Genomic DNA, 53,562 nt, shown 5'->3' on the forward strand with positions numbered 1-53,562 from the left:
TGCCTCCCAGATTCAAGCAATTTTCCTGCCTCAGCCTCCCAAGTAGCTGGGATTACGAGGCATGCACCACCATGCCTGGCTAATTTTTTGTATTTTTAGGTGAGGTCTCATCAGGTTGGCCAGCCTGGTCTTGAACTCCTGACTTCAGGTGATCCGCCCGCCTCAGCCTCCCAAAGTGCTGGGATTACAGGCGTGAGCCACCACGCCCGGCTCTTTTTTTCTTTTGAGTCAGAGTCTTGCTCTGTCACCCAGGCTGGAGTGCAGTGGCGCCATCTGGGCTCAATGACACCTCCGACTCCCAGGTTCAAGCAATTCTCCTGCCTCAGCCTCCTGAGTAGCTCGGACTACAGGCACCCACCACCATGCCCAGCTAATTTTTGTATTTTTAGTAGAGATGGGATTTCACCATGTTGGCCAGGCTGGTCTCGAACTCCTGACCTCAAGTGATCCTCCCACGTTAGCCTCCCAGAGTGTTGGGATTACAGGTGTGAGCCATCACGCCTGACCGGCAGCGACTCTTTCTATCTTTAGGCAGCATTGCCTGCTGGAAAGTCCTTTTGCCTTTCCCTGGGCTTGTCAGAACCAGCTTGTCTGCACCTGCTCTGTGGAAGCCCCATTGGCTGTCCAGCCCCTGGGGATGGCTCCTGTGCCAATGTCCTGGGGATGGGGTCCTAGGGCCCTCTGAGTGACCAGCTTCCCTGCCTGGCACTCCTGCCCGGCCCTCCTGCCCTCCACTGGGACAGGGACAGAGGTGGAGGGCCCGGTGGGGTCAAGGTGGCAGCCGCAGTCACAGAGAGGTCAGAGCCCACTCACGAGTTGGATCAAGAGTTTTATTCTCTCTTTGGAGTGACTCCCAGAACAGCCACTTATGCCCAGAAAATCCATGATCCCATCCCCTCCATGATGGAGGAAGCTGAGGACCAGAGAGGGGAAAGGAGTAGACTAAGGGAGTAGCCAGTGTATCCCAGGAGCAGGACAGAATCTCTGACCCCTGACCCCTAGCCCAGTGCTCCTCCACCACCCCTGGCTGCTCCTTCATGGACCAATGAGGTGACAGAGGCAGGGCTTAGTTCACAGGCTGACAAGAATCTGTGGATGTCCTCAAATGTCCCACAAGGTCTCCTCGTGCAGATGCCCAACCCAGACCTTGTCTGGTGCAAATCACTACCAGGTGCTTGCAGACCTCCAGAGACAGGAGTCTCACCACCTCGCAAGGCAGCTACTCCATCCTGACCCTGTGGAAGGTGTGCAAATGTGGGCGTGGGTGGGGACAAGGAGAGGCGCCTCGCGAGCTGCGGTTCCTTCTGGGGGATCCACATGCTTCTTTGCCCACTCAGGCTGGCAGTGGGGCAGAGGCGACCACATTTCCTGTTCCCCTGCCAAGGAATTTCCCTCCAGGGGCTCCCCTGGGCCTATGTGAGGGGGTGAGAAGTGTTTCCTGTTAGTGGACTCCTCCTCCAGGCCAGGCCTCCCTGGAGACAGAGCTGGCTGCCCGGGTACTGGAAGTCAGCTCTCCTCTGATGATACTGCTGCAGAGGGTCTCGAGATGCTGGGACCCGCCGGGCTGCCCTTTATCACCACGGGACTGCTGGCCAGTGGTCTCGCAGGAAAGCCATGGCCAAGACTCTGCCTCTCCAAGCATGAGCTCTGTGTTACTTGCTGGCTCAGCCACTGCCTCCAGGCAGCCCTCCTGGTAACCACAGTGCACTAAACTCTCTCTTCTTGGCTTCTTGGATATAGCACCCATCCTGCTCGAGTCCCATCTGTCTGGGATGTTCTCCGTCATGTTCTTGAGGGTCCCACCTGCTCCTCTCCCCGAAATGGACATCCTGGAAGGTGGGGTCTATACTGCTCTTCTCTCCCCAGCAACGTTGAATCCAGAGTCTGCCCAGGCTCCGTAAACAAGGGCTGCCATCTCCAGCTGGAAGCTGGAACACAGGGCTAGCAGAGGCCAAGACGTTTCTAGTCCAAATACTGCAGTTTTACAAGAACTAGAGAATGGGCATGACTTGGCAGAGGGCACACAGCGAGTCAGAGGCGGAGCTGGGACTGAGCTCGTGGGGTCTGGGCTCCTAGGGCAGTGCTCCCGGGGTTCTGTCCCGGGGTCCTGTCCGTGGGTCTGAGCTGTGTGTGTGTGCTGAGCTCTCTCAGGCAGAGAGGGCCAAGCCCAACCTGAGGACAGGGGAGGGGCTGGCAGAGATATCCCTGAAAAGGAAAAGCCTTGCCAGGGAGAAGAAGCACTTAGGGACCCCACGGCCCCCTCCTACGTTGAGGGCTGACAGCATCTGAGTGCAGAGAGCGCCTTCAGAGCTGAGGACACCGAAGTCCAGAGAGAAGAGAAGATGCAGCATTCTGGGGCTGGTTTTCCTGTGGCTGCTCTCCTCATCCCTTCCTGTAGTGCACGTAGGGCAGGGGCCTGCAGCCGGGTGCCCAGGCCAGGGGGCCTCATTGCTGGACTCAGTCCACTGCAGCTCCCACCCACCCTCCTGAGCTCTGCCTTCCCCTCTAGAGTCAGCTCGAGGTAACTGACAGAGCAATGATGTCTGTGGCCCAAAAGAGTGCACTGGGGTGGAGGTGGGTCTCCAGGCGCTGCAGGCGTTGGGACTCTCAGGGTGACCAGCCCCCAGTGCCATTTCCAGTGCCACCTCCAGGAATCTCACTGCTTGCTGGCAATCTTCTTCTTCCGAGTAGAGACCAGGTCATAGAAGGGGACACGGGTGATGCTGGCTCTAGAATGAGAGTGGGGGGAGAGATTTCAGGGCTGGACTGGCCGTCAAGGGAGTCTGCTCTCCCAGGGCTTGTATTGGGCATGGGACTCCCAGGGAGGTGTCAGCCTGCTCTGCCACAGGGGAAAGGCCAGATGGACCCAACAAGGGCTGTGCCAGCGTGAGTCCAGACTTGCTAGCCTAGCCCAGTGTCCCATGGGCAGGGCCAGGGTGGGTGAGGCCTCCGATCAGGAGCTGAGAGCCTTGGGAATTCTACTCCCAAATGTCTCTGGGCCCCTCTCCAGGCTCCCACTGGCGACCTTCGGAAGGTGATGGGAAGAACTTGGGGTGGAGCTGGCAGACCTGCCTGTTGGACCCTGCTCTGTCCCTGGTTCTGTGGCCTGGGCAGGTCCCTCCCATCTCTGGGCCTCAGTTTCCTCATCTGTAAGATGGAGGTGAGAATGGGTCTGCCTGGCAGCCTCACAGGATGCTCTGCTGCAAGGCCCAGGGGAAAAGACCCTGCAAGTCCCAGGACACGGCCACTGCCCAGCAACCACTTCTGCCTTCCTCTGGCCACCAGGCCTCACCCTCACCAATGTCTTGGGCTGGCTCAGAGTCAAGCCTTGAGCAGGTTTGCCATCTTGCCCTTTACCAGATGCATCTTCCTCATGTCTCTCCTGTTGGTGGCACCACAGAACCAGTCCCTAACACTTTGGCTTTCCTCACCCAGCCACCCCTCCCTATTTATCAGTCTATGGCTCCCCAGTGCCCCAGGAGAAACCGAAGCTCTTCACTACAGTGGCTGTGGCTTGCCATGCTCAGCATTTTCAGCTCCCACACTGCTTAGCCTCACTCGGACTCCGAGATGCTGTGCAGGTAGCCGCCTGCTGGTTGCCCACACGGGTCCGGGTCCTTTTACCTGGAAGTTTATCTGGAAAGCCCTTCCCTCCACCTCCACCAGGTCCTTCCCAGGCCACTTTGGATAGTGATGCCAACGAGAGCACTCACCACGTGCCAGGCAAGGGCGGGGCAAGAGCTTTATGTGCAACTCTTTGCTGTATTCTCCCACCAACCCCATGCAGGTGGTCTCTCCCTTCCCTGTGTCCTGGGGCCTGGCCTGGTGCCAGGCACACAGAAAGTACCCATGGAATATGGGTGGAAGGGGTTTGCCAGCCAGAAACAGGAGGGAGAGACTGGAGTTAGCTTCCTTTACAGATAAGGAAGCAAGACCCAAAAGAAGCAGGGCCTTCTGGAAGGTGACAGGAAGCTGTCCCCAGACCTGGGCACCCCTTACCGGATGGCCTCGATCCACTGGTCACGTTCCTCAGCACTGCTGGCTGAGATCCGGTACGACTCATGCTTGCCTTCCACCACCCTGCCGTCGCCATCGGTCTTGCAGGCCTTGATTTTCTGGCCTCGGCAGCTGGGGTTGTAGAGCTCCAGGCAGAACTGTGGGGAGGTGGCCAGGCAAGGGTGGGAAGAGAGGGAGGCTGGGTGGGCCCTCCAGGAGGCTCAGAGAGGCCCACACACTAGTGTCTCTGATCAGCGTGACAGCCCTACGACAGGCGAAGGGGCAAGAGCTGCTGCTCCCACACTGAGCACTCTCTCTGTGCCAGGCTCCTGAATCCACCATCCTCCCTAAAGTCCCCACGTGACATGTGGGCTCACTGAGGTTCTGAACGGAGCGGAGCTTACTCAGGGCCATCCAGCCAGTCGGCCTGTGTGGGACAACAGGGGACAACCACGTCCTTGGACTGCCATTGACCTTTTCCCACTGTCCGTGGCCCCGGGAGGGAGAGAAGGCAGCCCTGAGCCACAGAGAAGGCGTAAGGGGCACAGCCTGGCTTCCTGGAGAGCCCAGCCTCAGGCCCTCTCCCCACATTCTGTTTAGGAAATTTCCCAGTGGCTCCAGCCTCGGGGCCCGGCAACCTGAACACCTACTGGCTTCTTGGGGTCGTCCACCTTCTGCACTGAGAGGTTCTCAAGAGGTATGATTCCCCGTGGCTCCTTGTCCTACAGGGAAAGGGGAAGGAGGGTCAGGGTCAGGAAGCAGAACCCTGAGGCCCAAGGCAGGGTGTGAATGTGTAGGGCTCCCCAAACTCAAAGAGGAGCGTGCTCGTCTTCTGAGACTGTCCAGCCATAGGGGGACGGAAGTTAGAAGCAGCATGTGAAGAGCTCTGGCTGGAAGTTAGGAGGCCCAGCTTTAAGCCTGGGCTCTGCCTGGGACCTTGGCCTGGCCCTCCTCTGTGTATCCGTTTTCCCCATCTGTAAAATGGGCATGGAAGGGAACTGAATGATCTCAAAGGATCCAAAGCTGTGTTAGTCGACTGCTCAGTGGGAGTTGGGAAGGGGGTTGTGCGGGAGGGGCCGGGACAGGGGAAGGCCCAGGGGACCCCTGCTCACAGTGGTGAACTCGAAGTAGTAGAGGCAGTTGTCGGTCAGGATGAACCAGCGCCGTTTCCACGTCTTCACGCGGCCCCCTGTGCAAGGCCAATGTAGCAAGCTGGTCAGTCCTCCTGCTGGGCCACTGACACCTCCTCCAGGGAAGGGCAGGGCCTTGGATGCTTTCCCCTGGACCCCCAGCTGAGTGCCCTAACCCTCGTCCACCACACCTCCCCCCAACATCTATCCCTTTCTCAGACAAGAACCTTAGTGGCTCCTGTCACCCCCAGGCTTCCCTGGAGCTGCTTGAGCTGGCGTTTGGGTGGCCTCCGTGATCAGGTCCTAGGAATGGCCAGGTCCTAGGAAATGGCCATTCCCTGCTCTTCCTGGCTACCGTCATCCATTGCTTCATTCTTTAGCTTGGTCCCTGCCTGGCACTGTGCTAAGCATTTCATCCTGCATTTGCCAGGCGCTGCTCTAGAGGTTTTAAAAAATATTACTTATTAATCCTCATGACCACGTATGAAGAGGAGATCATTTTTAACCCCATTTTACAGATGAGGAAACAGTCATGGAGAGGTAAAATCGCCTGCCTACGGTTCAGCAGCAGAGCTGGGATTCGAACCCCCATGTCCTAGTCCCAGAGCCCAACTCTTGGCCATTTTGCTGCACATTTAACCCTCCCAGAGATCATTCTCCCCATCTTACAGCTACAGAAACCGAGGCTGAAGAACCTGACCATCAGTACTTGGGTGGAGGAGCTGGGGTTTGGGCCCAGGGCTGTGTGACTCTGAGGCCCCCTCTCCCATCTGAGTTGGGATTTATGACATAGAGCTTCTTGGGGGCGGACAGCACGTGGCTGGGGCAGGACAGGCTGAGTGCTCTGGAGGCGGATGGACTGGGGTGTGGTGTGGAGAGTCAGAGGGCTCGGGGGCTCCTGGGGGTTCTGGGCAGGACTGGCACGGGGCTTGGTAGACAGGAAGTGCTGGAGGCTCAATGTTGCTGGAGGTGAGCCAGGTTGAGACCCCTGCTTCAACATGAGGCGTCTGTCCTCACCTGCCCTGGAGGTGCTGTCCCCGGCTGGGCTGTCCCTGCTGGAGAGGCTTCCGGAAGTGTGTGTGGGAGGCAGGGGCAGGCGGCCGGGCACTGGGGTTGCCCTGCTGGATCTGCAGCCACTATTACTGCAGCTCCCACCCCAGCCGCTCTCTGCAGGGTGCAGGCCCTCCCTGCCCCCAGTCAGCTTGAAGGGAGCCTCCCCCTAAGCCACATCCTGTCATCCTTCCTCCCCTCCTTTAGGGAACCTAACCCTCTGCCCCCTCATATCTGCCCCTGGCTGGCTGTGTGGCCTCAGGCAGATCCCTGACTTTACTGTTCGGCTGTAGGGTAGACCAGCACCTTGCCTGAGCTCAGTAGGTTCTGAACAAATGGTACTTCCTGCTATGACTTCTCTCCCCATTCCTCTGGGGAGAGAGAAACAGAACCGCAGCTGAAGTGTTTATCAGTGGGTCTGTCTGCCTCTCGCCCGGCTTACAGCTCAGGCCCCACCACTGGCTCCCTTCCTTCTCAGGACGGATGGATGGATGGGGCAGGCAGACGGCTGCACTGGGGGCCGGGAGACCTGGGGCTATCCAACTCCATCCCCCAGGATGCATGTGAGCCTCGTGTCAGCTGTGGGCCTGTGCGTCCAGGAGTGTGCATGCGACGATGTGTGCCCGCGCATGCAGGAGTGTGTGTGCGACGATGGGTGCCCGCTCGTGCATGAGCGTGCGACGACGTGTGTCTGTCGGTCTCTCACCCAGCTTGAGCAGCCAGCCCTCCCGGTCTGGGTTGAAGAAGGTGTGAGTGAGGTCATTGCCGTCGTCCTCAGGGATGGAGAATGGCTCACTCTTGATGCTGTCAAAGAGGTTCTGCCCCAAGACAAGGGAGAGAAAGACCTGGCTGTGAGTCCACCCGAGTCCAAGGCCTAGGCCTGGCCTGGCCTGTGTGGCCTTGAGCAAGTCACTCACCTGCAGGCATACCCTTTCTTCACCTGTTTATCCTGGTCCCTGGGCTTTTCTTGGTGAGCCCCTCCCTGGTTCCCTCCATTCAGCCTGGCCCTGGCCTTGCCACCCCGCCACCCCCGTCATACTTCCCTCTGTGCTACTGCAGGGCAGAGCGAGCAGGGATCAGCCCCTCAAACACACACATATACAAACATACATGCTTGCACACACATGTGCACACTCACACATATGCACGTGTATGCACATTCACACATGCATGCACACTTATATAAATGCATGCTCACACATACATGCACACACATGCATGCTCACACACATGCACACTTATATGCATGCACACTCACACATACATGCACACATGCATGCATACTCACACACATACGTGCACACTCACACACGCATGCTCACACATACATGCATACTTACACGTGCAAGCACACTCACACATATATGCACACATATACATGCATGCTCACACATACATGAACACACACGCATGCTCACACACATGCACACTTATATGCATGCACGCTCATGCACACTCACACACATACGTGCACACTCACACACATGCATGCTCACACATACATGCATACTTATACATGCAAGCACACTCACATATATATGCACACATATACATGCATGCTCACACATACATGCATGCTTATGCACACATACATGCACACACGTATACATACACGCTCACACATACACGTACACACATGCACACTTACACACATACATGCACACTTATATATATGCACGCTCACACACATGCATGCTTGCGTGCATATACATGCATTCTTCCACATACGTGCATGCACACTGACAATATACATGCACACATATATACATGCATGCTCACACACATATGCGTGCTTACACACACAGACACAGACACACAAAAACACACATATTCTCTCTCTGTCTCTCTGTCTCTGGGGCACAGCAACCTTGGCAAAAGCCATGGTAGGAGGGTCCTTTCCTGCTTAGGTGCAGCAGCAGAGAGGTCCCTGAGTTGAGGGGCCACTGAGGAGCCACCAGGGAGGAGGATAGGCCACTTCGTGTTGAGAAGCCCAGCTGAGGGAGAGCCCAGGGTGGGATGCTGGCTGTGACTCTCAAAAGCCCCTCTCCTAAGCAGGCCTATGCTGGATGGGCCCGGGTGGGGTCTGGGGAGTTCCCAGAAAGCAGACTGCAGTTCTCCACGGAAGCCTTTCTGGCAGTAAGAGCTGGTGACATGTGGGAGAGCAGCCTTGTAGGGTAATGAGCTCTTTGTCGCCGGAGGTAAGTAAGCCAGGTCTGCAAGTTCCCTGTGGGCAAGGTGTGGCCGCTGGTGCCAGATCACCCCTGTGTGCTTTGAATCTCCTGCCACGAGATATTGCGTTCTATGAGCAACCTGCCTAGATTGCCAAGTGTTTGGAGAACCATTCTAAACTGCCCATTTCTGCTTATTAAAAGCAAGCGCAGTGTTATCTCAGAGGATGAAATCATTTCCTTCCGCTGTGTTTGTGTGTGCTGCTGCTCACATGTTTCTGTTCAGATGCTTTCTTCGAGATTTTAAATGAAAAGTCTCACAAGTATCATTTGACTCTCTCAAAGTTTTAGAAATGGAGCTTGCTGGTTCTTTAAGGTCCTTTCTGACCTCAGATCTCAGGGGTCCAGAGTCAGGGGTGGGCTGGGAGTGGCTTCCCCGGGCTCAATCTGGCTGTGGGGCTATGGGGGAGGGGAAGAGCAGGCACCAGTTTCTCTCTGGGAAGCCCCTACATGCATCCCCAGGAATTCCCAGGTGGCACTGGCTGGTTGAACAAGGGCCTGAAACAGGAAGGCCCCATCAACAAAGCTGTCAGCACAGACAAATATTTGGAAGCCCAAGGAGCTGTGCAGGGGGGCAGACAGGGGGTCTTAACTGCCACAAAACCCACAGGGGGACACAGCAGCTTCTGCGGTCACTGTATCAGCCTGTACATTCTGCCCCCGCAAAGAAAACGGCTGAGTTCACCCACGTTTCCTGTCCCCTGTAGACACCAGCCTCTCCTGCAAGAAAGCGCCCTGCATGCACTGCCGCCAAACCCCTGGGCCTAGCTGTCTTCTCCTGGCTGGGTGGATGTGCAGAAATGCAAGGGCCTCCTTCTGGTGCCCCCGCTGGCTCTGTGTCCCTCCACCCCCACCTCCTCAGTTTCCCTCTGGGGAGTCTCTGCTCCTTTGTGTTCTGTCCAGGTCACTTGGCAGGGTTGACACCCACAGGTCCCCAGCCCCAGGCTCCAGGAGGGGGTGAATGACTCACATCTGGCTGATTAGAGCATTTTATCCTGCTAGCCGCAGTTCAGGGAGTTCAGTTCAGGCCCAAGCCAGCCAATAAGCATTAATCCTGGGACTTTAGCTGAAACTGCTGAGGAGGAGGACTGTGAGGGCACGGGAAGGCTGGGCCATCTCTGCCACACCTGGGCAGAGCTGGTTTAAGAGAGAAATTAATACAGAGGAGGGGTTTGCTGAGAGATGGGTCAACTGGATCGGGCCCTGATGTCACTGGGCACCTGGATCTAGCTGAACCTGAAGGCAACATTTCTGAAGGCAGATCGATCTCTGATCTTTTCAGTGACACGAATTGAGATTCCCCTAGCTAGGAAGTAACTGGTAGCTGGAAAGCACAGCCAAGTCCTCCATCCCCAAATCTTGGCTTCTGGCCTCTGCAGAGGGATAGGCACTGAAGTCCATCATGGGTTTGAATGAGGATTCCTCCAGCTATCTCTTATGGAGCTCGGTGTCCTCTGCTGTAAACTGGGGACGGGATGACTTAATAAGAACGTAAAGTACTTAGCACTGTGCCCTGTTCACAGTCCATTCTGACCGAGAGGCCTGGGCAAGGACCCAGGAGGTGCAGGGCTGCCTATGGCAGAAGATGCCTGGAACTGGGAGACTGTTACTCTGCCTGGTCCTCAGTTTCTCCAACTGTAACACCGGAGAGTGGAGTTCTTTGTCCCCTCATCCCCTGTGCCTCCTCCACCCTAGCTCCCCCTCCCATAGCCCTCGGGGTGGGTGGTTCCTCTCCTAGCTTTTCTCAAGGCCTGCCAAGTGCCAGGCGCCTGACAGCTTCTCAGAAAACAATATGAAGCCAGCATCATCAGCCCACTTTGCAGATGAGGAAGCTGAGGCTCACATCCAAGGTCACACGGACATAAGGGCAGAGCTGGGATTTGACCTCCCATCCCTGTGAGTCTGAACTCACTGTGCCTTCACCCTGAGCTTCTTGGGGACTCTGCCCCTTCCCCATCTGGATGGCCAGAGCAAGGTTGGCTCAACCCTCCTGTCCCCTGTCTACCACTGTGCACCTCTCCACAGCCTTTCCTAGCTGCGCATCCTCGTGGTCTGTGTACCCTTGAGGTGACCTCTCTTTGGGTCACATCTATGTAGATTTAATTTTGCAAACTTGGCCACTTAAAAGCATTACATGTCCTCCTCACTTAACGGGCCCAAATTGGAGAATCCTTCTGCAAAGTGGTGACCTTCGACTATCTGAAGGTGCTTAAAACTGAATCCTTGCTTTACATATGGGGAAAAATGAGGCCCAGACAGAAGGCAAGAGGATCACCAAATCCACACAGCTGCCTGTGTGTTTCTTTTTGACCTGGGAAGCTTCAGGATTGATTAGCCACTCCAACTACACCAGGCACTTGGCTGAATACCTTACACTTCTGCACTAATCCTATGAACCGGGGCTCAGAGAGGTCAAGCCACTTTCCTAAGGTCACACAACCAGAAAGTGGGGTAGCCGGGACTGGAGGCGTTCTGACTCTGGCGCTCTGTTCTTTCTCCTAGTCTGTGTCTGCCTCTCTGGGCTGCCAAGGAGGATAATAAGGGCTTCCTAGACCTCCCGGGCAGATTTTGAAGCTAAATTGAGATAATAGGCCCCAAAGCCTGGTGAGGAGAAACTTACAAGTTCCATACAAATGCGGTGCATTGTTATTAAAAAAAAGGCTCGAATTGGGAAAAACAGCTAAGGAGGGAGATGCTGAAGAGGGCTCACTGGGAGCTGGAGGCAATAATGTGGCACCTGGGAGAGCGGCAGGACCAGTGCTGGGAGATAATTAACTCATTCCCTGCCAGACACGGTGTGCCCTCATAGCACCATGAGGACCCCAAATGAAATGAATCACCAATGCTCAAATGCCTTTTAAAATGTTTCAGGCATTTTACTAAATGCTGGGGCTTTTTTCGTGATTAATTATTTTTCATAGTGACTTAAGCCACAGGTCCTGTTTTAGCTGGGGAGCCATGCAGGAGGCAGGTATTATACACCTGGCACATGCTCTGCCCGTAATATTTAAAACAGTTACTCCCCGTGGCAGGTATTATTATCCCCACTCTCCTGGCAGAGGGGATAGTGGCTTCAACTCCAGTGAGTCATTGCCCAAAGTCACCTAGCAGGCAAACGGGGAAGACGGGAGTAGACCTGAGCTCCAACCAGCTCTCACGCTATGGGGTGGCTCCTCTCTGATGCACTTTCTCCTCTTGGGACCAGGCAAGAGGTGGGTTAAGGGTGAGGCAGTTCTCAAACACCGAGGGGCACCAGAATCATTCCAGATCCAGGCTCCACCCCAGCCTTGGAGGCAGGAGGTATACTTGGTGCTGAGCTGGGACGGTGGTGTTCGCACCCCCTCCGCCCCTTCCTGCTGGGCTCTGACCATGGAGGGGATTGAAGCTCATGGGGCTCTGGGGCATCTCCAGTCCCTGAAGTGAATTTATCCATTCATTTTTCCTAAGCCAGGCTCTGAATCTCTCCTTCCTGTTCTTATGAATTTCCCCTGGCTCCCTGTGGCCCATAGGAAACAGGTAAACTCCTGAAGCTGTCATTGGAAGCCCTGGACCCTCTGGCCCCACCCTGTCACCCACTACTGTGCATATATACCACACCTCGGCCACACTGGACACCTCTCCTTTCCCAACCAGGACACGCCTCCGTTCTGGCCACTTCTTCTTTTTGAAATGTCCTTTCCCGGCTTCTCCTCTGGGAGCACTCCCATGTAACCTTCAAGGCCCAGTTCAGAAGTCACCTCCTCTGTGGAGACTTCCAGGATGGCACCCTTCCCTGCCCCCAGAGCAATGACAGCCGCGGTGACAGCAGATCTGCGTCTCCAGAGCTCCACCCCCACAGCAAGCACGGCATGAATCATGCAGCCTTGTAATTCACATGTGTACAGTCCTCCCACCAGACCCTGAACTTGGTCAGGGCAGCATATGTGGTTGATTCATCCCTGGGGCCCCCGTGCTGGGCGCAGAGCCTGGCGTGGTGTGGCAGGGGTACAGGCTATTTGAGGAAGTGACCGGAGGTTGGCTCCTTCTTGGCTCCCCGGCTCAAGCAGGGCCTTGTGGAAGACCTCAGTTTCCTCCTCTCTAAAGGACAGAGTCTGAGGGTTTTCAGGCCTGACACGCTGAGTGTCTAAGAATCTCTATTCTAAGAAATAGACCTGGGCTGTGTGAGGTACCCTTTTGGGAAAACGTGAAAGATGGCTGCCCAGAGTCCCCCAACGGCTTAAATCTGGGTGGACCTCCTGGGTGGTCTATCTCGGACACCCTTCTCAAGATGGGGGCCTCTTTTGGGCAGGCGGGTTTCAGGACCAACACGCTTTGTGATGGTGCCTCTCAAGACAATCACAGCCTGGGTGGGCCATATCAGCAGAGTCCCCACTGGAGGCTATCTATCTCAGAGGAGCCCCTCCCGGGCCATCCATCTAAGGACAGGTCCCTCCTGGATTCCCCCGGCCGGGCTGGGTGGGCTGCGCCTCTCTCACCCGCAGCTGGTCCTCGGGCAGGTCGCTACCGTTGTTGATGCCGCGGTTCATGGACACAAAGCGCTCGAAAGGCGGCCTGTCCCGGACGTTGGGATTGTGGAGGCTTGTGTTGAGCATGATGATGGAGAAGGACAGCACGTAGCAGGTGTCTGCGGAGGGGACAGCGGTCACAGTTCTGGCCCTGGCCACTCTCCCTGCCTCTGTCCCGGCCCCTTCTAGGGCCCAGAATCTGCCACTGCAAGGCCCCGAAGGTCCACCTTGTCCTCCTGGCTTGGGCTTAGAGGCCCAGCCTCCCCTCCCCTCCCACTCTTGCTGGTCCCCACCCCCCTTAAACTAACCTCTGCCTCTCTTTCTGAGCCCCTTCCTACCTCCGCGCTTTGGCTCCTGCTGGACCCCTTGCCAGGCCTGCCCTTCCTTCCCTCCTCTCCGCTTCAATCTTCCTTCTTGCTCAGCCACTGCTCGGCTGGGGACCTCCTCCCCGCAGAGCCCTTCCAGCCCCCTGCCCACTCTGTTCTTTGCCTCTTGGAACTCGGAGAACACTCATTGTTAGCAGCGCTGTTCAGGGCTGAGCCACTGCTGCTCTGTAATCTTGCTGGCGTTCCTCCTGAGCCCCAGCGCCTCTCCCATTATTCAGACTTTCAAGCGCTCAGGAGGGAGGGCTGGGCTGATGGCTGGGAAAAGAGGTAATTGCTACTCTGGCGAGGTCTTTTGTCGAGTATTTGGGCCCTGGATCCAGAGCCAGGGAAGTTCAGCTGCGTCTCCAACTCTCTGGTTGACCTTGGGAAGTACTTGACCTCTCTGACCTTCAGCTTCCCCATCCTTGACATTCAGAGGTTAATCTTTGAAGTAACTGCCTGTTCTGGAACATCAATTATTCTATCTGTGATAGCAGTGGCACCGAGTGTTGTTGGTGCTTGCCCTGTGCTAAGCTCTCACATCCCCATGCCCATCCTATGAGGCAGGTCCTGTTATCACTCCCATTTTACAGATGAGGAAACTGAGGCACAGGAAGTTAAGCTATATGCCCGACATTACAAAATTAAGAAGTAATTGGACTGTGATTCAAATCTGGTGCTTTAAGATGCCTTCTTTCCTACCTACAACTATTTATTGAGTACATACTCTGTGCTGTGGGCCTGTCAGTCATTGATGATGGGTCTGACAGGGTCCCTGCCCTTGCAGGACGTTTAGACTTGTGACAGATAATAAACAAGCAAACAAACACTAACTTAAGATCTAACCACAAAATAGAGCAAATGTTCTGGAAGGTTTGTCCATGGACACAGCCAGGAGGTGGCGTCCTCGCGGACAAGTCACTTCATCTCTCTGAAGCTATATTCCATGCGTCAGGGAGGGATGAGAAGACTACTGACCTCAAACGGTTGATGTATGGATGAGTAACTTTGGCTTGGTGTGGTGGCTCATGCCTGTAATCTCAGCACTGTGGGAGGCTGAGGCGGGCGGATCACCTGAGGTCAGGAGTTCGAGACCAGCCTGTCCAACATAGTGAAACCCCATCTCTACTAAAAACACAAAAAATTAGCCAGGCATGGTGGTGGGTGCCTGTAATCCCAGCTACTTGGGAGGCTGAGGCAGGAGAATTGCATGAACCCGGGAGGCGGAGGTTGCAGTGAGCTGAGATCACACCATTGCACTCCAGCCTGGGTGACAGAGACAGACTCTCTCTCTCAAAAAAAAAAAAAAAAAAGGATTGAGTGACTTTGCCTGTGTAAAGCACTCAGCGCATAGGGATTACTCAATATACAGGGTTGGTTATTGTTATGACAACTAGATCCAGAGAAGAGGCCAGGACAAGTTGGCCACAATGGTCCCTCGCCCACCCTGTCCTCTGGACGTCTTCACATGGGCATTAGGTTAGCCCTGGGAGAGAGGGCTACGGAGGACTGATCTTTATGTATCCCTTCTATGCCCCTTTTGCCTCCTACACCCTGCCCAGGCCATTTCATGCTTCTGGGCCTTTGTTCCAACTGAAACTCCTGCCAAAAAGGCCCTTTTTCCCCTTAACCTCCTGGAAAACTCCTATTCATCCTTCAAAACCCCATTCGGACCTTACCGCCTCTGAGAAGCCATCTTGGACATGCTGATTCCCTTACTCCTGCCCTCAGACGGGGTGCTGCTGCCTTAGCTTTAGCACCCTGTGCCATCATCTTCTGCCTCCTCTCCTAAGAACTGTGTCTCAAGGCAGCTCTGTCAGACAAGCACCCAGCAGCAATGAAGTCGGTGCTCAGTGAGGGCTTGTGAAGGGGTCTGGGCTGCCAGGGTCTGGGTACCTGGGGGAAGCCTGAGGGGGTCTGTGAAATCTATGCCTGGCAATGCTGAAGGGGTCCTGGAGCCCTGGGTCCCACTCCCCGCCTGGCACCTGTGGACTGGAAGACGCCCGGGTTGCAGAGGCAGTATCGAGTGGCAAAGGCCTCCATCATCCGGTCTATCTTCTGGGCCTCGCCCGGCAGCCGGAAGCTCCACAGGAACTGCCTGGGGGAGAAACGGGGCCACGGGCAGTGGAGTGGGTGGGCTCTCGCGGGCCCCAGACAAGCTGCCCTGCCTCTCCCAGGTTTAGTCTCTGTATCCTGTAAGTGGGGGAATCTGCAACTGTCATCTGGGCTCACGGGGAAGTGGGATGGGCACCAGGGAGCCCCAAGCACGTGGGAAGCCGCCAAGAAATGCCTTTTCTTGCAGAATACGGAACTAAGCACACGCCCCGCTCTGCACATCTGAATCCCAGCACTGACGGCAGCCCAGTCTGCCTCAGCTGGAAAGGGGGCCTCTGCCTGCCGCGGGGTCTGTGGCTCCCCGCACCTGGCCTTTGGGCCCTGAGGTCTGGCTGTGGGACCCAGTTGGGGAAGGGGTGGGACAGGGGTTTCGCCTTGCTAGGGCTCCCTTTCTTGGAACCTCGACTTCTCTCTAGCTCTGGAAGTTGGTGGTTTTGACAGCTTCAAGCTAAGTTCTCTGAGGGTGAGAAATGGGCCTGTATCTCTCACTTCTCCTCCTGGGCTTCACACAGTCCTGGGCACCTAGCAACGGCTCAGTAAATAAGTGAATGAATGAATGAATATGTGAATGAATGAATGAAAGAATTTATATGGGAGACTCCCAAGTCACCTACCCTTCTCCCTTAAAGAGCTGGGAGTTAGAGAACACTGGATAGTGGTGGCTTCTTCCTTCTCTGTATTGTGAACTCCTACTCACCCTCCAAAGCCCAGATCAGATGCTCCTTCTCGGAATCTGAGTTTTCGAGCAGCATCAAGACTTGCTAAGCAGTCACTGTGGACCAGTTCTAAACACTTTCTCATTTAGTCTTCACAATGCTATGAAGTTGGTACTATTATTATCCCCATTCTATGGATGAGGAAACTGAGGCACAGGAAGGTTTATTTATTTTTTTGTGAGATAGAGCCTCACTGTGTTGCCCAGGCTGGAGTGCAGTGGTGTGATCTCGGCTCACTACAACCTCCACCTCCCAGGTTCAGGTGATTCTCCTGCCTCAGCCTCCCAAGTAGCTGGGATTACAGGCGCCCGCCACCACGCCTGGCTAATTTTTGTATTTTGTGCGTGTGTATGGCTTGCTCAAGATCACACGGGGGTGAGCAGCAGAGCTGGGATTTGAACTGTATAGTCTGGCTCCAGAGTTTGCGCTTCAAACTGATAATTGTACTGCCTCTGTAGTTGTAAAAATGAGTACCAACAACAGTACCCTAATTAGAGGCTAATAAGTCATAATAATTGGAATACATGCTAAGCAGTCTTATAAAATAAATAAAACATGCACTAATCCAAAAAGTAGGAGAATGACCATAATAAAATAATAATGATTAGAATGATTAAATATGGGCATGATAGAATTCTAACGTAGTAAGAAGGTAGTATTTGCTATTTGCAAGGAACTAGGCCCTTTCCCAGGCGGTCCACCTTAGCTCTGTGAGGCAGTACTATCATGAAGTCATTCTTGTTCCTTGCCTCCTCTTCTTTGCTCCCAATCCTTTGTGCTGTTAGCTGTGTGGATCGCGACACCCCCAGCCACCGGGGCTGTGCCACCCTTGAGGGCCGGGACCTTGCCCCAGGACTACTCACCTGAGGGCCTGGACGAGGTTGAGGTTGGCGAACTCGTGGCAGTCCACAAAGGCCTGGAGGACCTGCAGGTTGATGGGGTCCCTGGGGAGGGGGCAGAAGGGAGGGTGGGACACACTTGGATACTTGCTGGCACCCACCTCCTGGAGGGGGTTGAGTGGGGGAGGGAGAGGAGAGAGACATCTGTCTTTCTGGGGTCCAGCTGCCATCTGGTGTGTTTACATCTGTCCCACCCATATCACACCTCGAGGGCACACCCTTGTCCTCCCATGCAGGAACACACACCTTCACGGCTCACCAGCGCTGGTCTGGCCTGGGAGGGGAGCCCTGGTTTTGGAGCAGCCTGCCCTCAGTCCAGGCCTTCCTCATTTCCTGTAACTTCCCACCTGGTGACCTCGTGGAAGCCACTTGACCTTCCCAGTCCCAGCTTCCTCATCTGTACAAGGGAGAGAAGCTGACCTCCCCCATCTCCTCCCTCTCACCAGCTCCTGAAGCAGGAAGGTGCCCTTCTCACCATCTGCATCCCCTGCTCACCCCGGGAGGGAGGGGTGTCCTTGGGAGCTGGGGGAGGGCTGTTGACTCTCTGGTCCAGCTTCACCCCCATCCCCTCGCCTACCCCTCAGACCAGTCCTTTGCCCAGAGCCCTCCCACAGATCTCCACCTCCTCGCCCACTACATCCTCCCTCTCTCCTCCCTTCCAGTTTAGATTCTTGAGCCTGTTTCTGACCCCAGGGCCTTTGCACTTGCTGCTCCTGGACTGCTCCTCATGCCCTCACCTCTTTTACATTTTGGTCAAATGTCACCTTCTCCATGAGACCCTTCCTGTCCACACTATTCTAAATCACAGCCCCCAACCTATGGTCCCCAGCATGTCTTTCTTTCTTTTCTTTTTTTTTGAGATGGAGTCTCGGTCTCAATCTGTTACCCAGGCTGGAGTGCAATGGCATGATCTTGGCTCACTGCAACCTCCGACTCCTGGGCTCAAGTGATTCCCCTGCTTCAGCCTCCTGAGTAACTGGGACTACAGGCACCCGCCACCACATCCGGCTAATTTTTGTATTTTTAGTAGAGACAGGGTTTCACCATGTTGGCCAGGCTGGTCTTGAACTCCTGACCTCGTGATCCACCACCTCGGCCTCCCAAAGTGCTGGGATTACAGGCGTGAGCCCTGAGCCTGGCTGGTCCCCGGCATTTCTGACTTCCCTTCCCTGCTTGATTTGTATTCCACAGAGCTTATCATTCTCTAACATATTTTACATCTACTGAGACCTGTCTCTCCCACTAGCGTGGACCTCCTGAGGACGGGAGTTTTGTCTGTTTTATTCACTGGTGTACACCCAGGGCTTAGGATGGTGCCTGGAACACAGGAGACCCTAAGCAACATTTATTTGTTGAATAAATGACTAAATGAATGAAGGCAGTCAGGCTTTGACTCAGAATCTGGAGGAGATGATCCGTGAGCCCCTCAAGCCCTAGGAGTAATGACTTTCCTAATATAATTCATCCTCTCACCTGCACATCCACACCTGTACACACCTGCACACCTTCATTTCCTGCCTCCCTAATGCTCCACTCGTTCTTACCTCTCCCCCAAGTAGGTACCAATGGCTGTCTTGTTGAGGCCCTCGCCTTTATACAGGAACCGTGCAATGTCCTGGATGTCAGGGGTCAGAAGCTTGTGCTCAATGAAATACTGGATACCCTGGAGGGGGTACACAGAAGCCATGAGCAGCTGCTGCATGGAAGCAGGCCTGGGAGGGGGAAGGGAGGAAGGAGCTTCCATGGCCAGAGGCCTGGAGCCTGGCATTCTGGTGTTGGCACGGTCTGTTCTGGGAAGTTTTGACCCCTCCTTCACAGGAGCTGCCTTTGGGAGGTGGTGAGTTCCCCATCACTGGATGGGTGCAAAGAAAGTCAGCCTTCCTGCCATGAACCAGGTTCATGCCAGGTACTCCCCAGGGTCCCCTTCAGCCTGACATTCTTTGATTATATGCTTCAGTGATTCTAGGAATTTGTAATTCTGAGATTCAATGATTCAGCCATTTCTTTTGTTCCCCTAAAACTCATATTATTTAAAAATAGCGTTTCATTCTTTCACACAAGTAATCTATGTCTATTGTATACAAGTTAGAAAAAACCAGCTCAATCCAAAGGGGAGGAAATTGCCCGGGCCCTACTGCTTGGAGGCAGACAGCTTCCATCCTGATGACCTTCCTTCCCTTTCTATGTGAAAATGGGCTCAGACCATGCCTGTCACATTTAAATCTGCCTTTCGGGAGTAGACAGAGCGCCCGGCCACAGCTGGCCATGGGGCACTGGACAAGATGCCCAGCTCTGCTGGGCCCAGCTTCCTCCTCTGGAAAGGGGTCGTGTCAGCTGAGGGGAGCGAGAGGACACCGGGCAGGTGCTCCCATGCAGCCTCCACACCCTGTGGCCCGGGCCCTCCACAGCCGCCTACCTTGGCGGGGTCCATGTTGAACTTCTTGCGCCCAATGCACAACTCCTTCTCCTTCTGGGCCATCCGGCTGTGGACATGAGGACGTCAGCTTAGGCTGCCCCAGGACCCTGAATTACCCTCTCCACTCTCCAAGGACTCTTGCCTCGGCAGGAGCCCATACCCTCTAGGGACCTCCAAGTGTGGCCTCCAGGTCCTGCATGGGAACCACCTGGGTGGGAGGGAGAAGTGCAAGGCCTGGCCCCTCCCAGAGCTCTGCAGCTGACTCCTCTGATGGGCCCAGCATGGGCATTTAGCAGCTCTCAGTACCCTGGAGCTGCCACGTGGGAGCAGGTGGAGGGGCCCTGTGCAAGAAACCGGGGGAGGGGCGAGGACTGAGCGCGCAGGCGCTGGAGCCAGGCTCCTGGATGTGAATCTGAGCTGGGCTGCTTTGGGCGAGTCACTTCCTCTCTCTGGGCCTCAGGTTCCTCATCTATAAAATGGAGGTGACACCACCACCTGCCTCCCAGCATTGTTGAGAGGTTAAAGCACCTAAAACAGCAAGGCGTAGGTGTGTTATGTAGTTATGGTTGTGGCTGGAACAGGGGAGCTGGAGAAACGGCCACTCGTGTGTGTGTGCATGCTTGTGTGTGTGTGCGTGCTTGTGTGTGTGTGTGCATGTGTGTGGTGGGGGAGGGAGGAGGCTGGACAGGTGGAGACCTAAGGAGTGGCGGGCGCAGGATGGGAAATTCCCAGGACATCACATGTCAGAGTCAGTGCCCTGGGGCCCTGGGAGACTATGTAGCAACCAACCTTCTTGTTGCACAAATGGGGAAACTGAGACCCAGAGAGGGACAGGATCTGTCCATGATCACAAAACAGTGGGAGTTTTCCATAGAGGCCGTGGGCGTGGCCGGCCCCGGGTTAGCGGTGAGTGGGGTGGGGTAGGGCCAGGCTCCTGTCCTCCTGGGGTCCTGGGCTTCCTTGTCCTTGCCCTTGGGGCTGAGCTTCCCTTCTCCCCGCCCATCCCAGGATGGATGTGGCCAGTGATCAGTCAGGGCTGGACCACAGTGGGTCAGGAGAGACTTTGGGTTGGGGGAGGGGAGGACGCAGTGTCTCTCAAGAGAGGGTCAGCCTGGAAGCAGGGACCAGACCCTGGATGGGGCTGGGGCCACCGTGTTCCGGTCTCGTTGCTGCCTCCTTCTCCCTGGCCAATCCCTGATTTCACCAGGCCCAGGGGGCTGGGAGTGGCCCCTGCTCATTCAAGGTGTATGACATCCTTGGGAAGCAACAATGGCAGCTTCTGGGGGTCCCCACCCAAGCCCCTCACCTCTCCTCCGCACTCTCGAAGCAGTCGATTTGGGCAAACACATCTGCGATCTCATCCTTCAGCTTCTGTGGGGTGGCAGGGGCAGGACAGGGATAGTCAGGGGTGGAGGCCAGAACCCCAGGGGTTTAAGACCACAATGACCACTCCTGCCCCTGGGCGTGACTCTCAAACCTGGCCCCTCTCCCTGACCTGTGTCCCGAGTCCCCAGTCTGAGGGATCCTCCATGGACAGGTCCCCTCCCTGGATGTCTCATAATTTCAAAGTCCCATGCTAAACTATCACCTCTGTCTGCACCCATGCCTCCAATTGTCTTGGGGAGTGGGAGTCCCCAAGCCCCACCCTTTGCCCATCCTATTTCCAGCCCTCTCATCTCTCCCCTCTGCAGCCATGAAGTCTCCTGCACTCCAGCCGAGCCTACCCGATAAGCCGGCCTCCCCACTGCGCACCTCCCCCAGCCCACCTCCACCCTGCCCGCCTCCACCCTGGCTGCCTCCACCCTGCCTGCCTCTCCCGGCTGGTGTCTTTCTGGAGCACTGCATGGAGCCTGCCCTTCCCCTGCTCAAACCCCTCCCATGGCTCGCTACTGCTTCCTCAGCTTCTGCCCCAGCTTCTCTCTGGCTTTCCTCTATTTACTCTGTTGCTCACCCTTGACTAAGTGCCCACTATGTGCCTGCCAGGTACTACGGGGACAGCACGCACAGGCAGCATAGGCCCTCTTTCCAGGGACTTTGCAATTTCCCTGGACTTTACAGAAGAGGACACTGAGGCGTAGAGAGATGACAAAACACGTCCATAGTCTGACTCCAAACCTGTGCTTCCCTCAACTCGACCCCAAGCCCATTTCATCTTGACCCTGCAGGAGGCATCCAGTGGCAGAGGGAACCCCCTAACACCTCCCCCTGCCAAGCACCAGCACCCCCAGCAGGACAGCAGCATGAGCCTCTGGCCGGCACCCCAAGAGGCACTCAGCCCCTTTCTCCCCGGGATCTGCGGGGTGCTGGTGAGGGGCTGGTTCCAGGGCCTTGTCCTGAGACTCAGGGTCAGCATGGGACTTGGGAGCCTGTGTCTGAGCCCTGTCAGCTCCTGTTCATGCCATCTCGGCAGAGCCACTGAGTGGTCGCCCCACAAATACAACGGGGATTCATTCGCAAGTATTAACTGAGCACCTATTAATGCTGCACCCAGCGGGCTGGGGATGTAGTAGTGGGCAAGACAGACCTCGGCTCTGTGTTCATGGAGGGCACAGTCTGGTGGGGATGGGATCAGGAGTGGTCACAGAGCAATTGGAATGACCATGCAGAATATCATCAGAGCAAGTTAGAGAAAACCTGGCATATAGTAGGTGCTCAAAAAAACACCAGCTGAGTGAATAATTTTGTGCCTTCATTCCTCACTGAAATCCTAAGTTTATGTGCATGGGAGTGGGGGTGGGCACGGCCACTGCAGCCCAGGCAGAGGGGACTGCGAGTGCAAAGGCCCAGGGGCAGGGCTGAGCAAGGCATGTTCCAGGAACAGAACCCAGCCTGTCTCGGAAGCTGCTGACTCAGATGAGCTGACGTCTGAGTGTGATTGGTGAAGTGGTAAGTGCAGGGCACATACTGGGAGTTATCTTGACCAGGGGGTCTACACTCTGCAAGGGTGAGACCTGGCTGAAGCTTCACCACTGGGGTCAGAGCCTGCCCTGTGACAAAGCCAGTAAAGGCCAGGATGGGGCTCGGCACACGGTGGGTGCCTACTTGGATCGCTGCCTCCCTCCCCGGCTCTCCTGGTTCTCCCTGGGTCTCGGGGTGTCTGCAGTCTTGCTGTTCTCCCTGCTCCTGGGGCTGGGGCCAAGGCTGATATGGGCCAGAGCTGGCCAGTGTCTGACCAGGCTGGGTCAGGAGCTGGTGGGGCATGTGCAAGCCTGCAGGAGTGTCTGCTTACGGGCACGTGCAGCATGGCGTGTGTGGGCATGGACATGTGTGCGAGCGTGTGTGGACACAGGTGTGCGCTCACCTGGATGTCCTCCAGGAGCTGCTTCCGGTGCCACTTGATCCTCTGCAACTCTTCCGTCTCCCCGCTGCTCAGCTCCGCGGGCTCTACAGAGAGACAACCAGTCTTCCCCATCACTTGGCTCCAGCCACACCCACTTGCCCTCACTTCTGCAGGGCCCCCTTCCCTCCGGAAATCCAGGACTTGCCCTCTTCACAGAGGCCCACCTCCTCCAGGAAGCCTCCCCTGACTGCCCTGTCTAAAGCAGCCCCTGCTCCCTCCCCTCCTGCCCTGCTTCCTGTTTCTCCCACCCCCTGGATAGACACCCCCGAAAGGATCTTGTTCCCTTGCATCTTTTCTGTCCCTCCCATTAGATTCTCGGCTCCGTGAGAGTTCAGCTGTTCTATTCTTTTGCTCACTACTGTGTCCCCAGCACCTAGAAAGAGTCTGACATGTCATAAGCACTCGGTTAAACACTCGTTGAAGGCATGCATTCCTTCCCCAGAACTTGAATCTCCTCCTCCACTGGCTCATGGGCTCATTATTTATTCACTTATTTATTTGAACAACCAGGAAGTGGCATACCATTTTCCTCACATCCCATCGGTCAGAATGTAGTCTTGTGGCCACACCTGGCTGCAAGGGAGGCTGGGAAATGAGCCTGTAGCAGGGTGGTCCTGATGTCCTTACTATGTAAAATGGGGAGGCTGGATTTGGGGTATATTTTATAGTACCTGCCCCCAGATACTGGGGCTCAGAGAGGTGAGGTGATTCAACCAAGGTCCCACAGGGAAAAGGTCACTGAGCCAGGATGGGTCCTTGAATTGGGCTGACTCCAAAGCCTGTGCTCTTTCATCTCCACTTGGAAATGAATTAAATGAAATAAGATTTGTGTGTGCTGGCATTCTATGCAAGGTGCTATGATGATGCCCACAACTAGGTCAGCTGTCCTATCTTCATGCTTCATGGTGGCTTCTGTTTCATCCACAACACTCTCTTTCTCTGAGTAATATGGCCTCCCTATTACTCAGAGAGAGAGTCCTTATCCTGAGCCTGGGGCCTCCACAACCTCTCCAGCCTTGGCAGCGAGACTTATTCCCTGCCATTCCCAACAAGAGCCTGCCAGTCCAGCCTGCCAGCTCCTCCCTGCTCCAGAGCCAACCAGGACTCGGTCCCACTTCCCCATATTTGCCCAGGCAGCTCCTGCACTCTGTGATGCCTTCTCCTGTCTGCCTGCCCAAATCCTCGCTGACCTTCAAGTTCCAGCGTCGGGATGTGCCTGGCCACATTGCTTAAAGGTTTTACAAGGACAGACATCATTTCCCCCAAAGAATGCAGAGGGAATGTTGAGCGCTCCCTTTCCCTACTTGTCTCTCTCATGACTAAGCAGGCATCGTGGATGTTGAGATTAAAGCCCCATGTGGAGATGGCAGGGCACCAGGCTAGATGGAGCCCAGGTTCCCAGGCAGTGGTGTGGAGAAGACTCATCACATACACCTGGACCACCTACCCATTTGAACTTTTCAGTGAGACAGAAATCAGTTTTGAGACTGTTTTGGTCACTGTTCTTCTGAGTCTCTTTAAGCAGCTAAACCTGAGATATACCTAATACAGCATCCTCATCTGTGAAATGTGAACCATAACCCTTGCCTCACAGGGCAGCTGTCAGGAAGGAAAGAGCTAAACTTTTTCAAACACCCAGCAAGAATCCAACATATGCTGAGTCCAACATGTGTACAATGGGTGCTGTGTGCATCTGGCTCTTCTCTTCAGGACCAAGGCACCATCCCCCCAGCTGCTGTGAGGAAAGCCTGCTGATGGCTCACAGCTGAATCCCTCCCCAGACACTAGCCTCAGCCAAAGGGAAGTGCCACACCCAGGAGTTCCCCTGACCAAGGGCAGCCACTGTAATAAAAAGCCAAGACCCAGCCGGGTGCGGAGGCTCACGCCTGTAATCCCAGCACTTTAGGAGGCCGAGGCGGGAGGATCATGAGGTCAGGAGATCAAGACCAACCTGGCTAACACGGTGAAATCCCATCTCTACTAAAAATACAAAAAATTAGCCGTGTGTGGTGGCGGGCACCTGTAGTCCCAGCTGCTGGGGAGGCTGAGGCAGGAGGATGGCGTGAACCTGGGAGGCGGAGCTTGCAGTGAGCCGAGATTGTGCCACTGCACTCCAGCCTGGGCGACAGAACGAGACTCTGTCTCAAAAACAAAACAAAACAAACAAACAAACAAAAACCCAAGACCCCTTGCCTGGTTTCAGGACCTGCCCCAGTTTTCAGATCCAGAACCTCAAGACTGAAGGAGAGGCTGGGTTCCAAGGGAAGAGTCCTGCAACATTGTGGCAAGTATATATGGCAATGACTCCCTCGTTCCACATTAAAACACCTGTGGCCATTCACTCCAGCAACTGTACACTGGGGGAAGAGGAATAGCCAAACATTCTGAAGATTGTTGGACACAGGATCCAAGTTGACATCAGCACTCAAGACTGAAGTGTCTTCAAGGCCACATTTGAGTGGGGGTACATAGAGACCAGGTGATAAATGAAGTCCTGGCCAAGTCCAGCTCACTAGGGGTCTGCTTGATTCATGGCCACTTTCCTGGTCTACAGATGTAGAATTGGAATGGACATCCTTTGTACTTGACCCTATATTGGTACCTTGGCCCACGGGGTCAGGATCATTGTTGTGGGAATAGCTATTGGGAAATTCATGAAGCTGACCCATCTTCCCCACAGCGAAGAGAGTAAATAAAAAACTATATCCTGAGGGGAATGGCAGGTGTGGGTGCCACTCTTGAGACCTAACGGATGCAGGAGCAATGGCCCTTGTCACATCCCCAAGCACTTCCCCAGTCGGGAGGATGGCCTGCTTCTTCCAGCTGCTTCCTTCTAGCAGAGAATTATATACTATGCAGAAAACAGTTCCTGGAATGGCACCGGGTCCTGGTAGAGATAGAGTGCCAGCCCACAGAACATCATGTAACTAAGTAGCCCAGATGGCTCCATCTGACTCACTAAGTCAGAAGGTCAAGCGATCCCAATAGTAACCCTTTGTGGTGGTACGTAGGAGCAGGTGTGGGCAGAACAAGAGGGCTCCAGTAGGCTCCAGGGACAGGTGGCCCAGATCCTCATGTCACCTGCTGCTGGTGCCCCAGGGCCTGTCCCTCTGCTTACACCATGACCACATGGGTGGGTCCCTTATGACTTTCTGACAACAGAGGAAAATGCCCAAGGTTGGCTGCAGAATGAGTTGGCTCAGAGTTTGGGCACAAGTGAAAACCAGGCAGCTACTCAACTACAGCCCTGCTCAAAGGTGTCCTGGAAAGACAGTGGTGAGGGCAAGTCCTGCCAGGGTGCAGGGCTTCGGGCAGGGCACCTGGCCATCCACTTCCTGTGGAAAGAGAAGTGGCTTCTTGCAGTCAGAATATGCATGCATCATGGGCAGTGGTGAATGGCTTGACTTCTTGGTCAGAGGCAAGAAAGAAGGAAGATGGGAAGATCAGAAACACAGAAGTCAGGAGAAGAGGCAGGTGGATGACCCCGTGGGAGCGGAATGTCCACTCTGCCAGCAACAGGGACGCATGCTGAGCCCATCGTTTCTCCAGAAGACCAGGGGGCAAATTGATTCCACAAAACCCCTTCTATTCTGCAAGAGTCAACAATCCATCTTGCCTGGAGTCAACACGTGTTGGAAATGTGTTTGCCTTTCCTGCCCACAGAGCCTCAGCCAGCACCACCCTCCAGAGGCTTAGGGTGTTTGACACACCAACACAGCACACCGCGTAACATCACAGAAGACCAAGGGACGCTCTCTACAGCAAAAGTGGTCTGAAGTGAGCACGTGGCCATGAGATCCACCGGTCCTCTCTAGCATTTCACCAGAAGGTGCTGACCTGATGGAAGGGAGTGATGGGAAAGGCTTGAGAAGGTGCAGCTGAGGTGTCAGCCTGGAGGTGATATCTGCTTGGATGGGGCGCCATCTTCCAGGAGGCACCATACTCCCTAAATCTACCACTGCTGTGTGGTGCTCTGTCTCCAGCAGGTGGTCCACAAGGGTCCAGGAACTCTGGACTTTCGTTTTTTTCTTTTGTTTTGTTTTGTTTTGTTTTTGAGATAGAGTCTTGCTCTGTCACCCAGGCTAGAGTGCAGTGACGTGATCTTGGCTCACTGCAACTTCTGCCTCCCAGGTTTAAGTGATTCTCCTGCCTCAGCCTTCCCAGTAGCTGGGATCACAGGCATGCACCACCAGTCCCGGCTAATTTTTGTATTTATTTGTTTATTTTTTTGAGACGGAGTCTCACTCTGTCACCAGGCTAGAGTGCAGTGGCACGACCTCAGCTCACTGCAACCTCTGCCTCCCGGGCTCAAGGGACTCTTCTGCCTCAGCCTCCCCAGTAGCTGGGATTACAGGCATATACCACCACGCCCAGCTATTTTTTTTTTTTTTTAGAAGGAGTCTAGCTCTGTCACCAGGCTGGAGTGCAGCAAGAGTCTCGTGACACGTTAAGCTCACAAACACCTACTCCATGCCAGTCTCTGTATAAGTGCTGCCATTTAATCCTCTTTGAAGTAGGTATTTTCCAGTTTGAGACACTGAGGCTTAGGAAGGCAAAGTGACTTGCCCCAGGTCTCACGCATGGGAAGTGGCAGTGCTGGGATCCGCACCCTGGTTTGCTGACGCCCACGCCTCTCCCCCAGGAGAGGTGGATTCTCAAACTGCTTGGGACATGCAGGGATGGAAGGTGTAAGGGGCCACCTGTGTGGAGATGCAGAGCAGGGACAGCTGGGGAGGCAGTGCTGGAAGCTGGCTCCGGAATTCTTCCGGCAGGAGCTGGCGGGGAGGCCATCGGTGTCATCCAAGGGAAAAAACCAGTCTCCTTGGGCTGCCTTGGAGGTGAACAATCCAATTCTGTTTTGTTTTGTTTGTTGGCTTTATACCGTTTTCCTGTTGGCCTGGGGTTGTGTTTCTGCCCAGGGCGCACCTGCTGGAGTAGGCTGATTCCTGCTGGAGGAGGCTGGATTCCAGACTGGCTGCTTGTCTGAGAGAAGCCAGGGTAGGCTCAGCATTCCTGTGGATGCTCCAAGGTGTGGATGGCCAGAAGTGAGTGATGGGGCTCCTGAAGCTCCTCCTAGGCCGACCTTCCTGCTCCCTACGGGGCTTCATCAGCTCCTGGCTCCCACCTGCCTTCAAGGTCCAGGGGATCATTCACACATCCTCTGTTCCAGCCCCTCCTCTGAGCTTCAGATCCGACCATCCCCTGTGTATTAGTCACCACCTCTCTTGTCATTGTGCCCAAAATTGAACTTCTAGAATGCCCCCTCCTCCCCGTCCTCTTCCTGAATTCCTGAGCTCTGGAAATGGTCCACATTTCCCCAGGAGGCACCCTGACACCAACCTGGCTCTCACCCCTTGGGTCTCCTCCATCACCAAGTCCTGTCTATTTCTTTCCCCTTCCATGGCTCCACTGTCGTCTCAGCCACTATCACTTTGCTCGGGGGGACTTCAGGGCTTTCGGATGCCTCCCTGCCTCTGCTACCCATTCTGGACCAGTTTCCCATGGCATCCCATTGTTCTGGGGACAAAGACCCCAAATCTCACCAGTCCTGCAGGTGTGTCCCCTCCACCCTCCTCTCACACTGCGCCCCTCCCCTGTCCCAGCTCCGTGCTCTGCCTCCCTGGCTGCCCTTCATTCACTCCCCTGAGCTCTAGCCTTCCAAAAGCCTTTGCGCCGCTGTTCCTTGCACCCAGAATGCCTTTCCTTCTCCTCTCTGCCAGCAGCCCGTCCTTATCTCCTACTTCAGATCCCCTTTCAGGGGTCCTCCTGGGTTCCATCTAGGAGCCATCCCTGCCCCCACCCCTTGCCATTCCCCACAGCATTTCTGGGATCTGCATGGCTCAATAACCAAGCCACGCCCTTGGTTAAGGAAGGCATGGTGGCTGAGCACTTATGGTGTGCCAGGCCCTGTGTGTTCCAGGCTCTTCCCATCAACTCTCTCATTGAATCCCACAACCACTCCGAAAGGAAAGGTACTTCTAAGCTCATCCTACAGCCGAGACCCCTGAGACTCAGAGACGTGAAGTGTCCTGCCAAAGGTGACACAGCTGGAGGGTGGCAGAGCTGGGATTCACATCTGGGTCCATCTGGGGCTCGGAGGCTTACAGCGCTGATGTTGATCTTCCAAAGCCTGATCTCTCCATACGAATCATCAAACACCTGTCGGACGCTAAATCTTGGTTTCTGACGGGGTTACATGTTTGAGAATAAAGGCAAGATGCAGAATGATGCCTGCAGTTGCCCCCACCCAACCCCTGCAAAGCCAACATTGTAGAGCTGGGGAAACCGAGGCACAGTTCCCAGGGGAGTGGGATTGCATGGGAAGAGTGAGCAGGTTGCTTGTATTTTTACCGCATACAGCTCCTTTCATACTCCCTTGTGGTTGACAAGTGTGTTCGTGAATCCTCAGTCCCCTGTCCCCTTCTGACGAGGGTCCTGTCCCCAGTAGGTGGCAACTGGCCAAAGCATCTGAATCCACATGAGGGTGATGATGGTCCTGGGATTGCTGTATCTTACATGGTGCACACGGAGCCTACTGACCCTTCCTCTATTTGTTAAAAAGAGGAGATTCCTCCCCATTTCAGAGTTTCAAGCACTGGTGTAGGCTCATGGGATATGTTTTTTGTTTGTTTGTTTGAGACGGTGTCTCTTTCTGTTACCCAGGCTGGAGTGCAGTGGCATGACCTCGGCTCACTGCAACCTCCACCTCCCAGGTTCAAGTGATTCTCCTGCCTCAGCCTCCCAAGTAGCTGGGATTACAGGCGCCCGCCACCATGCCTGGCTAATTTATTTTTGTATTTTTAGTAGAGACGGGGATTTCACCATGTTGGCCAGGTTGGTCTCGAGCTCCTGACCTCTGGTGATCCACCTGCCTTGGCCTCCCAAAGTGCTGGGATTATAGGTGTGAGCCACCATGCCTGGCTGGGAGATGTATTTTTAATACTAATAATAATACACACAAATAATAAAATTACCACCACCACCACCACCACACACCCCATTTCCTTCTTACTTATCTCTGTGCTTCTCACAGCCTCGCAAGGTGTGACACGAACCCCCACCCCAAGCCCACAGGCTGGTGCTGCCCTTGCGCCCAGGCTGGTGATTGTGCCCATCTCCCCGGCTCCTCCCCACTTCCTCTTTGTCCTTCCTCTTTCCCATCGTATTTTTAGAAATCTTTGAGCTTGCAGCCCTGCTTCCAGGACAGCTGGCCTCACTTCCCCTTTTCAGGGCAGGAGGAGGACGCCATCTCAGGGCCCTAAATAAAGAGGCCCCTCAAAGTCTCAGTAGGAGGGACCCTGGGGCAGAGGGGGTGTGGGTGGAGCTGTCCCCACCCCAGCCCCACAAGCCCCACAGGCTCTGCGGAGTGCGGCTTCCTCTCCCCCAGCCGAGCTGGCTCTATTTTTAACTGCACCTGCCTGTCTTCTCTGCACCAGCGCAGTGCTTGTCTTTGGCCACACTGGGGTTTGCTGTCTGGCCCTCTTACCTTCCCGGCAGGCCCTGGGGGAGGGTGCCTTACCTGCTTCCGGACACAGGCCCACCTCAGGAGAGGAGGGGAGGCAGCCCTGGGGGCCCCTGAGTCACCAGCCTGTCCATAATAAAGGTGAGAAAACTGAGGCCTATAGAAGGAAGAGACCATGGCCACTGGCAGGGTGGTGCAGAGCTGGAACCTGAGTGAGGTCCGGCTAACTCCCAATCCCCGCTTCCCCAGGCCAGGCCAGGATGATGGCACCCACGTAGAGATGATAAATTGGAACTCAGAGAGGGGAAGTCACCGGGCCATGGAGAAGCCCCAATTAAGACCCAGTCTGGGCAACAGGGAAATGACCTTTCCTCCCTCCCTCTGGCCTCCTCCTCCAGGAGGCCTTCCCAGATCTCCTCTGCCCCAGTGGGAAAAGTTGCTTCCTCCCATCTGTAGGTCTGTGTCCATTTGCACAGCTGGGTCAGAGTCCTGCAGGATCTGGCTCCTGCCTCTCCATCCCACCCCCAACATTCCAGACCAACACCTGTCCCCCAAGGTTAGGCCCATGGCTGGGTCACTGCTGTCCCTAGCACTGCATAGCACACTGGAAGGTCATTTGTAGAGTGAATGAATGAAAAGACCAACTACTCAATGGAGAACCCATTGACCCCATTTAATGCATTGCTGCATTGACCTCATTTAATCCATTTCCTCCCCAGTACCGGCTGAAGCAAAGCAGAGACTCCCCTCCCCTGCCCTCTCCACAGCCCCGGCCAACCTGGGGCTCTGTCCCGCAGGTTCTCATTCCTGCTCTGCTGCTGACTGGCCGTGTGACCTCAAGCAAGTCAGTCCTCGTCTCTAGTTCACCTCTGGGAGCCTCAGTTTCCTTATCTGCAACATGGAGACAGCCATCCATGTAACCTCAGTATGTTAGGACCCGAAAGGACAAAGCGTCCTGCTGGACACACAGGCGGGGGGGTTGCATCTCAGTGGGTGCCCTCCCCGCCTCGTCCCACCCTCATGTCTGCTGAGAGGCCTGAGCCAGGTGCTGCCCCTCGCTGGGTCTCCCTGTGCCGGCCAGGTACCCCCCAGCTGTGCTCACTGAGCTGTGATTTTGGGAGCCCCCAAAGCCCATGGGAGAGGCAGGGGTCAGAGAGTGAGCCCTGGACAGGGATTCAGGGGACAGGATTTGGTCCTGCCCCTGCCTTAGAGAGCCTGTTTTCCTCTCTTGGCCTCTTTTCTCCTTTCTGCCACTGCGGGGGCTGTTGAAATGGATCAGTGGTTCTCTGTGTTCCCTGGGGCCGGAGGCTTCCATCTGGGGGTGGGGAGGATGGGGGATGCCCAGTGGGCAGGGCCAGGCTGCTCCACATTAGGTGCGTTTGAAGTAAGGGTGCTCTTGGACAAGGCTGAGGTCATCTGGACCTGGGGAGCAGACAGCTCCCACCAGCCCTTAGGCTCTGGAATTCTAGCAGCCGTGTTCACCAGAACTGTTGCAGCTCTGGAGCATGCTGACATCCAGGGTGCAGAAACTTGGCCCCTCTTCTGGTCCTTCGATTTGCTTCCCAAAACACGACCCTGATGTTCTTTTCCTCACCATCTTTGCAGCCTCCTTTCTCCTCTTTCTCCCCAGACACATTGTCCTAGTAGTTGGGGAAGATTTCAACCAGCGCCTCTGTTGCTCACTCCTGGCCCTCTCCTGGCTCTAGGCAGCGTCCTCAGCCTCCCCAAAGACCACCCCCACCCCCGGGGGCCAATAAGGGACCTCAAGGCCCTTGTATCACCCAGACAAGCATCGCCATCACCAACATCCCATCATCATCTTAATCACAAGTCACTTTTCTGAGTCCACCTCTGAGCCTTTGGACTGGCTGTTCCTTCTCCTTCTGGCTGGAATGTTTGTTCCTTAGAAAGCCCCTTAGCTGACACCTTCCTCAGGTCCCTCATTAGACAGCATCTCCTCTTGGGGCCTTTTCCACCATGCATTCCTGTCTTCCTTATCCTGCTTTACTGTTCTTCATCCTACCTGCCATCAACTGACGTATGGCATCACATTAGAGTCACTGCCGGTCTCCCCATCTAGAGCATGAGCCCACGAAGCGGGGAACAGCGTCTGCTTTGCTCACTGCTGTGTGCCCAGCCCCCAGAACACAACTGGACACCTAGGCTGAGCCCACAAATGTTTGCTTCTTGCAGCTGCATTTCCCACCTGCGCTGTCTTCCTTTGTCTAGGACCCTGTGAGGCAGGGGCTGCTGTCCCCTTCTAAAAGCACCCTGAGGCCCGGAGAGGTTGGTCGCAGTTGCTTACCTGGGTGGCACAGGTCCATTCCGACGCCCCCGGGGAAAAGATGACCCGTGCTCCTGTCGCTTGCCGACCCAGCTGCTGCTCGGGCTGGCCCGGCAAGGATGCGTCACCTTGACTGTAACAGGCCCCTTCCTGCTTGCCCCGCCCAGCCCTGTGTGGGGAGGAAGTCAGTCCTGGCCCACTGGGGTCTCGTGTGCAGGCGTTTGTCACAACAGCACTTCCTAAAAACTGGCAGAGTTTTGAGCAGCAGGGACCTTTGCCAGGGAGGAACAGAGGTGGAAACAAACAAACAAACAAACGGATGAAGTGAGGGGAGGGCCAGATAAAAAAGAGAAAGACAGTGAGACAGAAAGAAACACACAGACACATATGCACACACACACGTACACATGCACGGACACCGAGGGCAATGTTCACTGAGGACGAACATTTTCCAGGGGACCATGGGCATTCACCTGGCAGCCTCCTCACATATATGCCATAGGAGCACCCAACTTGGACAGTCCTAGCAGGGCCCCCTATGTTCCAGCCCACAAACTCTCTTCCACCTCCCATTTGAGAAAAGACAAATGAATTCAGTGCTAGGAAGGGCTTTGCTTCCCTTCAAAGAAATATCTGGCTTTTTCTTGTCTAGTGAACAATCGGGTAATATGTTCCGCTTTCCTTCTCCCCCAGGCTGCTGGGAAACGCATCGTCAAATCCAAAGCTCATCGACAGCTATTCTATGATGTCGTGTGAACTTTGGGGCCTGACTCAGCTGTTTGACTCTCAGCTAGGGCTAGTCAGCCTCGCTTTGCTTATCTCTGAAAGGGGAATAACACTAACTTGGGGATATGGAAACCATGGAGTGAGAGGATGTGTCAGAGATGCTTGGGACATAGTAGGTGCTCAATAAACACTTTCTCCTTTGATTTTAATTTTCTTCTTTGGTTAAAATGTATCATGTTATTCCCTGTGCCTTTTCTGGCAGGTTGGTTCAAATCCTTTCTGGAAAAAGCTTTGCTGTAAAGAAACAGATATAAATTAAATGTGAATTCCCTATGACTTCAGGACACATGCAGAGTTATTCATCTGTTTCCCCATTACTCTCCAGGCCCCATGAGGGCAAGGTTACCTTTTGTATTCTGGTGTGTGGTAAAATGCTGGGGACATAGAGGGTGTGCAAGTGTGGAATGAATGAACAAATGAATGAATGAATGAATGAAGGGAACATGGTGGAGATCACGGCGGATGTGAAAGCTAGCTACAAGTTCACCTCCTTTTCACTATGCCGCCGCTCCTGCCATCAAGGGGCGAAGCCTATTTCTCCTTCCTTGGAAGCTGAGCTGGCCTTGGGCGTCTCTTTGACCAATAGCATTTGGCAGAAATGATGTTCCGTGATGTTCGAGGCTGAGCTTTAAAAGGCCTTGCAGCTCCTGCTCTTGTTCTCAGCCCCCTGCCCAGCTACCATGAGAATAAACCTGGGCTAGCCTGTTGGAAGACGGAGGACCACAAGGAGCTAGGCTGGGCTGTCCTGGCTGTCCCCTGGTTGCTGCCTCATCAGTGAGGCCAGGGGACACCAGAAGAAGAACCATTAAGCAGAGTCCCACCCAAACTGCTAACCCCTAGCACTGTGGGAAATAATACATTTTTGTGGTTTAAGCCACCAACTTTTGGGACGCTTTGTTATGCGGCCAAAGCTTGCTGATACAGAAGAAATCCAATGCTGTCGTTTCCTCGGAGAGAAAACTGAGGCTTATTTCTGGAAAACACTTGACCAAGTTGGAACTTGAGTGAGTGCCAATTCAGGCCCAGAAGCCAGGCCTACTAAGTCCATGTCTAGTGTGCTCAGGACTTTTGAACCCCACTGCTTCTCCCCCACCCTGCCCCCACCTGGGTTCTTGTATAACTCATGGTTATTTTCTGGAAAACTTGTTAAAATTATTTCCATGGTAAACTAGATTTTTCTCAACTGCTTTGGGCCTGAGGCACCACAAACCATGCCCTTGGCCATTTTAAAACTAGAAATGTGAGCTGGGCATGGTGGCTCACGCCTGTAATCTCAGCACTTTGGGAGGCTGAGGCGGGTGGATCACGAGGTCAGGAGATCAAGACCATCCTGGCCAACATGGTGAAACCCTGTCTCTACTAAAAATACAAAAATTAGCTGGGCATGGTGGCGGGCACCTGTAATCCCAGCTACTTAGGAGGCTGAAGCTGGAGAATCGCTTGAACCAGGGAGTCGGAGGTTGCAGTGAGCCGAGATCGCGCCACTGCACTCCAGCCTGGCAACAGACTGAGACTCCGTCTCAAAAAACAAAACAAAAGAAAAAACAAAACAAACAAAAAAAAACCCCTAGAAATGTGGAGAAAGGTATATATAATTCCCTGTGCAGAAAGACTTCACACTTCAAGCCGGAGACTGCTATCTTTAGAAAGTTGTGCTTCGGCCGGGCGCGGTGGCTCACGCTTGTAATCCCATCACTTTGGGAGGCCGAGGTGGGCGGATCACGAGGTCAGGAGATCAAGACCACGGTGAAACCCCGTCTCTACTAAAAATACAAAAAAAAATTAGCCGGGCGTGGTGGCAGGCTCCCGTAGTCCCAGCTACTCGGAGAGGCTGAGGCAGGAGAATGGCGTGAACCCGGGAGGCGGAGCTTGCAGTGAGCCGAGATTGCGCCACTGCACTCCAGCCTGGGCGACAGAGCGAGACTCCGTCTCAAAAAAAAAAAAAAAAAGAAAGAAAGTTGTGCTTGCAAAGTTGACCCTTGGCTGGCACCTGGGAGCTTGGGTTTGGGGAGGGCTCCCACCACCCTAACTGATGAGAGTGGCTTACTGGGCCTGCCCTGTTTGCCTAGCGTCCCTGGTAGCAACCCATCTCACAGGTGCTTTCATGACTTGTTGCTGGAGGAATTGAGCGTGTCCCGTGTGACTCTGTTGGGAGCAGACTCTTGAAAGCTGCACCTGGTTTCCTCTAGACTTTGCCACGGCGCCTTTGCTGATTTTGCTTTGAGTCCTTTCGCTGCCATGGATCATAGCCATTAAGTATGACCATGTGCTGAGTCCTGGGAGTCCACCTAGTAAAGCCACTGAACCCGGGATGGCCTTGGGGAATGCTGCCTGGTCTTGCAGCTGATCCAGTAAATGTGCCTTGCCCAGGGCCGCGGTTTGGCATCTGGCATTTCCCTTTTGTCTGATGGATGGTCACGGTCATGTGGTTCAGCTATTGTTACTGTCTTGTTCTCTAAGACATACCTCAAATACCACCTCCTCTGTGAGGCCTGTTGTGATGACACCTCCCCTCCCTCTTTCCCACAACGCTCGTCATGTTTAACAGCTTATATGCAGACAGCCGGGGAGGGAGGGACTCTTTCACTGTGAGCAGCAAAGAGTTTGGCAGAACTGACTTCATCATTTTCTCCGTCACTCCTTGTCTAGGTTTGGCTGCAAGATTTGCTGGGAATCAATAGCACAGGCAATGGGGAGAGAAGGAAGCTGGACCCAGGGGAGCCACGGAGAACTGGATTTGAATCCTGACTCAGCTCTTGTGAGCTGTGTGATCTTCTTCCTTCCCCTCTGAGCCTCATTTTTAATCATTTTAAATCATCTACAAAATGGACACAGTTCAGGTTAGGTTTGCCTACATGAAACAGAAAACCCAAATAATAATAATGGTTTAAAGAAACTAGAGGTTTATTGATCTCTTACAAGAAAGAAGCCTGAAGTGGGCAACACAGGGCTTCCCTGTAGCAGCCTAGGCATGGATCCAGGATCCTTCTAACTTTCGGCTGCTGTCCTCAAGTTCTCTTCATGGTCCAAAGCGGCTGCTTGATCTCCAGCTATCATGCCTAAATTCCAGGTAGGAGGAAGGATGAAAATGGGAAGGAATCCCCTTAAAACTCTTTCTGGCCTGAGATCAGTCCTTCTGCACCACATCGGGCTCTGGTTCCCACCTGTGTACCAGGCAGGGGATTCGCAGTTGGTTCTGGGACAACAAATGAGAGTCTCCAAACATGGGATCTGGGAGGTCCTAAAAAAACCACCACTGCTATTTCTGGAGTGCCTGCTATGGAGTGCCAGACACTGTGCTAAGTGCTTGTCATCTCATTTAACCCTTTCCGCCATCCAACAAATTACATTATTACAATCCCTCTTTCATAGATGAGGGAACTGAGTTCAGAGAGGTTAAGTCACTTGCCCAAGGTCACACAGCCAGGAGGAGGCAAAGTTCAGATTCAAGCCCTGAACTGTCTGACTTCAGATCCCCACACTCAGCTTGTACAAGCGTCACTTTAAACAATTCAGAAGTTCACTGGCCTGCCCTCCTCCCTCCCTGCTCTTCCTTTGAGGGAGAGATAGGAAGGGCCTAGCACCTGAATCAAATCATAGCAAAACCATCTGGGTAACATTTTCTGTTTGTCCAAAAGCTCAGAATTCGTCACGTGATGCCAATGGCCCAAGGGCGAGAGAGATGGAAAAAGCTTAGAGGAGGTCTAATTCCATGGCCTCATCTTACAGATGGGAAACGGAAGCTGGGAGAGGGAAGGGACTTAACAGAGTGAGTTAGAAGCAGAGTCTGCCCTTGAGCCCATTTTGGCTGCATAGTCAGAGTGCCCATCCATCCATCCATCTATCCATTCGTTTATTTATTCCTTTGATGTTTATTGGAGGCTGCTATGAGCCGTGCACTATTCCTGGCGTTGGCACAGACAAACGTCCTGCCCTCATGGGGCACATGGTTGAGTCACTAGGCCAGATGGGAGGTGGCAGGTGGCGGGCAAGGTGTGTGTTGGGGGAGTGAATCCTCTCTGCAGTCCTTCCCCTTTCTTATTTTCTCTGATTTCCGATTTTTTCCTCAATGACTCAGAACTGGAGACAGCGTCCTGGAGGCTTGCAGAGTGGAGCATCCCAGCATCTTGAGACTGCTGAAGGTCTGCCTGTGAGCCTGAGCTGTAGGTAGGGTTTCCAGAGCACAGATCTCTCCAGATGTGCCTGATTTCCCCCAGACCTGTCACTCCTCATCCAGTGACCAAGAGCACGGGCAATGGGAGAGAAGGAAGCTGGATCCTGGAGGGAGGGCCTGCGACCCAGTAAGCCATAGGTGGGGATGGGGGTCAAGGGCAGTGGGGCACATGCTGATGTTCAAGTTCTAGGACTTGCCCCTAACACAGAGGCTCCTCCTAGCACCACTGATAACCAGAGAATTGGGGAAGAGCTCAAAGGCTCATCGGAGAGTGAATGGTTAAAAAAATTGTACCGCGTCTGGATGATGGGGCAGTGCGAGTCATGAAAGAGAAGAATTACGATGTAGGATTCAAGCATCTACTTCCAGTTGTATGTAATGGTAACTCAGACCAGCTTAAATGGGAATTTAGTGGCTCAGTCTCTCAACAGTCTGGAACGGGGTTGGCCTTGGGGATAGAGATAGCAGAGACTCTTTTTTATTTTTTAAGATGGAGTCTTACTCTGTTGCCCAGGCTGGAGTGCAGTGGTGCGGTCTCGGCTCACTGCAATCTCCGCCTCCCAGGTTCAAGTCATTCTCCTGCCTCAGCCTCCCAAGTAGCTGGGATTACAAGCACCTGCAACCACGAATGGCTAATTTTTTTTTTTTTTTTTTTGTATTTTTAGTAGAGATAGGCTTTCACCATGTTGGCCAGGCTGGTCTTAAACTCCTGACCTCGTGATCTGCCCTCCTTGGACTCCCAAAGTCCTGGGATTACAGGCATGAGCCACCGTGCCTGGCCTACCCGAGACTCTTAAGTGTCCTTGTTCACTCTCTCCCTCCCTCTCTGTCTTTCAGTTCCAGGCTCACATCAAATCATCTTTGATTTCAGAGAGAGGGCTTACCAAAAAGAAATTTCCCAGGAAAAGACTGTGATTGGCTAGGCCTGGGTCATGTGCCCCACCCCTGGAACATTCATTGCAACAGTGTGGGAGAAACACCATGATGGGTCAGGCCTGGGTTATGTGCCCAGCCATGTGGCCAGAAGGGAGGTGAGAGGGGATGGACAGGCCCACCAGAGCCACAAGGTGAGGGGCATTTCTCTAAAAAAAGGAAAGCTAGGCAGATAAAAACAACAGACATTCACTCTTGCTAGGTATTTATTTATTGAGACAGAGTCTCTCTCTGTCTCCCAGGCTGGAGTGCAGTGGCAGCTCACTGCAACTTCTGATTCCCAGGCTCAAATGATGCTCATGCCTCAGTCTCCCGAGTGGCTGGGACTACAGGCACGCACCACCACGCTCAGATAATTTTTTGTATTTTTTTTTAGTAGAGACAGGGTTTCACCATGTTGGCCAGGCTGGTCTCGAACTCCTGGCCTCAAGTAATCAACCCACTTCAGCCTCCCAACATGCTAGAATTACAGGCATGAGCCATCGCACCTGGCCCCCTCTTGCTATTTTTGATCCTAGGTTATATTGATAAACATGGAAAGTTATCCTCAACGTAGAACTGCGAATTTGTGTGTTTCCGTGTAGCCTGGGGATCGGGAGCCCAGACTCAGGAGCCAGACGGTCTGGGCTCAAATTCCAGCCTTGCCACTTTCTTACCATGGTCTTAGGTGATTGATTTCACCTCCCTGAGCCTCACTTTCTTCATCTGTAAAATAGGCATAATAAGGGTGCTTGCCTCATATCATTGGTGACGGGATCTCTGAGTCAAGCTGTGTCAAGCGTGTTGGAGTGGCACTCGGTCTGTAGTCAGTTTTTGACCGATGTTAGCGGTTGGAGAGGCCTAGAGCAGGGGTTGCCAGCTTGAATGCCCTGAAGGGTGAGACAATAAGCAAATGAGGGGAGTGGGCCCACTTAGGGACACAGCGGGCAACGGTGGGGACTGTAGCAAAATGGAGTGGCCTGGCCCTAATTGACTGCCACCATGGAGAGACAAGAGTACAGGATGGCCGGTTTCTCTGTTTTCCAAGCATGGCTGCATTCGTCTGCTTTTGTGTGAGATTAATCATCAAGTAGTTTGACAAAATGGCAAAATGCTGAGCTGGAGAGCTTGGTGGAGGCCAACGCCATGGGCTGGATGTGGTTCGTGCCTCACCCACTCGCTGCCTCCCAGGTAAGCAGATGATGAAAGATCTTATCTGGAAAGGACGGTCACCAATGTGGTGACAGTCACTGTCCCTGTGTTGTAGGATTTACGGTGATTTGAATCTTCTTGGTATTTAGACGTTTTATTAATCACCACCAACAACAAAAAAGAGGGTAGGAGCTGTGGGGAAAAGGGGTTGGGAGGAGCGTGGGGAGAGAAGGTGGAGAAGGTGGTGGTCACATTCAGGGTGCTTGCAGGAGCCCAGAACGTCAGTCTCCGCCTGTTAACGGGCACCAGCCTTGATGCCTAGCAGAGGCTGAGCAGGGTGGGGGCCAAAGCTACCTTCTCCTTTTCTCCGTAATGGTGTTCCACGTAGGTGACCTCCCTCTTGCCTGAGAACCCCTAGAGTTGGGTTCAAATCCCAACATTACCAGTGTGGGATTTGCGACTTTACCTCTGCGTCTGTGTCCCTGTCTGCAGAGCGAATGTAGTCATGCCTGCTTTCCTGTGTAGACGAAGGGATTGCAAAAGCAAGCCAGGAAGGACATAGCCCAGCTTCGAGTGACAAGTGTGCCACACACACGGATGTCTGAGCACCTGGTCCTGCCGTCTGGAGATGGTGTTCATTCTGGATCTCCGGGCACTTCAACCCAAGCGTGGGACTCAAGTGCTGGGATTTCAAATGGAGGGACAATTTGAGATGGTGAGAGCCACCATCTCATACCTCGTAGATGGTTATGAGTTCTGAGCACAGACTCTGAGCCAGGCTGACAGCTGGGTGCTGGGGACAGAAAATTAAACAGCCAGCACCCATGCTCTGTGATAAGCCCAGGGCACAGAGGGGCTCTTACCCCATTCAGTGAGCATGAATGCCCATCCGGAGTCTTGGCTGTTTGATCTGAGGATTGAAATCAGTAGTTTGACACTATCGAAGGTCAAACAGGACTTTTTGAGGGAGAAAGTGAAGAGAGGGTGTCCCTGGCTGTAGGAACAGCCAAGTGCAAGGGCTGGGTGGCTTGAGAGGGAATGGAGAGGCACTGGGCGCGAGTCTGGTCTAGTTCTGCTTTGGGTCTCTCCCTCTCCCCCACGCCCCTGGGCCTCTACCCTCGACTCAGCTGCTCCCTGACTCCCACTTCCCCTTTCCAACCAGGCAGCTGTAGTTTTGGGACTGGGCCCTTTTCTGCTAGGGACAGTGCATGCGTGCGTATCACGTGCACGAAGAGGGGCCCTGGGTTCTGCCCCACGCCAAAGTCACTGCGGTAGGGGCCTGGAGGAAGCCCAAGGTCTCCTGCGGGCCCCGGAGGTGTGTCATGGGGTGGGATGGATGGAGGTTCCAGACAAACCAGGGGCAGCCTCTCCCTGTGTCACTCCTCCCTGAGGTCACAGATGGCTGCTGCAGTCTCAGGTGTCACATCCTGAATTGGCAATGCCTACCCTGGCTGTGCTCAGCCCCTGTGGCCAGGGTGGGTCCATGCTCACGTCTGGATGCAAGGGATCCTGGGAACATAGCCCCTGGCATCAAGGTGGGAGGTGGGGAGGAGGGGGCTGCTGGTGGGAATGAAGGGACCAGCCTGTGAGATCCCAGCGGGGCCATCATGGGAATAAGGGGGAGCAGCAGAGGGATCGGAAGGAACCCAGGTGTGGCCAGAGGCTCCCAGATGAGGGCCTTCCAGGAAGTGACTGGCCATATCCCTGGCTGCTGGGAGGTCGTCTCCAATGTCCATGGGGTCAGCAGCAAGGGGCTGAGGGTGAGCGGTGGGGAGGAAAGGTGGGGAGGAAGTGGAGGGTGTGAGGTGGGGCAGGGATAAGGGCTGGGAGAGGTGGGATCTGCTGCATCCCGAGGGGGTGGGTTGAAGAGGGTGTTTTCAGGAAGGAAGCAACTTGACTTGAGTCAAGCTGCAAGAGGTCCAAGGTGTTTCTGAGTAGAGAGGAGGAGGAGAGAGCAGGGCAGGGGAGGGACGGCAGGCTAAGAGGAAAGTCTGGAGGACCCTCTCCCCACGGGGAGGGTAAGGCTGGCACCTGCAATCCTGTCATCTGAAGGCAACTGTTTCCCATTTGACACACCAGGCAACTGAGGTTCAGGGAGTCCTCACTGACAGGCCAGGGCTCCAGCCCAGAGTTTGGTTGTGACTTCTGAGTGGTCATGGTTAAGGCTGACTCATCTTTCTGGGACGTGAGTTCTAGCTCTTTCGGAGCCCACTCCTTCAGTGTTTGTGGGAGTCCTTTAGAAGACTGAAATCAGTAGTTAAACCCGTGTCCGCTTCAGTCTACCACGGGGTCTCATTATTTGCCCAGAAGTAAAATTGTAGAGCTCCAACCAAATGGATTCACACATGATCTCCGGTTACACATGATCGCTGGGTCCCTCTGTCCCCGTTTCTGCCATTGTGTTCTCTTGTCTTTGGCTTCTATGTCCACATTTATGGGCGCTGAGGTGTGGGGAGGCCACGGCTACTTGCTGGACACCCTCCAGAACCAACCCCACCCCAGGGCAGCGCTGGGGCTCCCCGGGTCCTCCTGCTTTGAAAACTGAGTGGCCAAAACACTTCTGTGGGCTCTAAGGGCAGGGCTGGGTGATTTTGTGTTTTGTGTTTCTTTGAGACAAGGTCTAGCTCTGTTGCCCAGGCCGGAGTGCAGTGGAGAAAACACAGCTCACTGCAGCCTTGACCTCCCAGGCTCAAGTGATCCTCCCACCCCAGTCTCCCAAGCAGTGGGACTACAGTCACATGCCACCATGCCCGACTAATTTTTTTTTTTTTTTTTTGTAGAGGCAGGGGTCTTGCCATGTTGTCCAGGCTGGTCTCTAAACCCTGGGCTCAAGGGATCCTTCTGCTTTGGTCTCTGAAAATGCTGGGATTACAGGCGTGAGCCACTGTGCCAGGGCCAGGGCTGGGTGTTTTAAAAGATACTCAGGATCGGGTGCGGTGGCTGATGCCTGTAATCCCAGCATTTTGGGAGGCTGAGGTGGGCGGATTGCCTGTGGTCAGGGGTTCGAGACCAACCTGGCCAACATGGTGAAACCCATCTCTACTAAAAATACAAAAAAATTAGCTGTGCGTGGTGGTGTGTTCCTGTAATCCCAGCTACTCGGGAGGCCGAGACAGGGGAATCACTTGAACCTGGGAGGCAGAGGTCGCAGTGAGCTGAGATTTCGCCACTGCACTCCAGCCTCAGCAACAGAATGGAAAAAACAAAAAAGAAAAGAAAAGATGCTCAGGATTTTGCCTTCTGGAGTGTAAAGCCAGACAGGGGCACCTCAGAATTGGTTGCTTTGCATGTGAAAGTCATTTGCTCTCTCTAGGAATTAGCTAACCCCGGGAGAGGTGCTAACTCTTAGTCATGAGGTCCCAGATGCCGGAGTATCAAGAATATAGAAAGTAAGAAAATACAGTTAATATATTACATCTAGTTACTACACTGGGCCGGTTTGGTTTCCTGCTGCATCTCCAGCACTTACAACAACCTGGCACACAATAGATGGTCAAAACATGCTTCTTGAAGGAATGAGGCTGGGGTTGTGTTTGTGAAGGGCTGATGTGTGTCACATGAGGTGCCCCCGTCTGACTTTACACTCCAGAAGGCAAAATCCTGAGTATGGCAAAATCTTGGTTCACTGCAACCTCCACCTCCCGGGTTCAAGCGATTCCCCTGCCTTGGCCTCCGTGTAGCTGGCATTACAGGCATGTGCCACTATGCACAGCTAATCTTTTTGTATTTTTAGTAGAGGTGGGGTTTCACCATGTTGGCCAGGCTGGTCTCGAACTCCTGACCTCAAGCAATCTGTCCACCTCAGCCTCCCAAAGTGCTGGGAGGACTAGCTTCTTTCTGGTGTCAGCCAGCAGCTCCTTGGATTCCGATGAGTCACCCTGGCTTTGAACCTCAGTGCCTCCACCCGTGAGCTGCAGCAGCGTCAGTCAGGCTCAGCATTCCCATCTGTAAAATTCAGATACCGTGGAATGTCTCAGCAGCTTGGGAAGATCAGAGGGAGCAAGGGCAGAAGACAGGGGCTGGCTGTGTTTTCTTGAGATTTAGGGAAGATGATCTTAGGGAGGGAAACTCAAACCTGGATACACACCAGCCTCACCTGGGGTACCTGTTAAGATACAGATTCCCAAGTTCTGAGTCTGTCTCTCCGATGGAGGGACCTGGAATCATTATTTCAAACATGCTCTCAGATGCCTGTGACCCCAGTAAGGGCCGTGCTGTCCTCCAGGTTCTGTAAAGATGTCAGGACATGCTCTGGGCTTCGGCCTTCAGTGAAGAAGTTCTTTTAAGTAACAAGGAAACCACTTCTTTGCTTGCTGTTGAGGGCATGATGTCACCCAGTGCCTCTTACACCAGAGTATGTAAGAGCTTTCGCCTGGCATGGTGTTAAGAAAACCCATCTCGCTAAGAAACTGACATGCTTCTCCTTTTCCAGTAAGGAGAACTGAGTAATGTATCCTGTTTCCCTTTTTGCCCCAGCTGCCAGGAAGCTCAGGAGAATCCGAATCTCATCAGCAACAACTCATCATTTGGCATATTTCTCTCTGCTTTTCTCCTTGGTCTTGATCTTCTACTTTTGTATTCCTAGCTTTTTGTGTATGTGGGAGCTGGAGATTCTCAGTATAAAAGGAAAGGAAGAGGGAAGGAAGAAAGGCAGAGTAAAGATCTCCTTCATGGGAGACCACACTTAAAATTTTGGCCGCCAGCCCGCTGTGTGCCCTCAGGTCACTCACTCTCACTCTCTGATTCCCTCTATCCTCCTCACCCCCGTCAGTCTCCCCTGCAGCCTCTCCTTTCTCTGTCTTCCCTGAAATGTTTATTCCCTTATTCATTCAACACCTATTTATGGAATACCTATCTGTTCTGCTCCATAACAAATGACTTTGAAACATCGTAGTGGATTTAAACAGCATTGATTTTGCTCACGAATCTGCAGTCTAGGCAGGGTCCCCCTGGGAGAGCCGGTCTGTGCTCTTCTTGAGGTCGGCTGGGGTGTTAATATCTGAAGGCTCAAACATGTGTCATTTCTGGGTGTTGGGGGAACACTAGCTATTTTCAAAATCTTCCCATCTAACTATTTTGAAATATACAAAAATCATCCGCTATAGACTTCCTGCTGTGTTATAGAACAATAGAGATGATTCCTCCTATCCGGCTGTCATTTTGTACTTGTTAACCAGTCTCTTCTTCCCCTCTGCTCCCCGATCCCCTTTCTATCCTGTGGTGACCTCCATTCTACTCTCTGCCTCTGTGAGATCGACTTTTTAGCTCCTACATATGAGAGACAATTTGTCTTCCTGCACTTGACTTAATTCACTAACACAATGTCCTCCAGGCTCATCTGTGCTGACGCAAATGACGATATTTCATTATTTTTTATGGCTGAATAATATTCCACTGTGTATATGTACCGCATTTTCTTTATCCATTCATCCACTGATAGACACTTAGGTTGCTTCCATATCTTGGCTATTGTGAATAATGACACAATAATCATGGAGTACAGACATCTCTTCAACATGCTGATTTTCTTTCCTTTGGACATATACCCAGGAGTGGGATTGCAGGATCACATGGTAGCGCTAGTTGTACTTTTCTGAGGAACCTCCGGGCTGTTTTCCATAACAGCTGTACTGATTTACATCCCCACCAACAGTGGCCGAGTTCCCCTTTCTCTGCATTCTTGACAGCATTTGCCATGTTCTGTCTTTTTTATTATAGCAATTTTAACTGGGGTGAGATAATATCTTATTGTGGTTTTATTGCATTTCCCTGATGACTGGCAATGTTGAACATTTTTTTTTTCATGTATCTGTTGGCTATCTGTATGTCTTCTTTTGAGAAATGTCTATTCAAGTCTTTTGCCCATTTAAAAATTGTATTTTTTTCTTCCTGTTGAGTTGTTTGAGCTCCTTCTGTGTTCTGGATATTAATCCTTTGTTAGGTGGATAGTTTGCAAATATTCCCTCCCGTTCTGTAGCTTGCCTCTTCTCTCTGTCGATTGCTTCCTTTGCTATGCAGATGTTTTTGGCTTGTTGCATTCCCCGTTTGTCTATTTTTGCTTCTGTGGCCTGTGCTTTCGAGTCCTTATCAAAAAAACCACTTTGTCCAGACCAATGTCCTGAGGCATTTTCTCTGTGCTTTCTTCTAGTAGTTTCATAGTTTCGAGTCTTACATTTATGTCTTTAACCCATTTTGAGCTGATTTTCGTGTGTGGTGGGAGATAGGGGTCTAGGTTCATTCTTCTGCATGCTGATATCCAATTCTCCTGGTACCACTTACTGAAGAGACTGTCCTTTCCCCAATGTATATTCCTGGTGCCTTTGTAAAAAACCACTTGGCTGTAAATACGTGGATTTATATCTGGGTTTTCTATTCTGTTCCATTGGTCTATGTGTCCATTTTTGTTTTTGTTTTTGTTTTCTGAGACAGAGTCTTACTTCTTGCCCAGGCTGGAGTGCAGCAGCGCCATCTCGGCTCACTGCAACCTCCACCTCCCAGGTTCAAGTGATCCTCCCACCTCAGCCTCCCAAGTAGCTGGGAATACAGGCAAAAGCCACTCTGCTTGGCTAATTTTTGTATTTTTAGTACAGACGGGGTTTCACCTTGTTGGCCAGGCTGGTCTTGAACTCTGACCTCAGGTGAACTCCTGCCTCAGCCTCCCAAAGTGCTGGGAATACAGGTGTGAGCCACTGCACCTGGCCTATGTGTCTGTTTTTATGCCAGTACCATGCTGTTTTGGTTACTATAACCTGGTGGTATGTTTTGAAGTCAGGTAGCGTGATGCCGCCAGCTTTCTTGCTTTTGCTCAAAGGCCCTGAATGCTTTGTCCATACAGATTGCATACAGATTTTAGGATTTTTTTTTTTTCTATTTCTGTGATGAATGTCATTGGTATTTTGGTAGAGATTATATTGAATCTGTAGATCCCTTTGTGTGGTATGGACATTTTCACAATATTAATTCTTCCAATCCATGAACATGGGTTATTTTTCCATGTTTTTGTGTCTTCCTCAGTTTCTCTCATCAGTGTTTTATAATTTTCATCATAGAAATCTTTTACCCTTTGGGTTAAATTTATTCATGGCCGGGCGTGGTGACTCACGCCTGTAATCCCAGCACTTTGGAAAGCCAAGGCGGGTGGATCACGAGGTCAGGAGATCGAGACCATCCTGGCTAACACGGTGAAACCCTGTCACTACTAAAAATACAAAAAAAAAAAAAAAAAAAAAATTAGCCAGGTGTCTGTGGTCCCACCTACTCGGGAGGCTGAGGCAGGAGAATGTCGTGAACTCAGGAGGTGGAGCTTGCAGTGAGCTGAGATCGCACCACTGCCCTCCAGTCTGGGCAACAGAGCAAGACTCTGTCTCAAAAAAAAAAATTATTCATAAGTGTTTTATTATTTTTTTTGCAGCTATTATAAATGGGATCGCTTTCTTCTTTTTCAAATTGCTTCCTATGGGTGTAAAGAAACACTTCTGATTTTTGTATGTTGATATTGTATCTTGCAACTTCACTGAATTTATTAGTTCTCACCGTTTTTGAATGGAGTGTTTGGGTTTTTGTGAATATAAAATCATGCCATCTGCAAAAAGGGACAATTTTACATCCTCCTTTCCTGTTCGGACGCCATTTTTTTCCTTCTCTTGCCCAATTGCTCTGGGTAGGACTAGAGTTTCAATTTTGCAACCTTAAAAAAGCTGCGCATTGTGAATGTACTTAATGTCACTGAACTTTACACTTCAGATGGTAAAAATGGTGCATTTTCTGTTATGTGTATTTCACTACAATTAAAACTACACAGACGAAGCCTTATAGAAAAGCTTTTTAAAAGGCCACCAGAAACCCTAGGAAGCTCTGGGAGGCACCCAGTGCGAGACCCATACAGAGGGGCTCAGGCCTGAGATCAGGCCATCAAGCTGGGCAGACACGGCCAGCTCCTCCCCCTTACTGCTGGCAGCCCCACTATACTGAGCTTCCCTCTCTGGGCCTCCTAACAGGCCTGTCTGCATTTAATCTGTCCATCAAGTCCTTCCTTCACATGACAGCCAGAGTGACCTTTCTAAACTGCAAATCAGGGCTCACCTTGGTTCCCGGTGCTCAGGTCCCCACCATCTGGCGTGTGACCCAGAGGGAGTGAGGACACCTCTCCGAGGCTCAGCCTCACTCATAGGCAAGGCAGGCTCATAACAGAATCTCAAAAGTTTCCTTTTCTGTAAAACAGGGTTAGTGACTAGGTGCGGTGGCTCATGCCTGTAATTCCAGCACTTTGGGAGGCCGAGGTGGGTGGATCACCTGAGGTCAGGAGTTCGAGACCAGCCTGACCAACAAGGTGAAACCCTGTCTCTACTAAAAATACAAAAATTAGCCGGGCATGGTGGCAGGCGCCTGTAATCCCAGCTACTCAGGAGGCTGAGACACGAGAATCGCTTGAACTCAGGAGGTGGAGGTTGCAGTGAGCCGAGATCACACCACCGCACTCCAGCCTGAGTGATGGAGCGAGACTCCGTCTCAAAAATAAAACGAAAAACAGAAAACAACAAAAAACAAACCGGGGTTAGTGACGACGCCTCCCTCAAGGGAAGGTTGTTTTTGTTTCATTTTTTCAAACAAGGGAAGTTTTGCAGAATGTAATGAAATAATCCATGTAAGGCAGTCAGCACAGAGCGCGGCCACGAATGTCTGAGGGGAGTGGGCCTGGGGTCTCTCAGCTCTCCAGAGCCGAGGCCCACAGGAAGAGCCAGACCAGACACGGGGCAGGGGTCTGGCCCTCCTTGCTCCACCCCTCGTCGGTTTCCTAGGTGACCAAAGACAGCCCGCGGGCTCCCCTGCGTGGTCGCCGCGGGTATGGCACTCAGAGAACCCACCGCCTGGGGCTTCTCCTGTGAACCAGGGGTCCTTCAGCCCCAATACCCAGGTATCCGTGGGGCTCGATTCTGGCAGGGGACAGGGCTGGACCCCTAGGAGCCCGTCACATGGGGCAGGCAATCCAATCCAGGATGATTCCGCTGACACGTAACGAGTTCTTGAAATAGTATGAATGGGAGTGGTAAGGATGGATTCCACATGGGGAGAACTGGGGAAGGGGTTGTCAGGTGTGGGGGTTGGGTTAGGAGAGCTGGCTTGGAAGAGGGAAGGGCACCGGGTGGTGGGGACAGCATGTGCAAGCCACAGAGGTGGAGACTGGGCGACCTCTGTGTACATTGGTGGGCAGGAGCACGTGCTTAACGCTGAGTGAGTGTATGCGTGTGGCTTTAGCGGGAAGCAGGGTGGATGAACCTCAAAGGGGAAATGGGCCAGGTGCCCACGCCTGTAATCCCAGCACTTTGAGAGGCAGAGGCCAGCGGATCATCTGAGGTCAAGAGTTTGAGACCAGCCTGGCCAACATGGTGAAACCTAGTCCTTACTAAAAATACAAAAATTAGTCGGGTGTGGTGGCGCGCACCTGTAATCCCAGCTACTTGGGAGGCTGAGGCAGGAGAATCGCTTGAACCTGGGAGGTGGACATTGCAGTGAGCTGACATCTCACCACTGCACTCCAGCCTGGGCCATAGAGTAAGACTCTGTCTCAAAAAAAAAAAAAAAAAAAAAAGAGAGAGAAATGGGAGCCAGGCGGTGAGAGGCTCCGAATGCCAGAACACCGTTTACTCTTTTTATTTTTTTCAGGTTGGCAATAGGTAAGAAAGAAACCCTCCTTGGTGGGAAATGTCTCTTGTGCCAGATGCCACCGAGGGGTCGTTCAATGCCTTGTCCCACGTGTTCCTCAGTGTAACCCTTTGAGATTCTGTTATGAGCCTGCCTTGCCTATGAGTGAGGCTGAGCCTCGGAGAGGTGTCCTCACTCCCTCTGGGTCACATGCCAGATGGTGGGGACCTGAGAACCAGGAACCAAGGTGAGCCCTGATTTGCAGTTTAGAAAGGTCACTCTGGCTGTCATGTGAAGGAAGGACTTGATGGACAGATTAAATGCAGACAGGCCTGTTAGGAGGCTGTTACAAAGGCCCAGGCCAGGGATGCTGATGGTTGGGGATACAGAGGATCTGGGGTGTGAGGGACCTTTGTGAGAGGTAATTAGATACTGAAACTGACTGGTCCTGGTGAAAAATCGAGGATGAAGGTGAGCAGAGTGAAGGATGACTTTGAGGTTTCCAGCCTGGGAGACTGGCGGGTGATGGTGCTGTTTCTACAGGGGGCTGAGCCAGCTTAGTGGGCACTAGGTGAATGATGGCTGCAAATTCTTTTCTTTTTGTTTTTGAGACGGAGTCTCGCTCTGCCGCCCAGGCTGGAATGCAATGGCATGATCTCGGCTCACTGCAACCTCCACCTCCCGGGTTCAAGCCCTTCTCCTGCCTCAGCCTTCCAAGTAGGTAAGACTACAGGCATGTGCCACCATGCCTGGCTAATTTTTTGTATTTTTAGTAGAGATGGGGTTTCACCATGTTGGCCAGGCTGGTTTTGAACTCCTGGCCTCCCAAAGTGCTGAGCCACTGTGCCCAGCCAATGGCTGCAAATTCTGTGCTCCTCTTTCCACTGAGTGGGGGACTTTATTCCTTTCTTTGTACCTGGGCTTGGCCCAGGACTCATGTGACCCATGGAACACAGGTCCAGCTGGTATTCCATCGCCTGGCTATGGCAACTCATTAAAGAGTGGTTTGGTGACCTGAGTAAGTCCAGTGAGATTCATTCCTGGGACTTTTGCTGGAACAACTAGACAAACAAAACTCCTTTCCAGTTGTGATGTCCAGCTGGGAAGATTATGTGAATCTGGAGTTCTAAGTACCAGAAGGATCCTAAGAATGAAGCCACAGCAGAGGAAGGTGAGTGGGGAGATGGGTAACAACAGCAATTGAGGCTGGATGGTATATATGGGCTTCTGCGTCATCAATGCTGGAAGCCCAGACAACTTGGTTATGTGAGCCAGCTAATTCCCTTTATGGATGTGACAAATATTAAAAAGTAGGCTCACTCAACAGCTATTCTCAGTCCCTCTCCAGCTCTCCTTCCTCTACTAACTACAGAGTCTGAAACCTAAATTTTTATTTCCCAGCCTCCTTTGCAGCCAAGGATGGCCATGTGACCTTTCTGGCCAACCAGGGTCCCTGGAGAGGGTGGCCCTTCCTGAATAAAAGGAAATTCTCATGAGGAGAAGGCAGTGTTTGGCCCCCTTCCCTGCTGCTTAGAAAGTGGGTGTGAGGCTGGCAGGTGCAGCCAACTTGCAGCTTTCAACGGTAAGCTTGAGGGGCAGAGCAAGTGCTGAGGGTGACGGGACCAAAACACAGAAGGGCCCGGGTTTCTTATGGCACTGCTAGGCTGCAGCTCCAGTCCCGGGCTGCCTCGTGACACCCTGCTGAGTGAGATCAACAAAGCCCCGTCCGAGCAAGCCCTGCTGCTTGTCTGCAGTGGAGTATGAGTGTGCTGACACGTGGAGTGAGGCAGAGGGGCCCAAACCAGTGCAAGGAGAGGACTGGAAAAGTATTGAAAAGGGGAGGGAGTGGCCCTAGCCAAGTGATGCGAGAGGCAGGGTAGGAGTGGGCTAGGGCCCATGGTCAACGCACTCACCTTCCATTCTACCCCCACCCCAGCCTCCTATAGTGCAGAGGCTGGCAAGCTAAAGCCACCCTTTCTCCCGGATCCCTTGCAGCTATGATTCTGGATGTGAATTAGATCCTACCAATGGGATTTGCTCCCGTGAGATTTGGAAAGCAGCTGTCTTCTTGCTGCTCCTGGCAGTCATTGCTGGCAAGTGACCTTGTGGGTGTCAAGAAGCAGTTGCAGCAGAGGAGGCAGTGCTGGACCCTGTGTCATAGTGTCTGGACTCCCACTTCCTGAGGCTCAAGATTCAGGTACAGCAGTGGTGGTAGCATCCTAACCCCTGGGTGGCAGCCACAGTGGGGGATTTGGGAGTGGCCCCTGACTCCTCACCTTCCTGGCTGTGGCCTCGCTTGGTGGCAGCCCCCCTTGGTCAGTTCTGTGGTGTTCTGGGAGTCATTTCTGGAAGCTGGCCCTGGCACGCTCCCTGAGTACATCTTATGATGTTGTAGGCATTGAATTTCCTATGTTCCGTCTCTTTCTGCTTAAGATACCTAATGTGGCTTCTAGTCCTTACACTGAAACATGACTGATACAAGGTCCAAGAAGTGACCATTGGATTTGGAAACCTGGACGTCATACGTAGGTGAGCCTCAAGGGAGCATTTTCACTGGACTGGTGGTGTAGGGCCATCCATCGTGGGAGCCCTGTTAGCACCTGTATTAATTTGCCAGGGTTGCCATGTCAAAGGACCACAGATCTGGAAGCTTCAACAACAGGAATGTACGTTTTCACAGTTCTGGAGTCTGGAAGTCCAAGATCAAGGTGTCAGCAGGGTTGCTTCTTCTGAGGGCTCCCCTTGGCTAATGGTAGCTGTCTTCTCCCTGTGTCCCCACATGGGCTTCCCTCTGTGTGTGTCTGTGTCCTAATCTCCTCTTCTTATATGCACACCAGGCATATTGGGTGAGGGTTCACTCTCATGACCTCACTCTACCTGAATCACCTCTTTTTTCTTCTTCTTCTTTTTTTTTTTTGAGACAGAGTCTCGCTCTATCTCCCAGGCTGGAGTGCAATGGTGCGATCTTGGCTCACTGTAGTCTCTGCCTCCTGGGTTCAAGCAATTCTCCTGCCTCAGCCTCTTGAGAAGCTGGAATTATGGGCATGAACCACCATGCCTGGCTAATTTTTGTATTGTTAGTAGAGACAGGGTTTCACCATATTGGCCAGGTTGGTCTTGAATTCCTGACTTTGTGATCCACCCGCCTTGGCCTCCCAAAGTGCTGGGATAAATCACGTCTTTTAAGACCTTGTCTCCAAATACAGTCACATGTGGAGTTACTGGGGCTTCAACATATGAATTTTAGGGGAACACAATTCAGTCTGCAGTTCCCCTAAAAACACGCTCTAATCCACAGAAGTGGGTCAAACACCAGGAGGACACTGCTGTGGAAGAGGATGGAGATTTAGCTTCCAAGGTTTTGGCTCTCTGGGGTCCCTGGTCCCCAGCCCTCCTCGGCCCAGTCTCCAGATTCTCCATCTTTGTGTGCCAATAATGGTGTCCAATCTCACTCTCACTGACCATGGAGGAAACCAGGCTGCAGTGGGTGTTTGCTGGAGGCGAGGGCAGGGGAGGGGAGATAGGGTCGGTGGATGGCAGCCAGAGGCGCCTCGAAGACAAAACCCCTGGGCTGCTTCTTTGTAAGATGGGAGAGACCGGATGTGAGATGAGGGAAGTCAATAGAACCAGGCTGAGGACATTGGAGAAAGAGCAGAGTGACACCCTAGAAGTGGGGAGAGGAATACAAGATAAAAAGGAGAAAGCCAGCCCCATCACACTCACGCTGACATTTATCCAGTGTCTGCTACGTGCCAGTTTCCTCCTAGGTACATGACACACATACTTGCACCCCGTGCTCATGGCTCTCCAGAGAGGGAGCTGCCCCCATCAGCAATGGGAGAGCAGTTTGCAGAGGTGAAGCCACTCACTGGGGACACAGGGCCAGTTAGCAGAGGAGGCGGGTGGAGACACAGCCTGACCCCAGAGCCCGTGAGTGGGAGAGGTAGGAAGTGGGAGGAAGAGGACACAGTTATCTTGAGGCGGGTTTGAGTAGAGTGGAGACTGAGGTCACCTCTGGAAGGAGAAGTTGGTGTTTGAGAATGGGGTTGGTGGGAAGTGGGGCGTAGGGGTGAGAGAGAGCCCCCTAGCTTTCAGCGAGTGTCCTTGCTGAGGCTGAAAGTGGAGTTTGCCCCCTACACTTTCTCCCACTACCATCTGCTGCTGCTGGGTGGATGGGGTCTTGAGCTGCATTCCTTCCCCGGGTGGCCTCCTGCTGCTTTAAATACTGCCTTAGTCTCTGGAGTCATAAAAGAAATGGAAGAAAACACAAATAAACGGAATGATATCTTGTGTTCATGGAATGGAAGAATCAGTATTGTTAAAATGTCCGTAGCACCCAAAGAAAGCTACAGATTCAGTGCAATCCCTATCAAAATCCGAATGTCATTTT

At 53.2% G+C, this 53,562-nt stretch overlaps 1 protein-coding gene across 5 annotated transcripts; it reads right to left on the reverse strand.

The window, feature by feature from the left end:
• Positions 1-816: 816 nt before the first annotated feature.
• CYTH4 (cytohesin 4) lies at positions 817-33,026 on the reverse strand. 5 transcript variants are annotated; one of them, XM_055252437.2, is made up of 14 exons: positions 32,980-33,026; positions 32,528-32,778; positions 22,722-22,804; positions 20,727-20,791; positions 19,421-19,487; positions 18,549-18,667; positions 16,969-17,049; positions 15,260-15,372; positions 12,880-13,028; positions 6,883-6,994; positions 5,109-5,185; positions 4,647-4,718; positions 4,000-4,154; positions 817-2,729 (listed from the first exon to the last, which is right to left on the reverse strand). In XM_055252437.2, exons 2-14 carry the CDS (start codon positions 32,544-32,546, stop codon positions 2,657-2,659), a joined length of 1,185 nt encoding a protein of 394 aa, XP_055108412.1. In that variant the 5' UTR covers positions 32,547-32,778; positions 32,980-33,026; the 3' UTR covers positions 817-2,656. The 5 variants fall into 5 exon arrangements, with proteins under 5 accessions (XP_055108412.1, XP_055108414.1, XP_055108415.1 ...); XM_055252439.2 differs by lacking the exons at positions 32,528-32,778; positions 32,980-33,026 and adding an exon at positions 31,001-31,113; XM_063622604.1 differs by lacking the exons at positions 817-2,729; positions 32,980-33,026 and having other exon boundaries at positions 4,015-4,423; positions 32,528-32,698.
• Between the last annotated feature and the right edge of the window lie 20,536 nt (positions 33,027-53,562).

This window comes from Symphalangus syndactylus, chromosome 18 (genome assembly GCF_028878055.3).
Source record: "Symphalangus syndactylus isolate Jambi chromosome 18, NHGRI_mSymSyn1-v2.1_pri, whole genome shotgun sequence".
Taxonomy (NCBI): Eukaryota; Metazoa; Chordata; class Mammalia; order Primates; family Hylobatidae; genus Symphalangus; species Symphalangus syndactylus.

Coding starts and splice junctions, on each gene's coding strand:
- CYTH4 (XM_055252437.2), bottom strand. Junction 19,488..20,726: donor TTCGAGAGTGCGGAGGAGAG/GTGAGGGGCTTG, acceptor TCATGTCCACAG/CCGGATGGCCCAGAAGGAGA. Junction 4,719..5,108: donor ACTACTTCGAGTTCACCACT/GTGAGCAGGGGT, acceptor CTTTCCCTGTAG/GACAAGGAGCCACGGGGAAT.